This window comes from Sapajus apella, unplaced genomic scaffold (assembly GCF_009761245.1).
Source record: "Sapajus apella isolate SASKATOON/1434 unplaced genomic scaffold, GSC_monkey_1.0 scaffold103, whole genome shotgun sequence".
Lineage (NCBI taxonomy): Eukaryota > Metazoa > Chordata > Mammalia > Primates > Cebidae > Sapajus > Sapajus apella.
The window spans coordinates 1,510,814-1,582,902 of record NW_022437043.1 but is presented as its reverse complement, the minus strand read 5'-3'; the positions used below and the strand labels follow the sequence as shown (position 1 = coordinate 1,582,902).

The 72,089-nt window shown below is 39.8% G+C and overlaps 1 protein-coding gene across 1 annotated transcript; it reads left to right on the top strand.

Moving 5' to 3' along the window:
• The first annotated feature begins 39,477 nt into the window (after nucleotides 1-39,477).
• On the top strand, nucleotides 39,478-65,445 carry NDP (norrin cystine knot growth factor NDP). Its single transcript, XM_032258548.1, has 3 exons — nucleotides 39,478-39,901; nucleotides 54,306-54,686; nucleotides 64,191-65,445. The coding sequence occupies exons 2-3, from the start codon at nucleotides 54,513-54,515 to the stop codon at nucleotides 64,416-64,418; spliced, it is 402 nt and encodes a 133-aa protein (XP_032114439.1). The 5' UTR covers nucleotides 39,478-39,901; nucleotides 54,306-54,512; the 3' UTR covers nucleotides 64,419-65,445.
• Nucleotides 65,446-72,089: the final 6,644 nt, after the last annotated feature.

Sequence of the window (72,089 nt, the reverse complement as noted above, 5' to 3'; positions counted from 1 at the left end):
GGAAATCCAGCCCTTCTACTGCCCTTCCCATGATCTTTCTACCAAATCTCGCTGCTTCGGGCCATGATGATGCATTTGCAGCTTGGTTAATTATAGTAAAATGACCTGCATATAAAAGCATTTCAAGGATATTCTCATTCTCCTCTTACTGATTCTCTTCACTCGTTCGTCTGTTCAGAAACAGCTTTGAGGCCTCAGACTTAACTACCAAAATTAATGATATTAATACTTCTATTTCCCAGGTTTGACAAATCATTCTGAGTGAAGTTGAGTTTCATTTCTTAAGAGCTGTTACTAATTTTGCACAGAGTGCTGTAAACCCAAAGTCAAGTGGTTAGAACTTGTCATCAACTATTAGGCAGCTTAAAAAGGTTGCTTAAGATTGCCTCCTTATTCTGCTATCTTTTAAGCACATTGAACAGTGACTCATTCATTTATAGAATAACTTAAAATTGAATAGGTGATTATGTACAAATTAAGGTGACAATTGGTAGAAAGCTTGGTTCTCAAGTACCAATTCTTGAGCTGAATAATGACCTGACTTGGGAGTAGGAGTGGAGGAAAGCCAAGAGAAGAAGAAAAGATTTTTATTTCTGCTTTTGGCCACAAGGAAAGTAGAATAAAAATGGGGATTGTGGCAGGCAAGATAGTGCCCCCTCCAAGATGTCCACGTCCTATTCCTTGGAAACAATGAATACGTTATGTTACATGGCAAAGAGGAATGAAGGTTGCAGATGAATGAAAGTTGTTAATCAGCCGATCTTAAGCTTTGGATACTGTCCTGGATTATGTGGCCAGCCCTATGTGATTACAACCGTCCTTAAAAGTGGAAGAAGCAGGCAGAAGGTGAGATTCAGAGACAGATGTGACTCTGGAAGAGGTCAGAGTGAAGTGATGTGAGAAGAACTGGACCTGCTGTTGCTGGCTTTGAAGGTGAAGAAAGGTTTCACGACCAACGAATGCAGGTGGCCTCTACAAGGTGGAAAAGGAAAGGGAAAGTATTCTCTTCTACAATATCCAGAAGAAATGCAGGCCTGCATATGCCTTGATTTTAGCCCATGAGACCTGTGTCAGACTTCTAACTTACAAATCTGTAAGATAATACATTGGTGTTCTTTTAAGCCACTAAGTTTGTGATCATCTATAACAGCAGTAAAAAGAAAAGGAATGCCTGGAGTGATGAAAGTAAGGACTAAGGAGATGGTCCTGTTTTAGGTCTGTTTGAGTTGGGCTATTGCCAGTAAGGTAGCTGAGGAAGATAGATATATTAAGAGTTGAAGACACACAGGAAAAGGTGAATGCGAAGCAAAGAAGCTGGAAGCTGAGACTCAGGAGGAGCTTTGGGGAGAGGACAAAACCTGAGGATTCAAGGAGCCTAATCACAAGTGACCTCACATTACCAGAGGACAGCTAAACTGAGCTGTGGAAATCAGCAGATGTGATGACTTTCTGTGTTGCTAATTTCTTTCTTTCTCTTTCACAAAGAACCAACACATAAAATAGAAATACCTCTGAACTTAATATTTTCTTAGCAAAGAATCACACATCACAAAAGCAATATACTTTTACAAGCATAAAAAAACATGAATCAACATAAATGGGGAATATCAGTTACACAGTGTGGAAGATATGGCTAGTTGTGCCCCCATGTTTGTTTTTCTCTTCTTCCATCCTAAAGGAATTTTTTGGCTGGTAAGGGCTACCCAGCCTCATTTGCTTAGAGGTGTGACCATGTGACTAAGTCCAAGTCAATGGCGCGTGAATTGGACTAACACGTAGAAACTTTTAAAGGGAAGAAGCTTACCTATCCCATTTCCTCCTTTCTACTGGCTGGAATGAGGATGGAGTATGAGCTATCTTTGCCCCTGCAATGAGGACACTACTCTGGGAATATACAAAATTAACTCGAGATGAATTAAAGACAAAAATTAACTCAAGATAGATTAAATATTTAAATGTAAAACCTGAAACTAAAAACCCTGGAAGACAAGCTAGGCAATATCATCCTGGACATAGGAACAGGCAAAGATTTCATGACAAAGATGCCAAAAGCAAAAACTGACACATGGGATCTAATTAAACTAAAGAGCTTCTGCATAGCAAAAGAAACTGTCAACAGAGTAAACACACAAGCTACAGAATGGGTGAAACATTTTGCAAACCATCCATGTAACGAAGGTCTACTACCCAGTATCTATAAGTAACTTAAATTTACAAGAAAAGAACAACCCCATTGAAGAGTGGACAAAGTACATGAACAGACACTTTTCAAAAAAAGACATACATGCAGCCAACAATCATGTGAAAAAAAGCTCAACATCACTGATCATAAGAGAAATGTAAATCAAAACCACTATAAGATGCCATCTCACACCAGTCAGAATGGCTGCTATTAAAAAGTCAAAAAATAACATGCTGGTGAGGTTGCAGAGAAAAAGGAACACTTACATGCTCTTGGTGGTAGTGTAAACTAATTCAACCATTGTGGAATACAGTGTAGCAATTCATCAAAGACCTAAAAGCAGAAACACCATTGACTCAGCTATCCCATTACTAGTTATATACTCAAAGGAACATAAATCATTCTATTATAAAGATACATGTGCATGTATTGTTCACAATAGGAAAAACATGGAATCAACCTAAATGCCCATCAATGATAGACTGGATAAAGAAAATGTGGTACATATACCCCATGGAATACTATGCAGCCATAACAAAGAACAAAGATCATGTCCTTTGCAGGAACATGGATGGAGCTTGAGGCCATTATCCTTAGCAAACTAACACAGGAACAGAAAACCAAACACCACATGTTCTCACTTATAAGTGGGAGCTAAATGATGAGAACACATTGAGGGGAACAATATGCACTGGGACCTATTAAAGGGTGGAGGTAAGGAGGGAGAGGATAAGAAAAAATAACTGATGGACACTAGGCCTAATACCTGAGTGATGAAATAATCTGTACAACAAATCCGCATGACACAACTTTACCTATGTACTCTTGAACTTAAAAGTTAAATAAAAAAAGGAAAATCACTTCTTTCTAATTTTATTAATTGATAAATAATAATTATATACATTTTTGGGGTACAGTATGTTTTGATATATGTATGCAATGTGCAATGATTAAATAAAGCTAATTAACATGTATATCACTTCACTTACTTGACTTTTTAATGCTTTTATTACTTTATTTGTAATACACTTTTGTAACATATATAAACTTAAGTTCATTAAAAATATTGCTGTATTCAGTCATTGATCTAAATTTAACCTAAGAAAACTGATTCACGTAATGATAATTTGAATGTCTTTCTTTCATTTGTTTTTTATTTTATTTATTATTATTATTTCAGTAGTTTTAGGGGAAACAAGTGGTATTTGGTGACATGGATAAGTTCTCTAGGTGGAATTTCTGATGTTTATTGTGGTAATGTGAAATGTACTCCCTTAGTTATTTTGAAATACGCCATACATTATTATTGACTATAGTTATCCTGCTGTGCGATAGATCGCAAAACTTAATCCTCCTTTCTAAATGAAACTTTGTACCCTTTGGCCAACAACTACCCCTTTCCCTCCCTTCCCCTTCTCCTCCCTCCCCTTGGCTTCTGATAACCACCATTCTACTCATTACTTCACTGAGTTAGACTTTTTTTGATTTCACATATGAGTAAGATCATGTGGTATTTGTCTTTCTGTGCCTGGCTTATCTCACTTAGCATAATGTCCTCCAGTTTCGTTCACATTGTTGTAAATGAAAGAATCTTCTTTCTTTATGGCTGAATAATATTCCATTGTGCATATATGCCACATTGTTTTAATCACTTCATCCACTGATGGACACTTAAGTTGTTTCTGTATCTTGGCTATTGTGAATAATGCTGCAATGAACATGGAGGTGCAGATTTCCCTTTGACATATCCTTTTCAATTCCTTTATATATAGCCAGCAGTGGGATTGCTGGATCATATGGTAGTTCTATTTTTTACTTTATCTATTTTCCATAATGGTATTAATTTACATTCTCACCAACAATGTTTAAGGATTCCTTTTCCTCTGTATCCTCACTAACACTTATCTTTCATACTTTTTATAATAGTCATTTTTAACAGGTATGAGGTGATATCTCAATGTGGTTTTAATTTGCATTCCCTAATTATTAGTGATGTTGAGCATTTTATCATAAACTTTTTGGCCACATGTAAGCCTTCTCTTGAAAAATATTTGTTCTGGTCGGGTCTGTCTCAGTCCATTTTTTGCTGCTGTAACAGAATATCTGAGACTAGATAATTTATAAAGAACATACATTTATTGGCTCAAGGTTCTGGAGGCTGGAAATTTCAAGATCAAGGGGCTGCATCTGGTGAAGGCCTTCTTGCTGCAACATAACTTGGCAGAAGGCATCACATGGTAAGAGAGAGAGCAAGAGAGGACTGAACTTGATTTTATAACAAACCTGTCTCATTTTACAGCATTAATCCCTTTATTGGGGCAGAGTCATCATGACCTAATCACCGCTTAAAGGTCCTACCTCTCAACACTGTTGCATTGGTGATAGGGTTCCAACATAAGAACTTTGGGGGACAAATTCAAACCATAGCAAGTCCTTTGCCCATTTTCTTTCTTTCTTGTATATATGTAATATATACTATATTTTTATTATTATACATATATATTTTTATTATACTTTAAGTTCTGGGGTACATGTGCAGATCTTGCAGGATTGTTACATAGGTATACATGTATATACATGCCATGGTGGTTTGCTGCCTCCATCACCGTCACCTACATTAGGTGTTTCTCCTAATGTTATCCCTCCCCAATCTCGCCACCCGCCGCTATACCTCCCCTAGTCCTCCCACCCCCCAACAAAGCCCAGCATGTGATGTTCCCCTCCCTGTGTCCATGTGTTCTCGTTGTTCAACACCCACCTATGAGTGAGAATATGCGGTGTTTGGTTTTCTGTTCTTGTGTTAGTTTGCTGAGAATGACAGTCTCCAGATTCATCCATGTCACTGCAAAGGACATGAACTCATCCTTTTTTATGGCTGCATAGTATTCCATGGTGTATATGTGCCAGATTTTCTTTTTCCAGTCTATCACTGATGACCTTTGCCCATTTTCTAAAAATCAGGTTATTTGTCTCTTACTATTGAGTTGTTTGAATGCTTTAGATATTTTGTGTATTAAGCCTTTATCAGATGTATGGTTTGCAGATATTTTCTCCTACTCATGGGTTGTCTCATCACTTTGTTAATTGTGTCTTTTGCTGTGCGGAAGCTGTTTTGTTTGATGCAATCTCATTTGCCTATTTTCACTTTTGTTCCCTGTGCTTTTGGGGCCCTATACAAAAAAAATCACTGCCTGGATCAATGTATTAGAGCTTTTCACCTATGTTTTCTTCTAGGAGCTTTACAGTTTCAGGTCTTATATTTAAGTCTTTAATCCACTTTGAGTTGATTATTGTATATGATATGAGATGAGCATCCACTTTCATTCTTTTGCATGTGAATAGCCAGTTTATCCAACACCATTTTTTGAAGACTGTCCTTCCTTTATTGTGAGTTTTGGCATCTTTGTCAAAAATCATTTTACTATAAAGGTGTCAGTTTGTTTCTGGGATTTCTGTCCTCTTCCATTGGTTGATGTGTCTGTTTTTATGCCTGTACCGTGCTGTTTTGATTACAATAACTTTATAAAATATTTTGAAACCAGAGAGTGTGATACCTCCAGCTTTGTTCCTTTTGCTCAAGACTGTTTTAGCTCCTCAGTCTTTTGTGGTTCCTACAAACTTAAGGACTGTTTTCTCTATTTCTGTGAAAATGACATTGGACTTTTGATAGGAATTGTATTGAATCTAGATATTTTGAACACTATGGACATTTTAATAATATTAATTCTTCCAATCCATGAACCCAGGATGTCTTTTATTTGTATTTTCTTCAGTTTTTTTTGTTTTTGTTTTTTGTTTTTAAATGGAGTTTTTGCTGTTGTTGCCCAGGCTATAGTGCAATGGCACAGTCTTGGCTCACTGCAACCTCCGTCTCCCTGGTTCAAGCGATTTTCCTGCCTCAGCCTCTGGAGTAGCTGGGATTACAGGCATAAGCCACCACACCCAGCTAAGTTTGTATTTTTAGTACAGACGGCATTTTTCCACATTGATCAGGCTGGTCTCGAACTCCTGACCTCAGATGATCTGCCTGCCTTGGCCTCCCGAAGTGCTGGGATTACAGGCATGAGCCACCATGCCCAGCCTCTTCAGGTGATATCTCATTGTGTTTTATAGTTTTCAGTCTTTCACCTCTTTGGTTAAATGTATACCTAAGACTTTATTTTTCTTGCAATTATAAATGATGTTTCTTAATTTTTTTGGATAGTTCATTATAAATGTATAGAAATGTTAATAATTTTTGCATATTTATTTTGAATCCTGCTAATTCACTGAATTCATTTATTAGTTCTAACACTTTAGAGTTTTCTATATATAGGATCATGTTATCAGTAAATGGAGACAATTTGAATCAGTAAATATTTTGTAACATTTACAATGCTCCCCTCTTTTGTAATTTTGGACATTTGAAGATGATGTGAAAAGCTTATTGAAAACAGCATTCTAATTGTGATTGTGATAACTGTCCCAATAGTGGCCTTGAATAATCAATGAGTCCTCCTGGTATTCTTGCTTTATGAAGTCCCTTTCCACAATGACCCTGGGCTTCATCATATGACTTGCATTGGCCAATGGAACATTCCCAAGATCAACACAGGCAGAGGCTTGATAAACCTTTGCACATTGAGGCTTTCCTACTTGGAAAATTCACACTAAGAAGCCCATAAACCACCATGTAAAAGACCTGACTGTTCTGAGATCACTATGCCATCAGAAAGCTGATAGGAGAATAAGCCCAAGCCACGTGGAGAAGAACCAAGGTATTCTGGCTGAATTAAAAAGAATAAGGGCCCACTGAAGATGTTCACATCCTAATTCCTAGAACCTGTGAATATTTATATTACATGTTAATTTTGAGCAGCATTTCCACTGTTCTGGTAAGAAGAAAATACATATACATTTAACAAGCTATGAAATATGAATTAATACGGTGATTACACATATGAGTTAGATGCCATTATATGTGCATTTAAAACTGGCATTGCACAATATGAAAAGTACAATTTATGTAATAATTTAAAAGCTTTGAGAATTTAGAATAATATTGAATTGCAAATAAAAAAACACTATGGTAACTCAAGAGGGACGTCACATAAGAAAGTAACTTCAAGGCCGGGCGCGGTGGCTCAAGCCTGTAATCCCAGCACTTTGGGAGGCCGAGGCGGGTGGATCACAAGGTCAACAGACCGAGACCATCCTCGTCAACATGGTGAAACCCCGTCTCTACTAAAACTACAAAAAATGAGCTGGGCATGGTGGTGCGTGCCTGTAATCCCAGCTACTCAGGAGGCTGAGGCAGGAGAATTGCCTGAACCCGAGAGGCGGAGGTTGCGGTGAGCCGAGATCGCGCCATTGCACTCCAGCCTGGGTAACAAGAGCGAAACTCTGTCTCAAAAAAAAAAAAAAGTAACTTCAGTGACATCCTCAAAAAAGTGAGATTCCCCCACCTTTTGGAACAAAGGGCCTCACATTTTCCTTTTGCACTGGGCCTTGCAAATTACGTAGCAGGTCCTGATGTGACAGAATTCAGATTGCAGGTGGGATTGAGGTTGCTAATTAGCTGACTTTGAGATGGAGAGGTGATCCTGGATTATTTTGGTGAATCCATTATAAGGGAAAAAGAGAGGCAGGAGACTGTCAGAACCATCCAGATGACTTCATGAGAAAGACTTGACCAGCCATTACTGGCTTTGAAAATGGAAGGAGGTCATGAGCCAAGGAATTTGAGCAGCCTCCAGAAATGGAAAAAGGCAAGAAAACAGATTCTCTCCTGCAGAGGGAAAGGCCACCTTGCTGACACCTTGATTGTAGACCAGAATCAGCTGTGTCAGATTTTTGACCTCCAGAACTGTTAGGTGATAAATTTGTGTTTTTTAAGCCACAAAACTTGTAGTAACTTCTTACATCAGGATTTGAAAATTAATATAACAGTCAAGAACTCCAGCTCACTCATGAGCGAAATGTAGTTGATACCCTATAGATCAGAAGAACACCCAGTCGATCCACAGAATCTTGAGGATTTCAAAATTGTTGTTGTCATGTGGGAAATTCTCTGATTAAGAAAAAAAGGCAGGCCTTTTGACTGCAAGTAACAGAAAAGCCCATGAGCTATTTTAGATGAAAACCAAGAATGCTTGGGGAGGATTTATTATAACAATACAGAGATGTCTCAGAAACCAAGAAATGAAGGCAGGATACAAGAGAGTCATGAACTAGGACCTGAAAAGCCATCAGAAGCACAGCAGATCTTCCCTGGCCCTCTAGGGCCACATAATCTCTTGAACCTACTGTATTCTATGTATTTGCTTGATTTCTGTCTCTCCTCTCCCCTTCCCTCTCTCTCCTCTGCTTCTTTAGGCATTCATGGTCAAATAAGATATTTCCAGCCTAACCTTTCCTTAGTTTGCAATCTAAGCTCCCAGCACACTGACCTCTGAGCTTCAATTCTAAATTCCTTGGAGAAAGAAAATAGTCCTGGTGGGCCAGTTATGCAGGCCTGGTCCAGTCATCAGTGGCCAAAAGGCTAGAGTCAACTAGTACAAACATGGCCAACAAGGTCTGTGTGCGTGTGTGTGTGTGTGTGCGTGTGCGTGTGTGTGTGCGTGCGTGCTCAAATACATGCATGCACCCTTGTTGACATTTTGAGGCAGGAAGACACACTACCAGTGTTTTTATAACCCAGTTCTTTGAGGCAATAAGAATTTCTATGGTCTGGGTGATACAACTTTGAGGAAAGTCAGAAGAGCAGGACAGGTGGTTCCAGATGCCAAAGTCAGGAATTCTGGGAGTACAGAGTCAGATACTCCTCCAGGGAAAGCCTGAGTCAGAGCATGGGCTCCTGGGATGCTGCTTCCTGGAACTCTCACACCCCACCCACTCACACTCAGATCGGGGAAGTCCAGACTGTTGGGACATTTGGGACATGGGCATTCAGGAAACTGTATGTGTTGTGTGGGTGGTGAAGAAATAGACATGCTGTCTGGGTTTAATCTGTCTGTAGACAGCATGCCCCTTTAAGCTTCTCCACCTTTCCTGATACATGTTTCCATTGAAGAAATCTAAAATCCCACACCCTCTTCATTGTGATTACATTGTCAAAGTAAATTAATAAGGAGTGTGGCTAAAATAAAATCTGTAATTATAATATTGACAATTCATTTTTAAATAAAGATGCTTCCAGAAGATTCTGATACATACCTCTGGGGGAAGGAAATGCATTTTCCTCTGTTCCACACCGGTTTTATCCCACCTCTGGTCAAGAATAACTGATTTCAATCCTGAAACAGTCAATTCCATTCCACAGATATTCTTGTCAGTGTTAATTATTATTAAATCAACACTTTTAGAAACTAAGAAATGGCTTGAGTGAAGATTCATGAGGATGCATTTACTTGAAATGAAGAAATAGCCTTGGGCCATTTCATTTTATTAAATCGCCACTGTATTGAACATCTTTATATGTGCTGTTAAAAAGTCAGCTATTTTATATGTGCCCACATACTGTGTCATACTTTCTGAAGTATATAGCAAATGTAATTTGTGCAAATGAATAAAATCTCAAACTCTATGGCTAGCTGATCTACACATAGCTGGGATAATAAGTTTTCCTAGTGTAGCACTCCTGACTTCAAACTGAGCAGTATTGAAGAGTCGTATTATGTCTTTATTACTCAAACATCTCATCATTTATTTACAATTGGCTTTACTAAGGCCGCCTGTGTCTTGAGACTTATCAAAGGACCTCATCAGAAATCGCGTTTCTACTTGAAGGGTATGTTGTTTTCAACAAATATCAAGAGAAAGTTAATGTGCAAAAACCTTTTTTTTTTCTTTGAACAGTTAAAGTAAGAATGGATTGGAGTTTTATTTGCATGGAAAGTCTAGAGTCCTATTTTCCAGAATGTGCTCTGTGTGATGCTGTAAGCTATGATGCAGAGTGGGTAGTGGGGATCCTTGTACGAACAAAAGCTTTACTGCAAGAACACTGCCTTAGGGTTCTCCAGAGAAGTAGAACTGATAGGACACACACACACACACACATAAAAGGAGATTTATTATAAGGAATTAACTCCTGTAATTATGGAGGCTGAGATGTCCCGTAATCTGCTGTCTACAAGATGGAGACCCAGGAAAGCCGGTGGAGTAATTCCAGTCTATGTCCAAAGGTCTGAGAACTAGGGGAGCCAATGATGTAAATCCCTGTCTGAGAGCAAGAGTAGATGAGATGACATGTCCCAGCTCTTGCAGTGTGACAGGAAAGGGGTGTGTTCCTCCTTCAGCCCTGTGTTCTTTTCAGTTCCTCAGGGGATTGGGTAATGCCCAGGCACATAGCAGAGGGCCATCTACGTTAATGAGTTCACCAATTCAAATACTAATCTCATCCTGAAACCTCTTCATAGACACACCCAGAAACAATGTTTAATCTGGGCACTACCATGGCCCCAGTCAAGCCCCATTAAATTAACCATCACAGCCCCTCAGAACTTTTAATATACTAATGCAGAGAAGGCATCTCCAAGAAGATACATGAGCACTGCTTCAAAACAGATTGGATCACAAAAGTCCTTTTTTCAGGACCACATTGAGAGACTATAATTCTTTACAATGTATTTTTGAAGAAGCTCATCTATTATTGTGTGGCAGCTTTTTAAAAATTGAAGTGAAATTCACATCACATATAATTAAAGATTTTAATGTGAACAATCCAGTGGCAAACCCCAAAATAAAACCCCGTACCCATGAAGCAACCACTCTTCATTTCTATCTCCCCTAAGCCCCTGGGGACAACCACCAATCTGCTTTCTGTTGCTACAAGTTTATAGTTTAGTATGGTAGTTTTTTTTTTATGGATTTTATTTTTTAGAGCAGTATTAGGTTCACAGAAAAATTGAGTGGAAAGTACAGAGAGTTCCCATATACCTCCTCCTCCCACACATGTACAACCTCCCCCACTATCAACATCCAGTACCAGAGTGGTACATTTGTTACAATCCTGTGCTGGCTTTTTAATGGGACATTTTAAAAGGTTCTTCAAAGCTTTGTTTTCATAACTGAGATAGTTTATGTAGGCAGAGTATCCATGGCAAATTTCTAAAGAATTGTCCTATAGTTCCACTTTTAGCATTATTATTTTATATCCCCCATATGATATCTACGTGAGCTTTTTCCCCCTACCCCTCTAGATCATAGCATTTCTGCTTTATGACTGTGATGATGGACTGAATGAATGTTTCTTTACGGGTGCTAAGGTAACCCTTTGGAGTTAGTTTCCTCTCTTCTCTCCAAGGTTGACATTATGACTTCCAGGAAAGTAAAAGACATTATTAAGCATATATTACATCTCTTCACCTCCCTGAAACAGAAAACCTATTTCTTGGGCTGAATAATAAACTTGTTGTAGGAAGAAGGGTGAGCGTTTAGTTTTTAAATGTAGCTTTCAATCTTTGAGTGAAATGCTAAACTTCAGACCATTGTTTCTTTAAATCTTAAATTAGCCACTAACTTAAAATTTGAAATTAATTGACTGACTGTTCAGTTATTCAGTGATTATTTGTTGGCCATCTCCAGGTCTTCTAGCTTTAGAAGAAAACCTTAAATGTAAAAAAGAAAAAGATAGCTAGCTGTCTTAGTCGTCGGGGAGATGACACATAAGACTTAATTTCCTTAGGCTTAAAACGTGCAACTTGATTTGATTTTCTATTACAGTTTTCCAAAACTCTTTTCTATAACTGGTTATCTCTAGTTACCATCTTGCCTTGTAAAAGAAACTTAACTGTAGTTAATTCCACATAAATTTAGTCAATCCAAGGTTTTCTTTCTTACTTCAAAGCTTTCCCTGTCTGCTTTTGTCTCTTAGGGAGGTAGCCAAGTTCCATCAGGCTTGGCATAAAAGCAGCTTTTGGGGAAAGAGCTTCAGCAGAGGAGCAAGTATGGACCTGCTCCCAGTGCTCTCTGCATGTCATTGGCATTTGGGCTTGCTGACACCTGCCCAGATATTTCCATCTGTTTTTTGACCAATGGCCTCCGCTGATCTCTTATCTCATCCTTATGTGAACTCAGAATACTCAAATTCCATCATTGTTCTCTTGGCTCTCTTGGCTGTACCTATGCTTAGGGAGACCTGAGTTGCTTTTTTCACTATGCTGGAGCACGTGGAGGCTCTTGGAGTCTCCTTTAGGTTTTTCTGCCTGGATATCCCCAAACTTCATGAGCCATTGTCACCTGTCTGTCTTCACTATACAGCAGAAGGTATGGGGAGCTTGCTTGCTATAGTTTGCTCTACCTGGAAAGGGAGTACAACTTCCAGTCCTTATCCCTCATCCACTAGGGAAGTCCCTTCCCTTGCTGACTCTTCTTCCCTCTGCCCAGCCCAGGTCATTGTTATCTCCTCCGCAAGCCAATCATACGCTCCATGCCTTTAGTTTGGCATAAACTTTGTGTTCTGAGTCTCCTTGGCATTTAAAACTTAAAAAAAGACATACTCTTGGAATTTAAATCTTTTTTCTCTCAACCTATTGTCTCTGTCACCAATTTAAAAGCCTATTTTGAAGTCCGTGAACCAAAACTACATTTGTTTTCTTTTTTTTTTTTTACATTTGTTTTCTTTACTCTGCTGTAACAATACTTTCTTCCCTTAATAGATGATAACTATGACTGGAAAGAAAGAAGAGCAGTATGTACAAGGAAGAGCAAAGAAAAGATCCTCAGGTCACATCTCAAATTGTTTACCTCTCTCTCTCACTCTGTCTTTCAGAAACTGTAAGAATTTCTCCCTATAAGAAGGCTGTAAGAATTAACTAAAATATAAGGCTACATTACCATAAATGTCACAGAGCAATATTTGATTATTGACTAATACAAAACGATTTAAAAACTCTTCAGTCAGTGGCAGATCAGCTCAATATGGGATGGCCTGAGGAGCTGTCAAAGAGGAGGGAGCATGGATTGATTTGTAATATGTAAATCAGTGGAAAGAAACATGTAATGGATTCCATATTGAACTACAGAAATGGTAATACACAAGGTGTGTTCATGGAGGGAATATTTATAATTTTAGAAGAGTGGCTGTAGTAATGTGGTGTTACAGAAGCTGGGGGAGGAAGGGGTTTCAAGGAGGAAATGGCCAACTGTTAAAAGCTATAGAGAAGTAAAAGCAAATACCAACTGAGAAAAGACTATTGTGTTAGTTTGAAAGTTCCCACATGTTGGTGTTGGGAGGGCATCCACTAACATCGTTGCATATTTCAGAGGTTATGAACTTCTCAATAGAGCAGACATATAGTACAATGGAGATGGTAGGAGTGGGCAAAGAAAGGTAAAAAATGCTGGAGTCATGTTGGAAAATGGTCACTGACCCAGAAAACATTTCTACCTCTCATGGATACTGGTCGCCACAGCTCTGTATCTATAACCATATACCTGGAGGTGGGGGCTATAAGATTCTGAGTAAGCATACAAATGAGAAGTAGTAATAATATTAACATCCTATTACAAACTGGAAAGGTAGCATGTTCAAAATCAAACGTACTTTAATCCATGCTTATAACTGGCAGCTCTATCAGCTGTGCTCAGCCATTATTTACTGGTATTCTAGATGGGCTCTCAAGGCCACATATCTACAACAGACATGCACAAAAGGATTAGCAGAGCATCTAGCTGCAATATTACATTTTAAATTGTGTAGCATATTCATAATATTCTTAGATCAGTTATTTCTTTATAAAGAATTCCTTTCTGTTCAACTTATTTGAAAAGTGACTTGCACTAGATTATTTTTAAAAATGAGCTTTAGTTCAACTAGAATGAATGTCTTGAAGCCATTTTAGTCTCGTCTTTGTACTGTATATAAGTGAATACGGAAATCTGCTCAAAATCATGAGTTATAAAAATCTATAGCTTTAAAGTGCCCAGTCTATTTTAATTTACTTACTGAATTATCAGTTTGGTATGTGATAGAATCTCAAATAACATCAATTTTGAAGTAACTGCCTGGTGGATGTTTGCTGCTAACTAAATAAGCATTTTTGGAACTTGGTTATAGGAATAAAACCTTGCTTTGAGTCAGAGGACATCACTAAAGTTGAATTAAGTACCTGCCTGCCCAAGAGTTGGATGACCATTCCATACGGTTATTGGGAGATACACCTCAGAGCAAGACAAGGGAGTGAGTCCTCAGTGACAGAAAGCAGGGGCTATGTGTAATTGAATGTGTGAATCCTACCAATTAATAGATGACTGTGGGGGCACACAGAGAATAAATTTTATTTAGAGAAGCTCCCATCTGCAAACCTTCATCCATATACTTCCATGGAGTCAGTTTTCTGCCTGCTTTCTTTATGCCAAGAGCTGACTTGGTGACTGCCACACTGTCATGTATGTCATCAAGATTAGGCAGAGCCCTGGAAATTTTAGAGGCACCAAGGAAAACAAGAGTTTTTAGGAAGGGGAAAGGGCTGGAAAAATTGTACAGAGAATGGATATCAGGAAGCACACTCTTACCAAAATTAACAAATTCTGAAAGGAGGTTTTTCTATTCTCATCACCTGACTTTCTGGATTCATACATCGGTGATTGAAAAGACTTTCTATAATGGGGGACTTTATCAAGAAATCCAGTTAATAGTGAAGGACAGTGATATGGTTTGGCTCTTTGTCCCCACCCAAATCTCATCTCAAATTGTAATCCTTATAATCAATCCCCACGTTTCCAGGGAGGGACCTGTTGGGAGGTGATTGGATCATGGGGGCAGTTTCCCCCATGCTGTTATCGTGATAGTGAATTCTCACAAGATCTGATGGTTTCATAAGTGTTTGACAGCTCCTTCTTCAAATGTTCCCTCTCTCTCTCTCTCTCCTCCCACCTTGTGAAGAAGGTGCCTGCTTCCCCTTTGCCTTCCACCATGATTATACGTTTCCTGAGGTCTCCCAAGCCATGTAGAACTGTAAATCAATTAAGCCTCTTTCCTTAATAAATTACCTAATCTCGAGTATTTTTTATACCAGTGTGAAAATGAACTAATACAAACAGAGCACACATTCGGTACTGAGGACTCATTACTCTTCTCCACACCTGCTCAAAGACAATTGACAGAAGAGTCAGAGTGGGTTCTGATGTCTGTCATTGATGCCTCCTCATAGAACTGATTCAATCTCATTTAACTCTTGGTTTCTGGAACCAGCTCAGGTCTTCTCTGCCTTAGTCCTGCATGCCTGCTGCCTTTTTACTTGGGATGCTTCCCGCTCTTCATGGGTCTGTTCCTTCTACAGCTTAATCAGTGCTTCCCCAGCGCAGCCTTTCCTGAGTATTTGATTGGGACAGCTCATAATTTGTAATTTTGTATTTGTTTGTTTGCTTATTTGCCCCTTATTCCCTCAATGAAAGGAATATTAATTGCTTGGGATGCTGCAACAAACCACCACAGCCTGGGTGACTTAAACAACAGATTTACTGTCTCACCGTTCTGAAGGCTAGACGTTTGAGATCAAGGTGTCAGCAGAGTTGGGTCCTTGCGTGGCCTCTCTCCTTGGCTTGCAGGTCTTCTCCCTGTGGCTTCACATCATCATCCCTCTATGCATGTCAGTGCTCAAATTTCCCCATTTTATAAGTACACCAGTCGTATTGGATTAGAGCCCATCCTCGTGACCTCATTTTAACTTAACTACCTCCATAAAGACTCTGTCTCCAAACACAATCACATTCTCAGGTTCTGGGGGATTAGAACTTCAACATGTAAATGGAGGGGGCACAATTCAACCCATAATGGAGTTATGTAATTTTCTCACCATTCATTGTATGGCTGCTCAGCACCTAGAACAGTGTCTGACACATAATAGACAAATGTTAGTTGAGTGGATGAATTACCTACCCTTCCTAGTTGTTTAACGGGTGAATACTCCCATAGACCTAGCACAGACCCTTCACTGCAGTTTTTGCATGCTGGGAAATTCTCTTATTGCTTTAGGACCCTTAGTGGATGTACATATTACTTTATACAGATCTTGCATCTTTCCTGAAAAGACTTAAGCTGACTTATCAGAGTACACAAAGTACAAGATGACAAGGTTCTAAAATGGAACAGTCGCATGTCACATAGATTCATATCCTTCTTTACAGAAGTGAACTTAGGTTGTCTCCAGGCTTTCTAGTTTACATGCTTCATAGGGTCCATCAGATAAACGCAGGTCAACTTCTCAGGATGATAGTGACTATCATCCACTGTTGGTGTTGAGAATGGAGAAGAATCTCTCCTGGGTGTTCTTCTGAAGGAGACACTGCCTATCATGACAAACACGTGTTGATAACATATTTTCAGTAAGACACATTAAGAGATTTACAAGGTGGCTTATTTCTCTTTGTTGACTTTTTAAAAGTTAGTCATGACTTATTTATAATTTCTGGTTATAAAACAGCACATATTCATTCAAGAAAATCTGAAATATACAGGTAAGTAGAAAAGACATTAAAAATAATATAAAATCCCAGAACCCAGAGAAAACCATTGTGGACATTCTACTGTGTCTATTTCTTGCCTTTTATTATGCATGAATATACTTTTTAGCAAAGGATTCAAACTACATATTATTTTCCAATGTTTTAAAATTAAACTACGTTATGCATATTTCTCCATGTTAATTAAATATTATTTTATAAATATTTTAATAGCTTCTATGTATCTCATTAGATAAAGGCATTTATTTATTGAGCCAATTCGTTATTGTTGGATATTTAGTTTGTTTCCAAGATTGGCTACTTTAAGAAATGATGTAATGGACCTATTTATAGATGTATCTTTGGGAAAATTTCTAATTATTTCCTTAGGAAAAATTCCCAGAACATCAAAAGTCAGATTTGGAAGTTTTTGATATGAATGGTAACTTTTCCATATAGAGTGTCATGAAATGTTTACTCTGGACAGCTGTGTTTGAGGGTACTAGTTGTTTCCACACTTACCAACACTTGATATATCATAGTCTTATTTAATTCTTGTCAGTTTGATATGCAAAAGGTGATATATACCTCATCTTTATTTTAGTGTGCATTTTATTACTAAAGAAGTTAAAGTTTCTTAGAAATAAAATACTTGGCTCTGCAATTTTGTGACTTACTCCTTATGGCCTTTGCCAATTTTAATTTTATTATATATTTTTTGATTTGCAAAAGCTGTTTATTAAATGTATTTTTTTGCTTCATATGTTGTAATGATATTTTCCCAATTTGTTTGTGCTTTCCATTCAATAGAAGAGCACAGTATGCTTAAGATTTCTTATATATTGATTGCTTAATGTATATGAACTTAAAAATTTTTACATAGTGAAATAGACCAGCACTTTTCTTTATGATTGCTATGGTTTGAACGTGTCCCTTAAAGTTCACATGTTGGAAACTGAATGCCCACTATGTTGAGAGATGGGGCCTTTAAGAGGCGGTTAGGTCATACACATAAATATGTATGCATCTATATCTCTTGTGAAATGTTCTTCATTTTTCCTTAAAATTTATATTTTTTAACTCAGCTGAAATTTATTTTGGAGTATGAGGTTAATTTTCCCACAAATATTTGGTCACATTATATAATAAATATTATTTTAAATGCTACAACTATCATACACTAAATTCTTAAATATTCTTGTTAATTAAATGTCTATTCTGGACTTTATATTTTTGTTACTTTGATTTGTTTACCCATTCCTGCACCAGTACCACATTGTCCAAATTTTCATGGCTTTATGATATATTTCAACACTTGGTTTCATCCTTTCTCATTTTTAAAAAAAATTTTCTTGGTTCTTCTTGCACGTATCTTGCTTTTGATAAACTTTAAAAGCATTTTGTCAAGTTGTAAAAACAGTTGGTATTGGATTAGATTAGCAACATATTACATTTATAAAGTAAACTAGGAAGAATTCATACTTTAATAATAATGTGTTTCTTTTATTGAGAAACATTGTGTCTTTCTCTATTTTAAATTTTTGTTTTTAGTGTTTTTGGGTTTTCTTTGCACATAAGTGAACATTTCTTGTTAATATCATTTGTAAAATGTTTTTTTGCTCACTTTGTGTACGAAAAAATATTTAGTTGTAAGTAAATGAAAGCTATTGACACTTGTATATTTATGTTACCTGCTACTTTCAAGTAGTTGTACATTCCATGCATGATTTTCTTAACGTTTCAAAGTAGGTTTAAAAAATGGAAAATACGTTATTTTGTCCTCTTTTCACTGTTAATACTTCTTTCTTTTTCTTTTATTGTGTTGTTCAGAACTCACAAAAAATGAAAAATAATAGCTGTGATTTTAGGCACCCTTATCTTATTCCTTATCACTCCTCAGAATGCTGTGGGTTGTTGGTTTGCAAAATATACCACTTATCATGTTAAGAAAGTTTCCTTCATCCTGGTTTACCACATAAGCTCTATTTATGATTATTGAATATTTTATCATCAATTAATTAATTTTTAATCTATTGAAATTCTGCCTTTTTTTCCTTGATATGATAAATTATGTTAGTAGATTTAAAAATATTAAATAATCCTTGCACTCTTGATATAAGCTCTTTTCTTCTTGTGATATGTTATTCTTTTATTTTCATGCTGGACTCAGTTTGCCAATGCTATGTTTAGAATTTTTTTCTATATATTCACCATTTAATACGCTTTCTCTCTGAGTGTTTAATCTTTATCAGGTTTTGATACTGTGGTTTCGCTAACTTCATGAAATGAATTGGAAGCTTTCTGTCATTTTTTCTACTTTGGAATTATTTAAATAACATTGGAATATTATAACAATGAATATAACCCAGTAATTCTTCTTTCACAAGTCTTGAAATTTATTCCATGGTTTCTGGTGTATTCCAATATCTTACTTTTTCTTGAACCAGTTTATAAGGCTGTTTCTCGGAAAAGTGCTTCTGGAATGTTGATGTTCACACATATCTCCTAGGGATCTCATTAATGTATAGATTCTGATTCAGTAGGACTATACCATGGAATCCAGGTATCCCACGCTCTAGTGTTTTACTTTAATTAGAGAAAGACATTAGAATAGCCACAGAGATGGAGTATCTTAGCTCTTCTCTAGAAGCAGACTGGATTTGAGGATTCATGTTTATGTGATCTTATTTAAAAAGTGCTCGCATAAAAATCTGGCAGGATAGCCTAGGCAACATGGTGAGACCATGTCTCTATAAAAATTAAAATATATATACAGCCGAACATGATGGCTGTATTGGAGTGTAGGAGGCAGAAGGAATGCTTGAGCCTAGGAGGTTGAGGCTGCAGTGGGCCATATTTGAGCCACCACACTCCAGCCTGGGCAACAGAGTGAGACCTTAGTCTTTCTCTAATTGCATTCCTGATATAAGCTCTTTATTATAATTAATGAATTAATTAGAATATATGTGTGTATGTATATATATATATATATATATATATATATAGAGAGAGAGAGAGAGAGAGAGAGAGAGAGAGAGAAAGAGCTATGAGGGGATTTATTACAAAAACTGGCTCAAGTGATTATAAAGGCTGAGAAGTCCCATGACAGGCCGTCTGTAAACTAGAGACCCTGGGAATCTGGTGGAGTTGGCTCAATCCAAGTCCGAAGGTCTCACAACCAAGAAACAAGAAAGCTAATGATGTAACCCTCTGTTCAAGGCTGAAGGCCTGAGAGCCTGGGCATCCACTGGTGTAAGTCCTGGAGTCCAAAGGCCATGAAACCCAGAGTTCTGATGTCGAAGAACAGGAGAGAAAGAGTGTATCCTAGCTCCTGCAAATAAATAGACAAATTTGTCTTTTCTCTCTTTTGTTCTCTTTGGGCCCCCAGCTGATTGGATGGTACTGGCCCACACTGAGAGTGGATCTTCCGCACTTAGGCCACTCAGACTCACACATTAATCTTCTCTAGAAACACCCTCACAGACACACCCCAAAATAATACTTTAGGTATTTCTTAATTCAGTCAAGTTGACACCTAAAATTAACAATCACTGATAACTTCTGACAGTCAGTCCTTCTATGTTGGAATACTTTTGTAGAAGATTGATGGCCTGGGAGTAGGTTGACATCTGAACTTTTGTGAAAAGCATAACAAGAATGCATACCTGAATAGAAAGTCATATCACCTCTGCTTTAAGGCGAGACATGGAAAATCTATGGACCAGGCTAAGATTCTCCTAGAAATTTGCTCTTCATATACTACAGTGCATGCACACATGGGACATAAAAGCTTGAAGCTCTACTGCAGATGATATAACAAAAATATATTTAGCTTGGAATTTTTCAAGACTTTATACCGTTAAAAATAACTCAGTAATGGACTCAAAGTAAGTTATTTCCAACAGTGCAAGGTGACTAGATAAAATAATATATATGGAAATTTTATCTATATATTAGCTTGTAACTCTCTCTGTCTCTTGCTACAGTCACCCTTAAAAACCCAGCTATCACTTTGTGAGGAAGTCCATGCTATGGAGGGAGGACATATGTGGGTGTTTCAGCTGACAGTCCCAGCTAGGCCCCAAGCCAATGGCCAGTGTCAGCCTCGGATATGTGAGTGAATGAGTCTTCAGAGGATTCCAGCCTCCAGCCTTTGATCTACCCCAGCTGAAGCTCCAGGCAATGTGTTATGAGGACAAACTGTTTCTACTATGCCTTGAATTTCTGACCCACTAAATCCATGAGATAATAAATGATTATTGCCATTTTGAACCACTAAGTATAGGGCTGACTTACTAACTGAGACATGGACAGTAATATTTCCCCACTGATTAATACACCATTGTCATATACTAAACTTCAAAATATGCATAAGTTGATTTATAAACCCTTATATTTCATTGACCTGTTTAATAGTATATATTGAGGGAGTTTTCCCTTTGTATTAGTATATACGTAGGTAATGCTATGGTGAAATACAAAACTCCAAAACTCTGTAGCTTAATACAACGAAGACTTATTTCACAGTCACACACATTCCACCATGGGTCAGTCAACTCTCCAGGCCAGTTCTGTCTCATGTAGAGATTCAGTGACATAGGCCGTTTTTGTGTTGTGATGCCGCAATCTTCATATATGGCCTTCATGTCACTGAAGCATGAGAAGAGAGAGCTAGAGAGTTTATGCCCAAGATCTTAAACACTTTGATTTGGAAGTGATACCTTTCCTGCCCATTGGCCAGAATGGGTTGCATGGTTCCATCCACAACAAGGGGGTTGAGCAATGTGGAGGAACACATGGAAACTGAGTGAGCAGTAAGTGTTCTTGCCATGTCCTTCATGATTTATTGTTTATTTTTCTAGAAATGTCTTATTCTCATCCATATATTGGTTCTGACAAATTTTATAATCAAACAGACTAAATTTTAATTACTTTTATTAAAAAAAAAAAAAGAAAACAGAACTTTTGGCAGGGCACGGTGGCTCACGCCTGTAATCCCAGCACTTTGGGAGTCCGAGGCAAGTGGATCATGAGGTCAGGAGATGGAGACTATCCTGGCTAACACGGTGAAATCCCATCTTTACTAAAAATACAAAAATTAGCTGGGCGTGGTGGCACGTGCCTGTAGTTCCAGTTACTTGGGAGGCTGAGGCAGGAGAATTGCTTAAATCTGGAAGGTGGAGGTTGCAGTGTGATGAGCCTAGATCCTGCCACTGCACTCTGGCCTGGGCAACAGAGTGAAACTGTCTCAAACAAAACAAAACAAAACAAAAACAGATGGGGAAGAAGGGCAGGAAATAAGCAAGCTAAAACAAAGAGGAAACCAAATGATTCTCTGTTTCATATTGTTGGACATTTTTATTTGTTGCACCATTCCTATCAACCAAGACCCTTTTAATTCCTGATTAAGTATTATAAATCATGATTTAATGGCTTGTTCATTTTGCTTTGGCCATAACCAATTCCTGGCTCTAGACCCAAATGCTGAGGAAAGGACAATTACATTTTCAGATTTCCTTGATGATTTCTCCTTAGAGCAATAAAGAATATAAAAGTGATCTGTACAGGAGTAACCATATCTGAAGCATCATTGTTGCCTACTTGAAACATTGGTCTGAGAAATCTAAACTTGAAGCGGAAAATAGACATACCATGTGAGGGGAATGTCCAATAATTTAAGAGTTCTGTAGCTTGGAAGGAGGAATGAGTAAAATATAGCCATATTAAAGATAGAAGAAAATGTTGTGTTCAAAAGAAAACAAGCCTTGCTCAAAAAGCTTTGAAATAATTCTATAATTTTAATTGAAATCTCTGGAAGTGTAGGCAAAATGTGTGTTTTTGTCAATTTCTTGTTGAGTTGGCAGGGAATTCTCCTTAGAGGAGTGAGGAGAAAGCTGTGCTTTTAATATTGTGCCTTCATCATCTTTTTTCTCTGTGTTTGTAGAAATATTCCCCCATTGCCTTGGAACATGATGCTTCAGATAGACCTGAAGCATGTCTTATGCAGTAAATCACAGGTATCATTCTGAGATTACATCGGGCTTGAATGTTTCTTCTTTTCTTGGTGTGGGCAAGCAAGAGTCCACCTGGAATAGAAGTGAGCACTAGGCCTGCTCCAGACTTCTAAATATTGACACAATCTGGGCAGAAGACTGCGTGGCCCTTTTCTCTTTCATATTTGCTCCTAAGATGATCCAGTGTCATGGCTTTCAAAGGTATCTACATGCTGATGACTCCAAAATTTGTATCTGCAGCCCAGATCTCTCCTCTGAACTCCAGATGCTGTCCATTTCTCTACTTCTGTGTCTGTTAGGCATTTCTAAATCAGAACTCTTGGTTCTACCTCCATCCGACTATACAATTCCTCAATCTTCCTTATTTTTGTCAGTGACAACATGATTAAATCAGATGTTCGGGACAACAACCTATATATCCTCCTTGGTTCCTCCTTTCCCCCTCAAATTCTAAAGCCAACGCATCACCAAGTTCCTTAGGAAATCTATATTCAGAGTATTTCCAGAATCCAACCACATTTCACCACTCCACCACTGCCAACTGAATCCCAGTTTTTACTAAGAGGAACTGTTAATTTGTCCATGAATTATTTCCTGCAGAGAGAAAATTGGCCTCTTGCAAATCTCCATAGAAACTGGCCAAGGCCAGTACTTGAGGCAATCAATCTTGATCAACCATGAGGCTTGGACCTCAGCCCTCCAAGCGTGTCTGAATAGGGGCCGATGCTTCTCCAATCATGAACACAGATGTGGCAAATCTTGCTGTTATCTTTCTGTGTCATACAAGCGCTGCATGGAGCTTGGATTCTCCCCCAACTTCTGTAACACTAGAAGAGGAGCTGGCAAGATAGGGGTGGGACAAGGTTTTGCTCTATCATATTATTATTATACCCTGGTCCCCAGTCACACCAGAGGCAAGACTGGCAAGATAGAGATGGAACATGGTTCTACTAGGTAATATTGTTAGTATATCTTGGCCTTCCATCATATCAGGGTAGAGCCTGGTTCTTCCCTAATCACTCAGCATAAAAGCTCCATATCCCAACAGTCATGTCTTTTCCACATCTGACCTCTGGGGAGCTACCCTAGAGGGTGAGGTGCAATGGGAAACTCACATATCTGCAATAAATACTGTTCCAGCAGGTCTTGTTTGTTTGTCATCAGAACATTTGTCCTTCTTGCACAATAGATGTTCTAGTATGTCTAAATCAGAGCTCTTGGCTCTGCCTCCCACATCCACTGTACTCATTCTCTGATCTTCCCTATCTTAGTTAAATGGGAACTCTAATCACTAGTTGATAAATTAATCCAAATAAACTTCAAAATCTGAAACAAAACAAAACCCTTCAGATGGGAGGCTGAGGTGGGTGGATTGCTTGAGGCCAGGAGTTTGAGACCAGCTTGGGCAATAAATTGAATTCATCAACAAGTTCTGAAAATGCTCTACTTTCAAAATATAGTCAGAATTCCACCATGTTTCACTGCATTGACCTCCTCACTGCCTATTTCCACAAAAGACCCAGGGTAATCTTTTATGAACATGAACCAGGTCAGGTCATCCTCTAGTTCAAAACTCCCCAGTGGCTTCCCATCACATTAAAATGCACTGAAAATGCCTTACAATGGCCAGAGGCTTGACATGATCTGACCCTTGACTCGTTTTCTTCTACTCTTGCTCTTCTTGTTCACTCTGCTGCAACCACAGTGGCCTCCTTTTTTTGCTCCCCTCCTAAGGCTGTCGCCTATGTCTGGAGTAGTCATCTTCCAGCCCTTGCATGACCTCTCTTACTTCACCCATGTCCCTGCTCAAACACCACCTTCTCCTAGGGGCATTTTCTGATCACCCAGTGTGTAATAGCACTCCCCTTCACTCCTTATCCCCTTATCCTTTTGGATTTTCTTCATTGCACTTGTAATGACCTGACAGTATATTGTATATTTGTTTATGAGCTTGTTGTCTGTCTCTTTAATGGAAAGTCAGTTTCATGAGAGCTGGGACCTTGTCTATCTTGTTTGCTATCCTAACCTTAAGGCCTAAAACAGGGCTTGACACTGCTAAAAAAACATTTGTTGAATAAATGGGACTGAGAAAAGTTTGGAAAATCATTTTTCTGATACCTGGGAAAATCAAGGGGCTTTTCTGAAAATCTATTCATCAACTCAGTAAGGAAAGATAGGGTTTTCTGTGTTTAATTGGTGCTTAATAAATGAGGATTGAATAAAAGAATGAATAAAATGAAGCTGCTTTTATTTATTGCATAGAAAAACCGTGGACTACATGTAAGCCTTTTTTTCATTTTTAATGAAGACTATTTATATACTTTGTAAATAAAGAATAAATACAGATATGTTGAAGGAACCGAATAGTAAAAAAGTTATAGCAGTTACCGAATTTCAGAACTTTCTCAGTGGTTTTGATAATACTTTCTAATAAATTTCAAAAATGTGTAATAATACACTTTTTAATATTTTCTTTAAGTAAATGCTTATAGATACAATTGGAGTCAGCAGGAAACATTCTGTAGTATGTTGTCATGCTGTAGTAAAAAATATTCAGCAATTTTCCTAAACTATAAATAAATAATTATTAAAATAGTATTTCTGACCACCGTTTTACTGATGTGGACACAATGGAAATGCTGTTCATTGAAATAAAAGGCAAGCTCTTGGACTTACATTCTAAATTTACTAGTTCTTTTTTTGTTGAATTAAAATAGTGGAGAGGGAAACCAGGGGCAAATGGAAGCATATCTCAGAGGAAACTCTGAGAGTATGAGTTGTACCAGACTCTTGGCTGTCTCTCAGTTGCTGGGCCATGAGTCCAGCAATATGGCTTTCTTAAGGGCACATGAATTGGGTGCATCTTAATATTTAAGTTCTGGCCTTTCTCTTTCCTTTATAATATTTCTTGGGTTTTTTTGTGTGTTTTTTTCTTACAAGTCTTTATAAGTTATTGTTATGAGAGAAGGAATTGATGCCTGCCAGAGAAAGGACTCTGATGGGTACTTTGTTTGTTTGCTTGTTTTTAGAGACAGGGTCTGTATCACCCAGGCTGAAGTGCAGTGGCATGATCGTAGCTCACTGTAACCTCGAACTCCTGGGCTCAAGTGATCCTCCAGCCTTAGCCTCCTGAGTAGCTAGGACTACAGTCATGTGGCACCACACCCAGCTAATTTTTTCTTTTCTTTTCTTTTTTTTTTTTTTTTTTGTAGAAATGGGGTCTCACTATGTTGCCCAAGCTGGTCTCAAACTCCTGGCCTCAGGCAGTCCACCCAGCTCAGCCTCCCATCTGAAGGGGTTTTTGTTTTGTTTTGTTTCAGATTTTGACGCTTATTTTAGATATAGGAGGTACATGTGCAGATTTGTTACATGGGTATATTGCAGACAGGTATTGAGCATAGTACCCAATAGGGTGTTTTTCAACTCATAGCCTCTTCCCTCCTTCCCCCATATAGCAGTGTGCAGTGTCTGTTGTTCCCATGTTTATGTCCATGTGTGCTCAATGTTTAGCTCCCACTTATAAGTGAGAACATGTATTTGGTTTTCTGTTCCTGTATTTGCTTAGGATTATAACCTCCAGTCTTATCCATGCTGCTGCAAAGGACATGATTTCATTCTTTTTTTATAGCTGTGTAGTATTCTACAATATATACGTACTACATTTTCTTTATCCAATCAACCATTGATAGGCACCTAGGTCAATGCCATGTCTTTGCTATTGTGAATAGCATAGTGATGACCATATGAGTGCATGTGTCTTTTTAGTAGAATGATCTATTTTCCTTTGGGTATATACCTAGTCATGAGATTTGCTGGGCCAAATGGTAGTTCCCTTTTAAGTTCTTCAAGAAATATCCAGACTACTTTTCCCAGTGGCTGAATGAATTTACATTCCCACCTACAGTGTATCAGTATTCTTTTTCTCTGCAGTCTTGCCAGCATCTGTTATTTTTTGACTTTTTAGTAATAGCCATTTTGACTGGTATAAGATGGCAGTGGTTTTGATTTGTATTTCTCTAATGAGTAGTGATGTTGAGCATTTTTTTCATATGCTCGTTAGCTGTGTGTATTTTTTTTTAATTGCATTTTAGGTTTTGGGGTACATGTGAAGAACATGCAAGATTGTTGCATAGGTATACACGTCGCAGTGTGATTTGCTGCCTTCCTTCACCTCACCTATATCTGGCATTTCTCCCCATGCCATCCCCCCACAACTCCCCACCCCCCGCTGTCTGTCCCTCCCCTATTTCCCTCCAACAGACCCCAGTGTGTAGTGCTCCCCTCCCTGTGTCCATGTGTTCTCATTGTTCAACACCCGCCTATGAGTGAGAACATGCAGTGTTTGATTTTCTGCTCCTGTGTCAGTTTGCTGAGAATGATGGCTTCCAGGTTCATCCATGTCCCTACAAAGGGCATGAACTCATCATTTTTGATGGCTGCATAATATTCCATGGTGTATATGTGCCACATTTTCCCTGTCCAGTCTATCATCGATGGGCATTTGGGTTGGTTCCAGGTCTTTGCTATTGTAAACTGTGCTGCAATGAACATCCGTGTGCATGTGTCCTTATAGTAGAACGATTTATAATCCTTTGGATATATACCCAATAATGGGATTGCTGGGTCAAATGGAATTTCTATTTCTAGGTCCTTGAGGAATCGCCACACTGTCTTCCACAATGGTTGAACTAATTTACACTCCCACCAACAGTGTAAAAGTGTTCCTATTTCTCCACATCCTCTCCAGCATCTGTCGTCTCCAGATTTTTTAATGATTGCCATTCTAACTGGCGTGAGATGGTATCTCAATGTTGTTTTGATTTGCATTTCTCTAATGACCAGTGATGATGAGCATTTTTTCATATGTTTGTTGGCCTCTTGTATGTCTTCTTTTGTAAAGTATCTGTTCATATCCTTTGCCCACTTTTGAATGGACTTGTTAGTTTTTTTCTGGTAAATCTGTTTTAGTTCTTTGTAAATTCTGGATATCAGCCCTTTGTTAGATGGGTAAACTGCAAAAATTTTTTCCCATTCTGTTGGTTGCCAATTCACTCTAATGACTGTTTCTTTTGCTGTGCAGAAGCTGTGGAGTTTGATTAGGTCCCATTTGTCTATTTTGGCTTTTGTTGTCAATGCTTTTGGTGTTTTGGTCATGAAGTCCTTGCCTATGCCTATGTCCGGAATGGTTTTGCCTAGATTTTCTTCTAGGGTTTTTATGGTGTTACGTCTTATGTTTAAGTCTTTAATCCATCTGGAGTTAATTTTAGTGTAAGGTGTCAGGAAGGGGTCCAGCTTCTGCTTTCTGCACATGGCTAGCCAGTTTTCCCAACACCATTTATTAAACAGGGAATCCTTTCCCCACTGCTTGTTTTTGTCAGGTTTGTCAAAGATCGGATGGTTGTAGATATGTTGTATTGCCTCCGAGGCCTCTGTTCTGTTCCATTGGTCTATATCTCTGTTTTGGTACCAGTACCATGCTGTTTTGATTACTGTAGCCTTGTAGTATAGTTTGAAGTCTGGTAGTGTGATGCCTCCCGCTTTGTTCTTTTTGCTTAGAATTGACTTGGCTATGCGGGCTCTTTTTTGGTTCCATATGAAGTTTAAGGTGTTTTTTTCCAGTTCTGTGAAGAAGGCCATTGGTAGCTTGATGGGGATAGCATTGAATCTGTAAATTACTTTGGGCAGCATGGCTATTTTCATGATATTGATTCTTCCTAACCATGAACATGGAATGTTTCTCCATCTGTTTGTGTCCTCTCTTATTTCATTGTCAGTAGTTTGTAGTTCTCCTTGAAGAGGTCCTTTGTGTTCCTTGTTAGCTGTATTCCTAGGTATTTTATTCTCTTTGTAGCAATTGCGAATGGCAGTTCATTCTTGATTTGGCTCTTTTTAAATCTGTTATTGGTGTATAGGAATGCTTGTGATTTTTGCACATTGATTTTGTATCCTGAGACTTTGCTGAAGCTGCTTATCAGTTTCAGGAGACTTTGGGCTGAGACTATGGGGTCTTCTAGATATATAATCATGTCATCTGCAAATAGAGACAATTTGACTTCCTCCTTTCCTATTTGAATGCCCTTTATTTCTTTTTCTTGCCTGATTGCTCTGGCTGGAACTTCCAGTACTATATTGAATAGCAGTGGTGAGAGAGGGCATCCTTGTCTAGTGCCAGATTTCAAAGGGAATGCTTCCAGTTTTTGCCCATTCAGTATTGGCTGTTGGTTTGTCATAAATAGCTTTTATTATTTTGAGATACGTTCCATGAATACCTAGCTTATTGAGGGTTTTTAGCATAAAGGGCTGTTGAATTTTGTCAAAGGCCTTCTCTGCATCAATTGAGATAATCATGTGGTTTTTGTCTTTGGGCCTGTCTATGTGGTGAATTACATTTATGGACTTGCGTATGTTGAACCAGCCTTGCATCCCCGGGATGAATCCTACTTGATCATGGTGGATAAGCTTTTTGATGTGCTGTTGCAATCGGCTTGCCAGTATTTTATTGAAGATTTTCGCATCTATGTTCATCATGGATATTGGCCTGAAGTTTTCTTTTCTTGTTGAGTCTCTACCGGGTTTTGGTATCAGGATGCTGTTGGTCTCATAAAATGACTTGGGAAGGATTCCCTCTTTTTGGATTATTTGGAATAGTTTCAGAAGGAATGGTACCAGCTCCTCTTTGTATGTCTGGTAGAATTCGGCTGTGAACCTGTCTGGACCTGGGCTTTTTTTGGGTGGTAGGCTCTTAATAGCTGCCTCAACTTCAGACCTTGTTATGGGTCTATTCAGGGTTTTGACTTCTTCCTGGTTTAGGCTTGGCAGGAGGCAAGTGTCCAGGAATTTATCCATTTCTTCCAGGTTTACTAGTTTATGTGCATAGAGTTGTTTGTAATAATCTCTGATGATGGTTTGAATTTCTGTGGAATCTGTGGCGATATCCCCTTTATCATTTTTTATTGCATCAATTTGGTTACTCTGTGTTTTCTTTTTTATTAATGTGGCTAGTGGTCTATTTTGTTGATCTTTTCGAAAAACCAGCTCCTGGATTTATTGATTTTTTTATGAGTTTTTTTGTGTCTCTATCTCCTTCAGTTCTGCTCTGATCTTAGTTATTTCCTATCTTCTGCTAGGTTTTGAGTTTTTTTGATCTTGCTCCTCTAGCTCTTTCAATTTTGACGATAGGGTGTCAATTTTAGATCTCTCCTCGCTTCTCATGTGAGCACTCTTTGCTATATATTTTCCTCAAGAGACTGGTTTAAATGTGTCCCAGAGATTCTGGTATGTTATGTCTTCATTCTCGTTGGTTTCGAAGAATATCTTCATTTCTGCCTTCATTTCATTGTTTATCCAGTCAACATTCAAGAGCAAGTTGTTCAGTTTCCATGAAGCTGTGCGGTTCTGGGTTAGTTTTTGAATTCTGAGTTCTAACTTGATTGCACTGTGGTCTGAGAGACTGTTTGTTATGATTTCCATTCTTTTGCATTCGCTGAGGAGTGATTTATTCCCAATTATGTGGTCAATTTTAGAGTAGGTGTGATGTGGTGCTGAGAAGAATGTATATTCTGTGGATTTCGGGTGGAGAGTTCTGTAAATGTCCATTAGGTTTGCTTAGTCCAGGTCTGAGTTCAAGTCCTGGATATCCTTGTTAATTTTCTGTCTGGTTGATCTGTCTAATATTGACCATGGGGTGTTAAAGTCTCCCACTATTATTGTGTGGGAGTCTAAGTCTCTTTGTAAGTCATTAAGAACTTGTCTTATGTATCTGGGTGCTCCTGTATTGGGTGCATACATATTTAGGATCGTTAGCTCTTCTTGTTGCATCGATCCTTTTACCGTTATGTAATGTCCTTCTTTGTCTCTTTTGATCTTTGTTGCTTTAAAGTCTAATTTATCAGAGATGAGAATTGCAACTGCTGCTTTCTTTTGCTCTCCATTTGCTTGGTAAATCTTCCTCCATCCCTTTACTTTGAGCTTTTGTGTATCCTTGCATGTGAGATGGGTTTCCTGGATACAGCACATTGATGTGTATATTTTCTTTTTGAAAGTGTCTGTTCATATCCTTTGCCCATTTTAATGGGATTATTTGTTTTAGGCTTGTTGATTTGTTTATGTTCCTTATAGATTCTAGATATTAGACATTTGTTGAATACACAGTTTGCAAAAGCTTCCTCTCATTCTGTAGGTTGTCTGTTTACTCTGTTGATAGTTTCTTTTGTTGTGCAGAAGCTCTTTAGTTTAATTAGGTCCCATTTGTCAATTATTGTTTCTGTTGCAATTGAAGGCTTTTAGTTTTTCTTGCCTCAAACCACCAAATATGTTTTTTTAAGATTAAGTTTAAATTGAAAAAGTTATCCATAAACTTGGGGCAAAGAAACTGTTCAATATGTGAAAAAATTCTTTTGGGAATAAAGAAGTGTCAAGTATGATGACTGGTATGATTTTCTTTTTTGCTGGTAGAAGATCAAGAAATATAATTTTTCTTTGAATATCCAGTAAATGACTATTTATTGTTTCAAAAGTGTACATTAATATAAGCTATCTGTACAAACTCTAATGATAGTTGCTTTTATGTGAGATTGACCTTAAGTAAGATTAAAATGGACCTTACAGGAATTTGTTGAGCTACTAATAAACATAGTGATCCTGAAACCTGCAAAGTTAATTAACAATATATTTCTAAGTGAATTTCACATTTTATATGAAAGGGAAATTTCTTAATACTATAAAATTTAAAGAATTTGAGCAAATATGATTTGACAGTAGAGTCTATTATTTTATAGCAAGAACATAAAAAATTGAAGTTCGAATATGACAGAAATAGTTCTGTCCCATTCTGTGGAGGAAGTTATTACTTCCTAGCCTGCCAGTAGTTTTATAGGTATTATAATATGGGAGTCAAAGACCTTGGGTCTGTTTATAGCTAGACCCAAGTTCACCATTTCCTTAGGTGTTCTACAACAAGGCCTTGTCTAACAACAACACAAAGCAATAATGTCTAAAATAACCTTCACACTGAGCCTCTTAAATCAGTTTTGTTTACCCGTAAAACAGATGAAGTAACTGAGGCTGTAAGAAGTTAGTAACTTTCCCAAAATTGCAGAGCTAAATAAGTTTCCAGGCTGGGGCAACTGTGATACAATTGAGTTAAGGATACAAAAAAATGTAGCAGCAATACGGTAGCAGATGATCAGCCTGACTAGCTACCCCAATGAGAGATGCCAATGGGCTACTCAAATGGAGATTTTTCAAGAGAAAGTGAAATTCTCATTCTGGAGTTCAGGAAGTGGGTAAAGAGAAATTGACATCCAACTAACATTTGAATGGTGAACCTAATAAATCATCAGGTGTGTGTGAGTGGAGAGGAGAATTGAGGCCTTGGAGGAAAGGAATGTCAGGTAGGAATGGGCCCTATAACATATTGAAGACTAAGGGAAGAAAGAAATTTAAGGAAGAGTTGCTCATTTTTGTCAGATATAATTGAGGAGTCCTTTGGGGGTAAAAATAAGACCTTTGAAATAAAATGGACATCAGGGATCTTCTCCTAGCATGGAGGACCCCAGAAGTTTGGCAGAGCAGTAAGTGACGATTTTAATAAACCTATTTCTCACCTAAATGAGGAAGGGCTAATTTTAGAACCATAGTGAAACAAGATGACACATTTTATTACAGGATTTGTTTCCTCCTTAAAGACATGTCTTCTTTTTTCTCAAATGTTCTTTGGACTTCCTTGAATCCTTACATTTTTAATTTCGTTTATAAAATACTTTTTCATTATCTTTATGGAATAAATCACAGATAATTTATTGAAAAAGCAAAGAGATAATCATCTTAATTTTTCTATTACATAACAATGTTGCTCTTAAAATGATTTTTACAAAGTTTAAAAGGTGCTTAAATTTAGAGCCAAGTCTTTTTTCTTTTGTCATCTTTTTATAAACCAAAGAGCGTGCGTTATTTATGTCTTTGATGAGATGTACAGTATGTTGTAAGAGAAGATGTCCTCTGAGTGCTTTGAAGAAGCTCATAAAATGGTGGAAAAGATGCCAAAAGAGATCATTCATTAAAATTAGTGCATATCTAGTGGTTCGTTGGCTTGAATGTACACTATGAAATTGTTTATTAATCGATTGACTATGTCCATATATAACAGCTCAGCACTGGGTACACTTATGATGGGTAAAAACTGCTCTTTGATATCATCTGACGTTCTTTGTTTTTGTTTTTTTCCCCTGAGATTGTCTCTTTAATCAGGTAACATTTGAGGGTAGGAGAGAGAACATGCCATGCTGTGTGTGTGTGTGCCCGTGTGTGTGTGTGTGTTTTAAATAGACTTCATCTTTTAGAGCAGTTTTAGGTTCACAGTGAAATTGGGTGGAAAGTAAAAAGAGTTACCATATATCCTCTGTCTCCATACTCACACAATCTCCCCCACTATTGATATCCTACAGCAGAGTGGTACATTTGTTACAACCAATGAACATACACTGACATATTATCACCCAGAGTCCATTGTTTTCATTAGGGTTGACTCTTCATGTTGTAAATTCTATGGATTTGGACAAGTGTATAATAACATGCATCCACCATTACAGTACCACACAAAGTAGTTATACTGCTCTAAAAAAATTCTCTGTGCTCCATCTATTTATCTCGCTCTCTCCCCAACCCCTGGCAACCACTAATCTTTTAACTGTCTCCATAGTTTTGCCTTTTCCAGAGTGTCATATAGTTGGAATCATACAGTGTATGGCCTTTTCAGATTGGCTTCTTTCACTTAGTAATATGCACTTAAGTTTCCTCCATGTCTTTTCATGGCTTGATGGCTCTTTTTTTTTTAGTGCTAAATTATATTTCATTGTCTAAATGTACTACAGTTTATTTATTCATTCACCTACTGAAGGACATCTTAGTTGCTTCCAAGTGTTGACAGTTATGAATAAAGCTGCTATAAACATCTATGTGTATACATACATGTGTGTGGACATAAGTTTTTAACTCATTTGTGTAAATACCAAGGAATGTGAGTGCTGGATTCTATAAGAGTTTGTTTAGTGTTGTAAGAAACTACCAGACTGCCTTCCAAAGTGGCTGTGCCATTTTGCATTTCTACCAGCAATGAATGGGAGTTACTGTTTCTCCACATTCTCACCAGCATTGGGTGGTGTGGTGTTATTGATGTTTTGAATTTTGGCCATTTTAATAGGTATGTAGGGGTATCTCATTGCTGTTTTAATTTGCAATTCCCTAATGACAAATGATGTGGAACATATTTATATAAGCTTATTTACCATCTGTATATCTTCTTTGGTGAGATGTCTATTCAAGTGTTTTGCTCATTGTTAAGGTTTTTTTTCTTATTGTTGAGTTTAAAAGTTCTTTGTGTATTTTCAATATCAGTCCTTTATCAAATGTGTCTTTTGCAAATATTTTCTCCCAGTCTGTGCCTTTTCTTCTCATTCTTTTGACATTGTCTTTAACAGAGGCAAAGTTTTTAATTTCGGTAAGGTCAAGCTTATCAGTTATGTCTTTCATGGACAGTGTCGTTTGTGTTGTAAAGGGAGCTGTTAAAAATACCAAATGCCTAGTCTCCACTTTTAGATATTTTATTTTAATTAGCCTGGGTGAAGCCTAAACCTCAGCATTTTTCAACTCTCCATTCAATTCTAAAGTTGAGAAGTACAGGTCTAAAGCCATGGAGACCTTTCTCTAGTTTCAGGCAGTAGCTTTCTATGATTAAAGCAAAAGCAAAGTTACTTTTTGTTTTACTGGTGATAGTCTACTTTCCTGGCTTTCCTCCTACCTCTTGACTTCTTTTCAATGTTACTCAATGTAGGGGAGATCCAGGGCTCCTCCTAGTCCACCATTTCTTCTTTAGCTAGAGTCTGTGTCTGGGTGATCTCAGTCAAATAGCTTTAAATACGCTCCATAGGCTGACAACCTCCAAATGTATAGTTCCAGCTCTGAAACTGGCCCTAAAATCCAGACTTGTATATCAACCCATCTTCTTCACATTTCAACTTGGATGTCTTATAAGAATGTCAAACTGAACCTGTTTCAAATGGAGTTAATGAATCCAGCTCCATTCCTCACCAAACCTGTGCTTCACTCACTCCATCATGGGGCAGGAATCACCGTTGATTTTTCTCCTTTCTTTAATTCCTACATCCAATGCAGAGGAAATCTTGTATATTCTAGTACCAATTATATCTGAAATCTGTTCATTTCACTCTATCTCCACTACTTCAACTTTGGTGGAAGCTACCACCTTCTCTTGTCTAGGAGACTTCAGCGACTTCTCTCCTGCCACACTTTGTTCCTTTCCACCTCCTTATCTGGGCATGATCCATCTCCACATATGAGTCACAGTGAGCTTCTTGATTGAAGAGTCGAAGAGCAAACTCTTCTTTCTTTCCCTCTAGACTCCTGAATCTCAATGTGATTTCTAGAGTTCCACCAGCCATTTGGCGTCCGTGAATTGACCTGCCGGAGGAAAACAGAACCCAACAGTGCTGACTATGATGGAAGTGGAAGGAGCTTGAGTTTTTGATGATATCATGGAGCCACTATGCCAGCCCTAGAACTGCCCACTTCCAGATTGAGCATCATAAATATCTTTACGTTTTAAGCTATTGATACTCAAGGTTTCATCATTTGTCTTTAATGTGAACTTACAGACATACTCCTACACCACAACCTTAGAATCTTTGTCTGTCTTATCCAATGCCAGAGCCCCTGGGATGAGAACAGCTTGGATAGTCAGGAGGCAGTCAAAGAAATTTTTTTCTGGGGATGGGCATGGTGACTCACGCCTGCAATCCCAGCACTTTGGGAGACCGAGGCAGGTGCATCACAAGATCAGGAGATCGAGACCATCCTGGCCAACATGGTGAAACCCTGTCTCTACTAAAAACACACAAAAAATTAGCCAGGTGTGGTGGCACGTGCCTGTAATCCCAGCTACTTGGGAGGCTGAGGCAGGAGAATTGCTTGAACCTGGGAGGCGGAGGTTGCAGTGATTGCACTCTGGAGATTGCGCCACTGAACTCCAGCCTGGGCAATAGAGAGAGACGCCATCTCAAAAAAGACAAAAAGCCAAAAAAATTTATGTTCTGTATTTCAAAGTTTATTTCAAATTATTTACTATGTATTTGTGATAATGACTTTTAAATAGTCATGCTTTTTGAAAAACAGTTTTTATAAAAGAATATTTGTTGAATGAATGCATGGATGAAAGAAAGTACCTTTTTGTATCCCTGCCAGGCTACTTATTTTTGCTCTTCTGCCTTAATCTCCTTTCACATGTATAACCTCTCCTTTATCTGGCTTGCCACTGTATCCTCTCCTTTTTAACCCCACCTGGCCCTAGATCCCTGGCCTGGCTTCACTCTGCTCATTACACCCTCCTGGCTCATGGTAGCCTGAATTTAAACCCAGACAAAATGTATGGTTGCGAGTCACTTCAAAAGCTCACCTTCGTCTTCTAGTTCCCACTCTGTGCCTTCAAAGCCCAGACACAGTGGTGTTCTCCTGGATGCACCACGTCCTCTTATTTTCCTCTTGCTTTTCTTGTGGCACTTATCATGCTCTAGCTTGCAGTGTCTTCAAAAGCGAACATTTCTCTCTTCCCTATGATATTATAAACATTTTTAAGAACTAGGTCCATGTCCTACTTTTATTTGTCTCCCCAGCAAATAGCAGAGCGTTGCTATGTAGGTGCTGTTCAGGGAGTTTCTGTTGAATGGGGGCAGCATAGCATACTAGTTAAGCCATGGTCTTTGGAGACAAGAAAGCCAGAGCTCATACCTACCATTTGCTTGCTGTGTCAACCACAGGAAAGCCACCTAATTTCTCAGAGCCTCAGTTTTTCCATTTGTGAAATAGAGACAATAATAGTATCTGCTTCAGAGAGTTGTTGCATATCTCTTTGAAAGAGATAATACATATAGGATATTTGGCACAGAGGCTGACAGAGAGTAAACACCCATTAAGTAGTTACTATTACTATTAAGGTATTTTTTAATGAATGAATACTATCATGTTCATGGGACAACACAAATTAGCATTCTCACAGATAATTATAGAGTGTGCCTAGTAGATTATGCTGGTATATTGGGATTACACAAATGCACATACACCAAGGATGTTGTTATATACCCACAAAGGAATTTTCTACTTTTAAAATATAGCAGAGACCTGAGCAGACTGACAATGAAGCTGAAGCCACTTATTTGTTTGGGAAAGTAACTAGGAGGAAGCGGAGGTTGTGTTTCCATCTGTATGTTAATGGTGTTAATTTGCCTAAATTTGGAAAATGTAGTGTTCAGGTTAGGACTCCTGGTCGCCAACCTCAAAAACTGTCTCTAGCTAATTAAAGGAGAAAGGAATTTATTGGCAGGATCTTGCTGGGGGTGGGGATGGGGTGCAGTTCACAGAATCACTGGGAAAGCTGGAGCCCCAGGCTCATAAAATGGTGGCAAACACAAACACAGATGCAACCAAAGAGACCGAACTACTAAGGATGCTGTCGTGGACCCTGTGTCCCCAGATTACTAACTGTCACATTGCTGGACTCTGTAGCTCTCGACGCCAGTTGCTGCAACCTTTGGGATCTCGATTCCTGTGGAACCACAACATCTGCATGCCTTGGTCATTCCTCCCAGATGGCTCATCTGGTGAACCAGGCTTGGCTACACCTGGCTCCTCCAGCTGTCCTGAGGAGGGGAGGGAAACATCTGCTTTTTCAGGTTCTGCAACAAAAAGTCAGGTCCTGCCTCCCACCTGCTTTGGGAGTACCCATCCCTCAGAGGCGCTTGAATGCTAGGTGCCTCCTGTAAATATCCGCTAGTGCTACCAAGAAAGAGAAACCTGACCTGAAACAGGACCGGAAATAAAAGGCTGAGAAGTGATCCCTTGCAGGATTTCTCATGCAGCTGATAGACATCTCCTTCTGCAAACTCTTCTCACCCTTAATGTACGTGAAATAACAGCAGGGGTCCTTTCATCCCTTTGGCAAAGTTAAAAGGAGCCCTTTTTTCTCAGCAACATTAATGATGGCCAGTAAAGAAATCACACGGGGCACAGTGACCTTTCTAAAAAGCATGGTGATGCAATGAAACGAGTTGCTGTTGCCAAATCTATTGACAAGCTTAGAAATGGGTTCTTTGGAGCCCAATGGAAGGGGGCAAAGCCTTCCTCTTGAATGGGGCAGCAGATGGCATTCTCCGCCACCCCTGACAAAATAACGGCTGGAAGAAGCAGTGCGGCTCCATCTGGGAGAGATCTTGTCTTCTGTGGCCAAGCAGTCAATGTGTTTGCAATCTTTACACTTTCTGTGGTGCTCTTTCAGAAGGGCAGATTGTAGAAAGCTGGAAAATTCTGCCCAGGAACTGGGCGGAATTCATGCGACCCTGACAACCTGAAGGCAAAAGATGGCAGGGTGGAATGGCAAGCATATGTTGAGAAAGCCACGGATTATTTCTTGGGAGAAATGAAAAGGTGGATGGATGTCAAGCTCTGATATTTGAAAATGTTGGTGGCCAAAGAGCTTATTCACCCTCCCAATCTGACCCACAAAATTAAGCCAGAAAATGTATTCCTGACTGTTTCCATGGCTCTTACTCAGCTACAAGTCATTTCCCTTTTCAGATTATTTCCAGTTTTAAGGCCCAATTTCCATTTGCTTTTTGATCTTCTGCTTTTAAGACATCTAGCCAATATCATCATAAGCCAAGTGCCAGGTTTTCTTTCAAGTCTTTGAATTTGTCATTTGTCCATGATCTTCGCAGGTGGATTCTGTTTGTGACTGGCTGGTCCGAGGTAGACAGGGTATTTTTTTTTTCAGGTGAAGCATAAGAAAAGAGATTTCTGGCAGTAAAACTAAATGTTTTATGACACTTCTTGTAAATATCAGTGACTGGAGTAAAGGTCCCGTGGAAAAGTAATAAGGTGAATGTAAATTTATTAGTGACTAACACATAGTTTGATGCGGTTGAACAAGACAGTTTCAGTATCAACAATTACATGAAGCTCCCAAGATACATTTCTTTTTAAGTTTTATAATGTATTCATTTTTTCCACGAAATATATATATATATATATATATATATTTAAATTTCTGTTTAATTCTTCATCGGTAGTATTAATAAAATAAATTATTCTGGGTCCGAGTTTATGTGACAGAAAAGAAATTATTAAATGTTATTTGTGTTTTCCTCCAAAATTGCTGACGGTTTTCTGTCTGAATTATAAGCTTTTAAAGGGCAAGAATTATGAAATATTTCCCTTTGTAATCCCGCAGCTCATAACACAGCATGATTCAGCTGCAGGTACTTAACCTACACAGTTACCTTTGTCACTTTTCTACTAGTTGTTGTGTAAAGGGTTAGCCTTATCTACTAGTCTCTCCTTCATATAGCTCAAGGAGTCATGGAACGTTCTCATTGTTTCTAAATCAGACCTAAAGTTTCATTCTAAATGATGCAGATGAAGGCGCTTATTAAAGTGCCATTGTGAATTTAATCATGTATATGCTGCTAAAAATCATTTAATGGATGAGCAACCCGGAAAAAAAGAACTCTCACCACCCACACACATCGTGATAAAATAGGGCAGCGTTTTGCACTTGCTTCAACAGCATCTCCAGAGAAAAATTTCTGGTTCCCATCTCTCCCCTCTCTTAGAATTTCAACTTCATCATCGTCAGCTGCCTAATCGTTCAACAGAATGCCACTCTGCCTTTGTATTTCTGAAACTATGCGTCTCTAGTGCGGAAGGCACATCTTTACGGCAGCCACATGGTTGCAAAAGAATCAAATTCAGAATATTCATTTGGCCTTTTATTATTTCCGTAATATCATTTAAAAAAGAAAGGAAGAAAGAAACTTCCTCGCCCTTGTTCTGCTACGCTGTTCCATCGTGAGATGCTCCGTGGAAGGGAGCCGAGCGGTGGGCAGCGGCTGAGTCCCCGATAACGAGCGCCTCACATTTCCGTGGCATTCCCATTTGCTAGTGCGCTGCTGCGGCCGCACGCCTGATTGATATATGACTGCAATGGCACTTTTCCATTTGACATTCTCTCTCTCTCTCTCCCTCTCTCTCCCTCTCTCTCTCCCTCTCTCTCTCTCCCTGTGTCGCTTAAACAACAGTCCTAACTTTTGTGTGTTGCAAATATAAAAGGCAAGCCATGTGACAGAGGGACAGAAGAACAAAAGCATTTGGAAGTAACAGGACCTCTTTCTAGCTCTCAGAAAAGTCTGAGAAGAAAGGAGCCCTGCGTTCCCCTAAGGTAAGCAGGAAAACAAGCGCTGCCGGCTTGCCTAGGAAATCGCTTCTTTCCAAACGGAGCATTTCATCCTCCTCTCAGACAAAGAGACAACCTTTAAATACCACTGAAATTTGCATTACTTTAATTTGCATTAATCTGTAGCATGCTAGCATTGTGTTTCTTAAACGAACGGGTCTTTGAAGTCTGTGACAGAGCAGGGAACCTCCTAGAAAAGCTCGGAAATATCTTTTGGTTTGACTTAAAGAGATTTTCTTTTCAAACTCTCTGCGTAGTTAGATGTAACTTTGCCATGGTTCTTATAGTTGACCCGGTGACGAGGGGGCTGAGAAGCAGCAACTCGCCAACATGGATTCATGGAGCCCAGTATCTTCCCCAGCACCCTCATCCCACTTACAATGGGGGCACTATTAACGCAGGCAAGACTGCGAGTTTAAAAGTGCACTGTTTACTTTTATTACTACTTATGTATGCTGCTGATCTCCTGCCAGGGCTCTGCCGGAGTGCTCAGAATGACTTCAAACAATAGGCAACATTTATTTCTAGCTTTCTGTGTCACGCTTTGCAGGAATCCTGCTCCTTGCACTCTTCTTTCAACGTGCAGGTCTTTGCTTCCCTAGATGCATTCGGGAGCAGCGGGAGGAGATAAGGATGGATTTACTGTATGATCTTGATTGGGCAAAAAGTCCGAGGAAATGCATGCTGTTTGCCTTGGACTTACTGCAAGGGGTTATTTTTAGTCATCAGCTCGTCCCAGCAGCATGATGTTCAAGGAGTGACTGGGAAAGGATGCTCCCACCAGCACAGGGACCAGGACCTGTAGGAATGACTGCTACAGATACCTGAGGAATATTCTGAGGGTTCTTTCAAACTTCGGAATACAAGTTCTCTCTTTAAATGAACAATTGAACTGTAGGAGGCCTGGGCATAATTCTTTCTTGGGGGACGGGAAGTTTGATTGTGTACAGAATGTTAATGACTCAGAACGCCCAGTAACGGAGGCTCATTGTAACAGACTAGCCCAGATAAGCCTCCACGAGAAGCAGATTCCCATCTTTACTGAGATTCAGGTGTGGAAAAGGAAGCTATTTGGCAAGACAAGAGTCCCTTGTACAGTTCTTTGCCACTCATTAATAACAGATATGGCTGCTGTGAAACATGTCTCTTTTCATTTCTAATATTAGTCTATTTTAATTACAAGGAGCTGGCATTGGCAAATTACCCCAACACATAGCATTAAATACCAGGTGCATTTGAAAGCATAGAGATGCCTGAAATGCGGGGTTGCTGTGGGAGTCAAGCAAATACAGCGGGGACTGTACAATGCTTCTCAACTGAGCGTTTAAACCAAATGCAAATATCTGCTTATTTTCTTCTCATCAGTCTTGCTAATTCAAGCAAACTTTAAGGTCCCGTTTGCCAGTTTTCATTGCAAATCGGGACATAGTTTATGCAAAACTTTTCTGATTTTCTCTGATAACTAATCTAATAAGCATCGTTGAATGAAAATCTGATATTGGGATGGGTTAATTTGCAACTTTGGGGTATTCATTATTCAAGAAAGCCATAAAAGACACTATGGATTCCTTTGCTATAAAATTTTATTGTAATTTTTTTAAGAAAAACTACTGCTGTTAGCAAAGCATTTAGCTGAATCAAAATAATTTTCTTAGACTATTATTCAGATCATTACATGAGAGTATTTGAACATAAAATGCAATGCTTTGCATCATTTATTTTACAATACATTTGGTTCAGGTAACGGGAGAGCTGGCTGAGGCCTTCTTACGACTGTGTACCAAGCAGCTGACACCCACAGATGGAAATGTGCCTGTGGAGTTTTCAATCTTAATTCGAGTTCCAATGACACCGCCAAGGGAAAAATAAATCATTTTTCAATACATTTAACAATTTCCAACTCATTTATTTTCCTGGGCCCTTGAAAAATGTGGTGAGTTTCCTGGAATTATAGCCACCAATGGTGGCCAGCAATCTTTATTTTAAGAACTCAGAATTCAAGTACTATTTATTCTCTGTTTAATTATTTACTCCATTAATTTTTAAATAAATATTTATTAAGCATTTTCTCTATGCTAGTCCTGATGGATGCAAAGGTGAAGGAGACATCGTCTCCTACTCTAATTCTGAGTCCATATGCTATCTCTAGTTAGATTTTGGAACTGAAATAGGCATTAAAGTGGGCAATGACTTTCTTGTTATAAAGAATTATTTAAAATAGCTACCGGTTTCCAGATTTATTTGAAATGATTCTCACTCATCAGTGGGTTTTCTTTCCATTTATGATTAAGGGATTCCCCTTTGGCCTTTTTTTTTTTTTACCAGATCCTGGGTACACGTCATTTGCACAGCTAACACAGCCTAGATCTTTCCAGCCTAGGTAGAAGAATCCTGGAAAAAGAGAGTAGTTTATCCTTTCTCTGCTCTCCCGAGCACCCTTTGGAAAGGACCACATGCTGTCTGTATTGGGATGGGTGTGAGTTGCCTACTCAGTAGCTAACATCAGGGCCACTTGATGAATCATTGACTTAGAAACATGCATGGAGAAAGATGCAGTCACTATCTGTCACCACTTACTTGTCTCACTCCCAATATCAAACCCAATGACCTCTGGGCCTGGCCTAAATTCAAGAGGCCCCTGGGAGGAAGCTGCTGGAAACTGTTCCCCAAACTCAGGTCTCCATCATAGCCCCACAGTGTTGCTTTCAAATAACCCAGTATGGTGTTTTATCACGCGGTTAGGTTACTGGGAAAAAACCCTGAAAACAGTATCACCAGGGTCCTTGACTTGGTCCTTAGCAGCTAATCCCCCATCGTTGGATTCAAATGCCTGTAACTCCCTGGGGTGCCTGACTCACCCTAGCCAGCCCTCAGCTTCTTGGCCAGCGGCCTTTGAGCCCATCCTCACCTCTTCCCATGACAGTCAGTGACTGCTGCTTTGCCCAGGCCTTCTTCACTAGGCCAGCGGCCAGTGGGAGCACAGGGGATGGGGAGGCAGGTGGACAGACTGAGAAATGCTAAGGCAGAGTGGGGAAGCAGGGCCATGAGAGGGTGGGTGAGCTCCAGGGCCTGGGTTTCTGTGGCCTGCCCTGGCTGTGATCAGCTGTCATTTCCTCTTCGTGTATGACACTGTGGAACATATTAAAATTTCTCCGGGATGGTATGTTTGGAATTCCTCTGATGCCCCACCTCACCAACTTACCCGGACAATAAAAGCAAGGTTGTAAGCCTTTGAACAGCTGGCTGGCTATATATTTCCCCTCTTTCTTTCACATAATCTAATTCAGAAAAGAATCCAGCTAGACTGGCAGTGCCATGTCTGGGTACTTGTTTCCTGCAAGTCCTTCCTCCGCCACCTCCTCCCGCCTGTCCTGGAATCTTCCTGGGTGGCATGTGGCTTTTCTTTTCTTTTGCTCACCACCGCTCCCAGCCCGCCCCCTTTTCCCTTCGCCTGAGCTCCTTCCATTGTCAGCTGGCTCTTTGCTCTGTCTGTTTTCCAGACAGCTTGGGTCCTGTTCCATCCGGGGAGAGCAGCCCATGAGGTCTCCCCATCTCCATAGTATTCCCAGGATGTCATTCTTGGCACCAGCTCTGCCTGGGCTGATAGGATTGGGGGGCTTTTTGTAGTCCCAAGCCTAAATCCACTCACAGAGCGGGGAAGCCACATGGCTCAGCTGCCCTTTGGGCTGCCGAGAGCAGAACTGGAGTGACCGGGTTGGCAGGGACAAACATACCATCATAGTGACCCGAACATCTCCGGCAAAGGCCTTGGGGGTGGGAGCGCTATGGGAATGCCTAGATGCACTTCGGCCTACATTAAGAGAAATGTGGTTATTCTCTGTTTCAGGGGAGAGACAGTGCCCTGTCCTGCCTCCTTTCCCCGTCTGTACTTCCCACATCCCTCCCTCCCAAAACAGAAAGAAAGAGAGACAGGACTTCTAATTTGGCTAGCACAGACCTGAATGTCTTTATGAAACCCGTTTGGTGAAAGAAAGAGGGGAGAAATATGTGCTGGGTTGATCCGAGCTAGAAAATGCATGGAGCTTTGGAGATAGGGAGGGCTTTTTCTTTCTTTTCTCTGTGTCTCTTAACAGGAGAACAACCGTTTCCTTGATGAGTTGCAAATGGAAGGAAGTGGACCTCCCAATTAGAGATTCCCATTTAAGAGCCTCAATGTAAACCTCCCTGCGACATCCTAAAAAGATGCTGCTAATGTCCCTGGGACCAAAAGGTATTAAAGAGCAAGCTACAAGGTGGTTTCCTATCCCTTTTCTTTTTCTGGGAGCTTTGCTCGTCTTTTCCAAATTAGCTAAAGTTCATTAAAGGACCCAGAAGGAAGAATTTAACGCAGCTGAATTAAAATGAGTCTTTCCCTGTTAGCCTGACAAGAAGAAAAAAAGGAAGAAAGAAAGAGAAGAAAGAACCAACTCCCTTCCGCTACCACTTCTTGGGTTTTAATATGAATTATTCCATACAAGTCCCTAGGCTAGAGGATCTATTTAAAGACGCCTGGCAGCATGAAGGGAGAGGGTAAAAATACAACCACTCTTTTGTCCATCAAAGGTTTTCTTTGGGAGGACATTAAGAGCATTCCTGTTTTCTTGTCTGCCCCTGCCAGTGGCAATGTTCCAGCTGGTAGTACCCACTCCTCGCCCATCAGGTCAGCAATCATGAACTTCTTCTGTGTTAGATTTCAGAAGAAAACAAAGGGTGGGAAATCCTTCCGAAACCCTTATGTGTGTGCAGCAGGGCAGGGGAGGCTGAAACTGGAATCAGTACTCACTTGGCTGTGCAGGTTGCATGCTGCAAATTCACACACCCACGCAGTTGAGTTTTTGAGGAAGATTGTGCCGATGGCATTATTTCTGATGCCAGCTTCCCTCGCATCTGCAAAGCTTTTTTCTTGTGTCTCCGGCAGTCATTTGCTTGTCACCATTCATGTTTACTGTCCCCTTCATCGGAGGTTCTCAGAGCCTGATGGTCAAGGATATGTCACTAGAGTCATACCCTCAGACCCATTTGCAACAGTCAGAACATAAAATCCTGCATGGGGTTTGCAATCTGAAACAATTACTTTCTTGTTAGGAAGAATGCTGACTCAGAAAATTCAAAGAATGGGTAACTTCAGTTGGTGACATATCCCCAGTGCTCATAATCAGGAATTCATCCAGTTGGGGTCCATTTCACCCTCATGGCACAATCTGGACATAGACATTGACCAGTAGCTTTAAACTGGGTATAAGATTTGCAATAGATAATGTTTTTGTCTTTTTTTTTTTTCCACAAAAGCTAAGAATTTTTCAGAAAATTTGCTCCCTTCCAAGACCTGGCTCAATCCCAACTTTTTCTTTTAAGCCGTGATCCAACCAATTGCAGTATCCTTTAAAAATGAAAGGGCAACAGGTTAAGACATTCAAGAAAGTTGATGAGCTGTCAGAAAATGCTCAAGGGTGGCCTTTCTACAGTGCCACGAACCAACAACAGCCTTAAATATGGAGTCCTCTTCTATCCTTTCATCAGTAGGGAATAAAAACAGGGAGCGGGCAGGTCATGGGAGAAGTAACAAAAGAGAAGTGTGGAGGATTATTTTTGATGTTCAAAATCTGCTGCTGCCTTTTCAATGTTTTCAAATATCACAATTTCAGAAAGGGAAGGATCCCTTCATTTCTCCCACTCCCTCCCAGGAAGGCGTTTGAAGTTGCTGTCTTTACCTGAAAAGGAGGTCAACTCCTCAAGTGAAAAAACTTCCCCCATCTTCAACTAGAAGTAAAATGTAGGTATACACATTCGTACCTAATGATGTGGGTACAAATATAATTTGCATCCACAAACTACGATGGATGTAAAGAATCAACGCAATCCAATTCCTAATCAAAGTCCAATTTCTCTTTAAAACTTGAGAGGATATTTTAGGACTCATTACATTTCTGTGATTTTACTCCCCCCCCAAATTATGGAAAATTACTTCTTTTCAGAATTTAAATTTTTCTTTTGAGGTTTGGAATCCAAAGGCAGCAGAATAGTATTGTTACAGACAAGATGGCAATCAAAAGACATAGCTGTAGCATGCATGGTTTAAGCAAAGCAAGGCAAGCCGAAAACCACTAGCCCAATGAGTTCAAGGTTATCAGCAATATAGGGACACATACTTTTATGTGATTTTTATGATAACATTGCCCCTTTGACGCACGTCTGAGTCTAGGACGTTCCGGATTACAACAGGATTGAATTCAGCATTCAAATCCCACCATTGGGCAGAAAAGGCAAATTGAATGGGGAATGGAAAGACTGAGTTGTTCCTGTTGTTTATACCCCATTCCTAACTAAGGGCTCTACAGCTGTTAGGTGAGATCACTACCCACCATTCCAAAATGTTGTTGCGGGTGAGGAGGTTCAAACGCAGCTTTGGAAACACTTTGCTGCACTCTTTGAAGAAAAGCCAACATACTCATTTGGCTCTAGGGTAAAAAGGAGCCTGTACCCTGAGCTAACACTGGTCACTTCTCTTCTCCTGAGGCCATACCACGGCCAGCAGTTCAGCAGCAGAACAAGTGTTTAGTTAGTTCAGCACAAGTGTCCCCAGAACACCTGGTCACCTTTTCTTTTCCACAGGGAGAATGTACATTCATGCATTTTGGCAGGACTGAATCCTCTGAGCTGGGTGTCTCAGAACTCTCCTATTTTCTTTCCAAAGGGTCTTATGCAGTAGAGTGTGTCTCATTCCTCATACAAAATCCCCTTCCTGGGAGGGAGTGGGTGAAATGAAGGGATCCTTCCCTGACTGAAATTGTGCTATTTGAAAAAATTGAAAGGCTAATGGCAGATTTCAAACATCAAAATGAATCCTTCCTCCTCTTCTTTTGTTACTTCTCCCATGACCTGCTGTCTCCCTACTTTAACTCCCCATTGATGAAAGGATAGAAGGGAACTCCGTGTTTAGGGCTACTGTTGATTTGTGGCACTATAGAAATGCCACCCCTAAGCATTTTCTGACAGCTCATCCCCATCTCAGTAGCAGCTTTTAGTTGGGTAGCTAGATTTACAGAAATAGTCAAATCCTTGGAGGAAAAGACTTCAACAGAAAAGTACTTCTTGACACTTGGGTAACCTGACCTGGTCATTTCCAATTTATACAAGATTTGTATTCTAAAAGTCAGTTAGTTATGTCAACTGTTAAAAACTCAGAATGAGTCTTTCCATTATTCAGAATGAGTCTTTGCTGAGTATCTGTTGCCATAGAAGCCCACAGATACGCAGCACAGGATCGAAGTGCCATACCCAGTGGTCAACTCTTTTAGACTTAGGTCGTAGCCCAGGGCTTCTGGAATGTACCTCCCCTAGCAGAGAAGTTCTGTAGTAAATACTTTACCAAGTACAGTGCCTTCCTCTCGACTACCAAGACTTTACTGATTCTACAGCTGCAGAGAAGAAAAGTTTTCGAATCAATCTTTCTCTTCTATCCTAAACCAGAGTATCACAGATTGTCCCATTAGGGCACGAGGATCTGTGACTCAAGCTCAGTTAAGGAATAAGCGTCTTTCAAAAGAAAGGTTCAAGAAGGTGGAACTCAGCCTATATTGTCATTATCAAATGCAACAAGTCTAATTCTAGCATGGTTGACTATTATTAGCCTTTCTTCTCTCCCCATTTATGCTTTCGTGGATACTGGACAGAAATCCCACAAATTTTAAGACAGCTGTAAGAGAAATAGTAACTGGTTAAATATCCTCACTAACCCACTTCAAATAATAATAATAATTATTATTATTGTTAACTTTTTTTTTGAGACAGGTCTTACTCTGATGCCCAGGCTGGAGTGCAATGATGCGGTCACAGCTCACTGCAGGCTTGACCTCCCATGCTCAGGCAAACCTCTCACCTCTACCTCCCAAGTAGCTGGGACCACAGGCGTGTACCACCATGCCTGGCTAATATTTTTTATTATTTTTGTAGAGATGAAGTCTCTCTATGTTATCCAGGATGGCCTTGAACTCCTGGGCTTAAGTGACCCTCCCAACACTGCCTTCTAAAGTGGTGGGATTACAGGCATAAGCCACTGCACCTGGCCCACTTCCTATTATTAAGAGGATATTATTAATTTATAAACTAGTACATTGCAAACACTCAATCAAATCGTTATTAATGGCTATTTTTATTTCAGGCCACCAATATAGCCTCATTAAGGGGCAAATACTTATAGCTTGGGCTTCAGTATGGGTTCAGGCACCACCTTAAAACTTTTCTGCAATCATTAACTCCTTGAATAAGAAGGGAACTCTTTTTGTAGGATTGCTTTGGGAATATGTAGCCCCAAGACAGGGGTTGTACTCGAAGAAGCTTGGGTAGAGTTAGAGACTGTCAGAAATGGATAGAAACATAAATCATCTAGACCAGTCTGTTCATTTTGCGAATGAGGAAACCGAGTCCTAGAGAAGGCAAGTGACTTGCTGGAGATCACACAGCCAATGAAGGGAGAGTGGAACTCAGGGCTTGAGGATCTTCATATCAGCCATCCTTACACCAGATCAGGCGACCGTGGAATGCTCTGTAGGTTTCAGAATACAGTGAAATTGTTATCCCATTTCTGACAAATCAGTACTGGGACACGGGACACTAACAACATAGGCAAGCAATGGGTCTAGGGAGGAAAAGATGAAAGCTGTAGGTTAAGTGAGAGTTTGGATACAATGAGATGTTTTTCTGGTGTTCCTGACAATGCCTGAAAAAAATAATCAGAATTTTAAACTTCAGTCAGGCTCAAGGTCGCGTCCTCCCACTACAGTGCCTCCTCAGACAGTAAAACTGTCCAAGCCAAGGACATACACATGGTGGGGGCACTTGACAGTTGGCTCCTCTCCCCACCCTCCAAATTATTTATATTTCTGGTCCTTCAGTTTAGCACTCCTCTTTACCCCAGGATTGTAATTCATGGCCTCTTTCCCTGGCCATATTCCTCCATTCCTTTTGTTTCTCCCATCTCTTTTCTTCCTCCATCACCCCCACTGCTGACCTTGGCCACACTTGGCTAGTAGTGCAGGTTGGGAGAACACAGAGTCCTATCACAGACTGGAGGACTATTGTTTAATCACAAGGATGTTGTCTTCTTTCTCCTAAGGTAGCACTCTGGAGGTAGTTACTGCTTCCTTTATTTCCTCACCCCCCACCACCTCTGCACTGTAGAATAGACACATGAAATGCGTCTATCTCTGAGATGAAAGGGGCAAGGACTGCTTCCTCCCCACTGACCTTGTGCCTGCCCATCCTTGGAGATGCCTGGAGTTCGCAGGCTGGGGGCCTAGCAGTGTTTGCAGTCAGTGCCGCTGCTTCTGGGTCAGCCCAGGCTTGGCTCCTTGGCTGCTACTGATGTGCTGCCAGATAGGAATATTAAAAACCATTCATTGAGTGCACAGGATGCTTTATAAAATCCAACATACTGTTTACAGTTTATAAATTAAGTGCCTTGGGAAGAGGTATTTGACTTATTCTCCAAGGCATCTAGTTGACTAGATCCAATTGGAATCCTTTGAGTTCCTGGGAAGGGGCTATTTAGCACTTCACACTTTCTGAGTTAGACCTTGGGTTTCTTGCTTTTCTGATCCTAGTACTGCATGAAGTTTTATCTAGGGTTATCTGGCACGCGTTGTTCCACTTATAAATCTTTTATTTTTTTTTGCAGTTTCTTTGATAGAGGCTCTATGTTCTACCATCTTTACTTTGTTTATGCTTCATATCATTTTTTAAATTACAATAAATATCAAATAATTCTGGCTGGCATACTGACTCCATTCCAAGGTCATTACATTTTATCTGCGTAACTCCATATTCTTAGAAATGAAGGAATGAATACAGGATACAAATTAGATGTTCAGGGAGCTTAGCAATGTGTCTAAAAAATCCAGGAAAACAACAGGCGAAGACTCTTTGCCTGCAGATGCAGTAAGCTAGAAGAGGGATCTAGGTTAGGACCTGTATTTTTCCCCTGACCCTGTCTCTTATCTGATAGAGCAAAAGGAGACACATAGTAGGTGCTCAATAAATACACATTAAAAAATATTCGTTGAAAGAAGCCACAGAAGGGAATATCAGTATATATTAGTATTGAAAACAGCCCAGCGGGGAAAATATGGATACTGAAGCACCACCCTCCTGTGCCTGGCTAGCAAGGCAAGAATAAGGCCATTCTTGGCAGATGCCACTTGTCTTAGCCTGTTGCTGAGCCAACTTGTGCGAAACCAGCACTTTACCCCCTGCCAACCAGAAGGTCAGCCCAAGAGTGAGCTGATCTGTGGGCACAACACCATCTCTCACCCAGGAGGCTGGGCCCGCAGTAAGCTCTGCTATATTATTTCGCTGAGGATGACAGGTGGGGAAATCTGGGCACCAGTTGTTCTTTTCCACTGGTATCATTTGGAAGGTAGCTCCAAAGTCGGGCACGCCAGCCTACGTGCCTCTCCTGCCGGCAGAGGCTCCACATTGGAGCTATTAGAATGTGGGCTCTGTACATCGGCCAAGTTCATGTCTCAGAGACGTATCCAGAGCATAGACTGGCCACAGGGCTACTGAGTTCAGCAAGAGAGTCATTCTCTTGTTCAATCCGTTATTGCCTGGGCCAAGGTTCTAAGTCTTCATAGGCAGCTTTGGATTTTATGACACATGGCTTAAAAAATTAAGGCAAACTGGAATTAATTTAGTTTTGAGAAAACAACAGAAGCTGCTACAAAGCAGACATAACCCAGGCTGCCAGAAAGTGGTGATCTCAGTGGTGTACATGTTCTTAATTCCTGATTTTCCTTTGTGAGGTCTTCCTCCCACTCCCATACTTTGCACATTCTCACTTATGCACATCCTGAGCAACACCATGTTGACAACTTGACTTAGCCTTGCTCTTTTCCTGAGCTGTATTTTTATTTCTTCTTTAATGCAACAGTGTTGGTTCATTCAATTCAATTGCTTAGGGCAAAAGAAGAAAAAGAAATCGCAGTTATGTTTCAAGAATCTTACCTTTTGGTTTCGAGGGTTCTGTGAGTTTTGTGGCATATTTACATTGTTGCTTACATTCTTATTTCAGAGTTTAAGATAAAAACTGAACAACAACTATCAGGTTTTCTGAAAGTGCTGAAATGAAAAATCTATTTCTTAGAATGAATGGTAAAACAACATTTCCTGTCACTCTTTTATTCTTTAATATTACTTCTGGGCTCAGCTTATCATCTCTAAAAAGAAAGCCAGATGATCAAGTTACATTATATGTGACATTATCTATTTATCTGTGTACATTTCATAATATCTGCTTGCAAAGCATTTTACTCACTTTCAGGAAAAATTTTTAAACTGTGCTTGCAATTCAGGATGGTGCTACTAGGTGGCAGTAGTGTACTATGTGTTCGTCCTGGAAGAGTATTTGACTAAGAGACTAGCATGTCTCTTAGTCTCCCATAATTATAAGAAATAAAAATATAATATTTTTTAAATACTCAAACTAGCACAAACAGTAAACATCCATTAACTTGGTTATCAGATTTAGGCTGAGCTTTTAAAAGAGAAAGCTTTAGTTTTTTTAATGAAATTTTAAATACAGTATACATCCCCAAGCTCCAAAGTCTAAAAATACAAAAAGATATATGGTGGGAAGTCTTTTTCTCATGTCTGCCCCTCAACTACCATAGGTAACTAATTTTATTAGTTTCTTCGGTATCCTTTCAGAGCGTCTCTATACAAATACATGTTTTTATTTCTCCCCATTTTAACACAAATCAGTACATAGAATTTCTGCATCTTTCCAAATACAGTTGGTTAGTATATTGTTGTGTGAATATTTTAGAATACAATTAACCAGTTCCCTATTAATGGATATTCATTGCTGTTTCCAATTTTCAGCCATGTGCTCATGTGATTTCACATGTAGGTTAATTCACAGAAGTGGAATTGCTGGGTCCAAATTATATACATTTGCATTTTTCAAAGGTATTGCCAAATTGGCCTCTCCAGAGCTTGGACCAATTTATACTGAACTTTCTCCAAAATCGGCTTGGTTTCCCATAGCCTTGCCAATAGGGTGCATGATCGGACTTTGGAATCTTTGTAAACCTGATTGGTTGAACAATATATTTCAAAGTACTTTAAATTTTCATTCTCTTAAATAAGAATTTTATTCTCTTAAATTTTCTTCTATGTTTAAGGGTCCTTTATATTTCCCTTTTCTGTGGAGAAAGTGGAAATGCCAACAAATACAACCATGCATACATATACATAGGGTTTTGTTATTGATGTAGCTTGTTTTTGCCATCATGCTATACATGTTTTTCTTTAATTTGCTTTGCTTATTTAACCATACCTCCTGGCCATGACTCTGAAGAGAAGTTGCTGGCAGTGCAGAAGGAAGGCCAGGACTGGAATGCCTGCTTCTCTCTTCATCCTTTTGCCATTGACTCCTGGGGGAAATATCTGTAGACCGAAGCAGTGAAAGGAGAAATCTAATCAATTCTCTTTCGGACACTAATTAACGCTTCAAAGAGACACATAACCAGTTGGGATAATTTAGTCATACTGAAACTTGGGAAATGGTCAGTAATATTTCATCCTCTGAACGTGGTCCACAAGAAAGTTCTGGCTCTTTGAGCTGATGTCTTGGCAATTTTCAGGGTAACGTGTATAGGAAAACTTAGATTATGCAGATGAAAAGAAAATAAACATGCTCTTCTGCATCCTTTGCCGATTTGAAACTTTGGGCACAGGTTTGATTTATTTCAATGAGATGTTGTTATTAGCATGAACATAAGTGGTGCAATGTTGTATTGCAATATGGTCTCCTCAACTTTGGGCTCACTGTCCGCATATGGAGATGATAGTAACTGAATCCATAGTTATTAAGTGGTGGCATTTTAGAACACGAAGGGACAGCAGATGCCATCTCTGTCAACTCCTTCACTCTACAGGTGAGGAAACTTGGGCTAGAGGAGGTTGAATGACTTGTATAAGGTTTCCGCAGCTAATTAATGGCAGTACCAGGACTCAAGTTCAAGTGGGTCTCCTCATTACTGGTCTTTGCCCTTCCTGCAATTTATATGACTTCCCTCAGACACATGTGCTGAAGCTTTGCTATTGCCAGGGATTCTCTGCTCTGAAACAGCCCTTTCTCACACATCCCTTTCCTCTTAGGATCCCCTGCCTCACACTTCCAAGACAGCTAGTTGAGGCTATATGGGTCTGATGCCATTCTATTAGTGCAAAATGAATTGGCTTATGCCAACTTGAACTCCTTATCTTGATTTTATCAACACTTTGCCCTGTTTATTCAGACTGTTCATGAGTAGGAAGTTAAGGAAAATGTTGCCTATGAGCAAAATGATCGAACTTTTATTTGAAATACCTTTGAAAAATTTCCTGAAACTTTAATTATCATGTTCCTTTTCTTTTGGATGTCATATGAGGCCCTCCCAATTTTCCTAAATGTTTGAAAATATTTTTGACACTCTCTGTCTTCTGTTGTGATTAAAAAAAAAAAAAAAGAAAGCACCAGTGTTGGCCATGCCTGGGGAGTTAGTGAGGTAATCTGGAGAGATCTCTGGACTCTAGTCTTTTGTCCAAGAGGTATGGTCAAAAGAACAAAGCAAATTTCAGAAAAACCAGTATGATACGATCCTATTTTAATGGTAAGTCTGTTCCAACAACTGTTTCCTCTTTCAAATTACACCATGTGCCCAGGCTACAGAGGCTGTGCAGAAATGTGACTCTGTTGGCAGATAAACATGCGATACTTTAAACGTGCCGTAGGCCAGTTAGCATGACGTGTATTTCAGATGCAGCTTGTCATCAGTGCTGGGTGGCATGGGGCTTAAAACAAAAACAGGATGAGCCTAAAGCACAGAAGTGGAAAATTAGGTGTGTGGGTGGGTATGGACTTGGAAATGGAAAATGTGCTTCCCTGTGGGACATGGCTTGTGTTCATTAGCGCTGACCTGCCTCCTCTCTATCCCTGTAAGCTGACATTGACACCAAAGCTCACTGAGAACCTGAATAGACCCTCCTACCCCCACCAACCAAAGGCAAAGATGAGACCACCCAATTCAGTTATGTTGCTGCCAGAACAACATGTTTAATCTTTAACAAGGGTTCAAATTATTCTTGCCCCTAGGAACATGGGCTTCAGTAATTAAAGTCAACATGTGCTTCCATTAAACCATTGTGTCCACCTCCAAATGGTTATAAATATGTAGCATAAGCTATGGGAGTTGGTGTGGAATGGATGACAGCCTTTGCTAATGACACTCTAGAAACCAATATTCTCCTCTCAAAATAACATGGAAAAATTCTACTCAATACCTCCTGGGTTCCATTAGTGGTTATGGGTAAATAATTCTGGGGGAAATAATTTCTGTTTTCATTCCAGCTGTGCAGCAGATACTGTGATGATGGATTGCAAGTGCAAAGAGTAAGACAAAACTCCAGCACATAAAGGACAATGACAACCAGAAAGCTTCAGCCCGATCCTGCCCTTTCCTTGAAAGGGACTGGATCCTAGGAGGTGAAGGCATTTCCAATTTTTTGTCCTCTGCCTCCCTCTGCTGTTCTTCTGGAGAAGTTTTTCCTTACAACAATGAGAAAACATGTACTAGCGGCATCCTTTTCTATGCTCTCCCTGCTGGTGATAATGGGAGATACAGACAGTAAAATGGACAGTTCGTTCATCATGGACTCGGACCCTCGACGCTGCATGAGGCACCACTATGTGGATTCTATCAGTCACCCATTGTACAAGTGTAGCTCAAAGGTAAGACCAAGGTCTCTGCGAGGGGAGCATTTCCCTCAGAAACAGGTGAGAAGCCATATATTTTTTTTTTTTTTTTGGTCAGGGGATGGAGAACTATGATCATAGCCCAAACGTAAGTGATGTGGCTGGCCTGCAGGGCTTGTGCGAGAATTAGGCTTTTAGGATTTCCCCCCATGCTTTGCACTATTGTCAGTAAAGCTGCCTAATCAATCACGTGCACACCCGTTCAGTGGGAGAGGCATCTTTTGCTCCTGGCTATGATGTTTATGAGTGGTAGCGTGCTTTTCCAAAAAAGAAAAATGGAGTTTACAAGTTTTAACTCTCTACCTCCGTCATCGATACAGAGGAAGAGAATGCAAAGAATGTGACTGACCAGCGGAACATACTTCTTGGAGGTCTCTTTAAAGAGTTTCTTGGGGAAATAACTGGCTTTGTGTTCTGAGCCTCTCTTTAGGTGCTACATTTCTGTTAAAATGATTTCAAAAGATAAGGGGCAATATGATCATTTATCATTTTTACATCATTCATCCAAATCGTTCTTGTTTGGAAAAGGATGCTTGTTTCTTGCAGAGGCAATCTGTGCCTCAGTGGTGTGCAAAGGAATATCATGCTTAAAAGGCCACCAAGAATGGCCAGTCACATAGACCACCCAGAAGGGAGAGGCAGGGTGGAACATATGAGATCTCACAACTGTCACTGTCCCTAAAAAGGCACATGAATGAAATTCGTCCACACTTGGTAAATATGAATTTGGTTAGTCCAACCTCAGAGATTTTTACTTTTAGTTTTGAGACGAAAATCACTTAAACATTCTCGTGTGGCAAGTAGTTTTTGAAATTATCAGCATATTTAAGAATTTTTATAGTATCAATCACTAGAATTAAGACCATCTAAGTCAATCCCTCCACTCTCCATTCAAAACATTATGACTTTTGTGTGTATGCCTTGAAAATTTCCATTAATTTCTTAATGATAGCTCAGTGATGATGATTCATTTTAGTTTGGGGGGATCAGAATTCGGGTTAAATCATTTTAACCATTATATTAATAAGATCTATGACTGTGGGAAAAAATTGAGATTTTTCCACTTAATAAAAACTTTCTGGCTCTTATTTACGTTTGTAGAACCAAAATAAAAAAAGGAATAAATAGAGGAACCTGAATTTTTGCAGGGCCACAATTCCTTCTTAGGAAAGAAAACTAAAACAAATTGAGAAAAACCATGAAAAGTGCTTTTACAAGTGTGATTGCTCAGAAATTGTGGGCCCACGTAAGGTAGAATGCAGCAATTGTTAGCTTCTCTTTCCCTCCTCCTTCAGAAACAGACAGCACTAATATTTAGTGATTTTATTCCATGGATAATTTCTTTCACTATTGAATTGCCCTCCATAATCATGATTCTTTTTTTAAAAAAAAGGAATGAAAATTATTTCAAAGAAAGTGTCACTATGATGATAGAAAGAAACAAAGAAATGGGGACATCTATAAAAACTGGAAAACAATCTGGAAAGATTGGACTAAATGATGGAGGAGGACCTTGGCAACAATCACGTTGATCTAGCGAAGGTCAAAGACGAGACGTCACGAACTCAAACAGAAGAAATTCACAGTGCTTGAGCATGAGTCTTAGAAACAGACTTTAGTGTACTGTCATTCACCTTTGTTTCTTCTAGAATGCCATGGCAAATAACGGAGCAAAATTGTGATAGTAGGAGAAATGTTTGTAATTTCATGGGAACAATCTGTTTTCAAACATCCCAAATATAGCAATAGTTTTATGTAAATGGTGCTTGCAATTATAAACCTTTCTTCCCTGGCCATAAAATATGCCTGGCAAAATCTCAACTACCCAGACCTTTTCTAGATTAGATTTTTCTCCATGTATCTAGGAGCAAAACTATTTTCATTTGGAAATGTTCTGTAATTCTTAACTCTTACATTCTCAGGCTGATCTTCTCTCTCAAGGGTCTCACTTAATGAAATTGTTTGCATTTAGAGACTTGGGATAAAACATTTAGCCTGTGTCTAGAAAAGAGCCAACAATAATCTACCCCAGCTTCTTTTTACAAAGAAAGACTAGGGTAGATTTTTTTGTCTCTGTAAAAATTTTCTGCCAGGGCCGGTGGCTCACACCTGTAATCCCAGGACTTTGGGAGGCCAAGATGGGCGGATCACAAGGTCAGGAATTTGAGACCAGCCTGACCAACATGGTGAAACCCCGTCTCTACTAAAAAATTACAAAAAATAGCCGGGCATGGTAGTGCATGCCTGTAATCCTAGCTACTCAGAAGGCTGAGGCAGGAGAATTGCTGGAACCCAGGAGGCGGAGGTTTCAGTGAGCTGGGATTGCACCACTGCACTCCAGCCTGGGAAACAGAGCAAGACTCCATCTCAAAAAAAAAAAAAAAAAAAAAAAAAAATTCCCCTGACATCATGCTCAAAGGCCATTATTTACTAAAAATGTGCCTACTGTGTTGCCTGCCAATTGTTAATGCTTTCTGACTCACATTTATCCAATATTGGCCTTGTAAAGACAGAAAAAGGGGAGACTGTGACCTGGGCTCAGGGGAGGGAGGGTACCTGCTTGAACACCTAATATGTGTCAGGCACCTCATACTATATACGCTAATCATTGCCAAAAAATCTGTGATGGCAGGCGTTATTATTCCCATTCTACTGGTAAGGAAAACTGAAGCCTAAAATAATTAGATTGCTTGATATCATATAGCCAGGGAGTGGCAATGTCTGCCTCACAACATTCATCTTCCCATTACTTGGATCTTCACATTGGAGGAACACAAGTAGAATGTAGGAGCCATCCATGGGGCACGGTGGCTCGTGCCTGTAATCCCAGCACTTTGGGAGGCCGAGACGGGCAAATCATGAGGTCAGGAGATTGAGACCATCCTGGGCTAACACAGTGAAGCCCCGTCTCTACTAAACATATAAAAATTAGTCGGGCATGGTGGCTTGCGCCTGTAGTCCCAGCTACTCAGGAGGCTGAAGCAGGAGAATCACCTGAACCCAGTAGGCAGAGGTTGCAGTGAGCCGAAATGGTGCCACTTCAGCCTGAGCAACAGAGCAAGACTCTGTCTCAAAAAAAAAAAAAAAAAAAAAGTAGAAACCATCCCATAGAAGTTCAGGCTCTACGTCCGATCTGCTGGCAGTAATAATTTATACTCAGCAATTTTTCTAGAAAAAATAAATAGTAGTGAAACCTTTCTAGGAGCTTTCAATGAGACTGTTCATCCCAGCCCTGAACTTGCAGCTGGCCAGTCCTAGGTCCCTGCCACCCATCTAGCAATTCAGGAAAGGACTGAGAGGGAGTCAGGTAGAAAAGACTGGCCACAGTGGCCCCCCAAGGAAGACAGCATGACCACAGATTAGGATGTGCCTGGTGGTTTTAAGTGGTGGCACCTCCTGGGATTAGGGACAAAAGATCCTGGGAGTAGCAGGTTCATTTATAATCTTCATGGGATACCAGGTTTCTCTAAAATGTGGAGTCGAGGCTGCACAGCAAACAGGCAAAAGACCAGTTGTTAGTGGAAACAGTCTGCCTGGGGGAATCTCTCTGAGAACTGAGGCATGCCAGGCTTTGAAGTGAGAGAGACCTGGTTTTCAATTCCAGCTCCATGGCGTGCCAAATGAGTGACTTTGAGGAAGTTTAGTAACTTTCATCTTTGGTGCCTCAGTTTCTTCCGATGCAAAATAGAGCGGTCCATCTGAGGGTATGGGCGTGGGTATTGGTGATCTGTAAAGCATCCAGCAGTGCCCAGCACATAGTAGCCATATAATAGATGATATTATGACCCTGATGATGAAGTTATAAACTAAGCAGGTGTTTAGGCTCAATTTTCTATTTCAGTCACTACTGAGACCTCAATAACTGCTGTGATCTCCTATGGCCTTAAAGGATTAGGAAAATGAACCTTATTGTAGTTCTTGTTAAGCACGGGGTGCGGCAGAAAAGCAAAGTCAATGTAAGCCACTGTGCTGGGTGCTAACAGGAGGATAGAAGTAAAAGAGAAACAGCCCCGATGTTGTCTAACCTCCCTTCCCGGGTGAGTGGAGGAAGCAGGCCTGGAGGGGGATGAGTTTTGGACTTAGGCCAGGGAGGGGATTTCAGGAATGGAGGATGGGAAAGCAAATTGGCAAGGGAGACCTGGAAAGTCTCAGTTGGGTGAGGAGTGGGGGATGGTGACCCCAGGCCAGGGCGTGGAACCAGGGCATGATTGTCTGAACTGGTAAGGGCCACAGGAGCAGGTTGGGAGTCAGAAGGGCAACAACAAAGGATAAAGAGAAAAGGTTTTGGGAGACAAAACCTAGGAAAAAGGACCTGGTATGCTAAGCGCTGAGTCCTAACAGCTTCCTAATGGGACCTCCAAGTCGTCTTCTGCTGCTACCCACCAAGCTCATGGTGTGATAGGAGAAATGCAGGGAGTCAGGAATAGTGTGTTTATAATACAATTGACAGCTTGAGAGACGTAATTTGATTTTTTAAAAAGAAACATTTATACTAAGTGCCTGCTATGTGCAGGTGCTGTGGACGGTGCTGGAGACTCTAAAGTGGAAAGAAAAAAGAGACAAAGTTTTGCCTTCATAATGCTTACAAGCAAATGGGGAGAAGGTAGGAGAGGTGTTCTGTGCACAAACGCCAGTTTGTGTCAGTTTGATTCATGACCTGAATGAAGGGACCAGACTCTAGTTGAAGTGAGCTGAGTTCCCATCCACCCTTTCAAAGCCCCCACCATCTCTCTGCTGCTTTGTTCCCTGGTTGGAATTTTTTTGGTGCCCTTAGCCTGGCACAGATCTTTTGGAGGTTGACCTGGGTCCCTGAAATGAGCTGAGTTATTGAGGCTGCCCAGGGGAAAGGATGGGAGAAGAAGCATGCATGAATCTTGTCCCTGAGGAGAGAGGGGATGCTTCAAGCGCTATCATGGAAATAAGGGTGGAGTGCTCACTGCTGCAAAAAAGGCGAAATACGTTTCCACTCTGCTGGAGTAAAATCGCAAAAATGCTACTCTAGGATGGGACAGGGGGGTCTTTATTCTGATGCTAATGATGACATCTGGTCAGTCAAGGCTCTCAGAAGATTCAGCTCTGCATAAGCTTGGGGGTGGTGAAGTTAATGTCCCAAGAAGCCCACAAGAAAAAGTTTGACTTGTATGTCTATGGATATGGTCAGCGGTTTCTGAGGCAAATCAATGTAGATAAGGAAGGGTGTGAGTTGGCTCATGCCTCAGGAAAACAAATTATCAGGAGGCAGGTATTCTAGTGGCTTAGGTCAGGGGTTTGGTTTCAGATAGACCTTGGTTTGATTCCCGCTCTGCATTTTTACCACCATGTGAGTTTGGGCAAGTTACTGGCTCTCTAAAGCTTGAGTTTCCTTATCTGTCATAATAGCATAGATCGTAACAGTACTTTCCTATAGGATTGTTATCAGGATAAAATAACTCACATTGTAAGTGCCCAATAAATATTCTTATTAGGGAAATGATGGTTATCTAGTGATCCATCTAGAGCAGAGCCCTCAAACTTGAGTGGGTCCAGAGAACTGCTACTCAAAAGTGTGGGTATCAGCCCAGTAAGACTGACATCAGCTAGAATCTGATGAGAAATGAAGAGTCTCAGGCTGCAGCCCAGAACTGCTCAATCAGAACTTGCCTTTTAACAAGATCCTAAATGATTCACATGCACATTCCAGTCTGAGAAGCTCTGATATGGAAGAGATCAGGAGGCGTTCATCAAGTGCTGAAACACAGGTAAGGCATGGCAGAGGCTAAAATGTGAACTATTGAGAGTAAACCAGGAAAGAGATGGTTCTTTCCATCCCTTAAGGATCTTATCTTTCAAACTTCCGCTTTACCACTTCAACACACAAAACAGAGATAGATTTCCATCTAGGAGTGTGTGTGTGTGTGCGCGCGCATGTGTGTGTTCGTGTGCGTGTGTCTGTGTGTGTGAATGTTGAGAACACCAAGGGTCCAATAATTGCTTCGTAGTCTTTTCTTCCAGGAAGGGACACTTGAATTTGCCTACAGAGGATAGATAGGTGGGATTTTATTAGGCAGAGCAAAGTGGAAAGGACATTCTTGGGAGACAGAAGCAAAGGCAAGAGGCAGTAGAACTCAGGGCACTTTCTTGGACTCCTAAGTAGTTAGGTTTGATTGGAGTAGGGAGCGGGTAGTAGAGTGATGAGAACAGTTGTAAGTAAGACTGGAAATACATGTGAAACCTTGGTCACCAAGGGCCTTGACTCCTCTTCAAGATTCTGGATTTTATTCTGAAGGCATTTCTTATACATATCTGTGCATTCTTCTTGCATAAAAGTCCAGCTCCTGAGGAAGAGGGGTCCAGCCCATTGGAGGTGGCCCCACGTCCTTCAGTGCCTGGGGTTCTTGTCCTTTGGAGTGGGTTAGGGGTGGAGCTGGACATCCTGAAAACTTTTAGTGAAATTGCAGTCAGATTCGCTCATTTACAAATGGCCCTATGCTGTTGACTTGGTCATTTTATGTACAGTGCTAATGGCCCAGTCAGTTAGGTTTACGTTTGGTTCACCTGTATGTATATCATTTGGATATCATGCCCCACATCGTTGTTGGCTGTTTTGAATTAAATTTGTTGGCATGGATTTACTTTGTCCACCCAGACTGAAACTGCATCTCTAAAGATTCCATTATGGAGGGTGACTCTTTGAATAACTGCTTAATGGATCTAATAGATCATCTAGATCAGAGATTAGCAAGTTTAACACTACTCCAAGGTGAGGTGTCAAGCAGCTCTTCCCACACACGGGCAGATGGCAGGAGAACAGACTAGGGAAGATCTTGGACTCTCTGTCATTAGAGAAATGGGAGTGGGAACTAGGGACTGGCCTGTGTGCTACTGACCTATGGCATAATCTCTCAAAACTCGTTTCAGAGCTGGGCACAGTGGTGCATGCCTGTAGTCCCAGCTACTCGGGAGGCTGAGGCAGGAGGATCCCTTGAGCCCAGGAGTTTAAGGCTGCAGTGTGCTATGATCATGCCTATGAGTAATCACTGCACTGCAGCCAGGGCAACATAGCAAGACTCTGTCTCTAAAAACAAAACAAACCAACAGAACAATTTATGATAGTTTATTTTGCCTGTCAATAGGAAGAGCAGGCGGGATAGAATCAAAAGCTTAATAAAATCATAACAGTTTACAGCTGCGATGTTCTCTCTGTCTCTGTGATCTTTCAGAGGAGATAAATTCACTGGACTAGTCCAACTGATTCTTCCCTAAGCCCTGCTGTTTTTTTTCTAGTATCTCATATTGCCTTGGTGGTTGCTAAGTGATTGTTGGATTTAGCCCCAGCATATTCTCAGATAACTATGCCAATAATCTATAATTACCAGAATTCATCTTTCCTCCCTTTTGGAAAGATGGACTGGCCATTTTCTTCCTTTAAACCTTGGGTGTTTAATTCTGCCCTACAGGATGGTGTCAGAGATCATAGCTGGTGAGTCTTTAATAATAACTGATCATTCCTACAATATTGTAAGGTAAATGTCAAAAGATTTTATGCATACATATGTATCTTTTAATCTTTCATTTGAACAGTTTCACTTTTTATGATCTTGCTCTTGGTTCTGGAATTGTAGAACAAAGTTTTCCTTTCTTTTCTTTTGAGACAGGGCCTTGCTGTCACCCACGCTGGAGTGTAGTGGCTTGCAGCCTGTAATTCCTTGGCTCAAGAGATCCTCCTGCCTCAGCCTCTAAAGTAGTTGGGACTATAGGTGCACATCACCATGCCTGGCTAACTTTTAATTTTTTTGTAGCGACACATTCTTGCTATGTTGCCCAGGTTGGTCTCAGACTCCTGGGCTCAAGTGATCTTCCTGCCTTGGGCTCCAAAGTGTTGGGATTACAGTCATGAGACAATACCCTTGGCCCAAGGGAATTTTTTCTCCATCACTTAACATGAAATTCACCAAGCAAAACCTCTTACATAACCATGGACCAATAATCTCAGGTTCTCCACTCCCCTTCCTACTTTGATATTAGGATTATGTAACTTAATGAGTCAAGCTGCCCCACCCTACCCACCCATGACTTCCACTCCCAGGATACCAGAATTTATGTATGGGATACATAAATGATCCTTTTGTCCATCCGCTTAAGCTGAATGTGAATTGTGTGTGTGCTTATGTACATTTTTCTGGGGATAAATTTGGTAGTTTTCATCGGATTCTTAAGGTATCTGTTTGCTAAAGCCAGATTAAGAGCTACTATAAAGAATACATAGCCCCTGTTATTCCAGCTCAATCTTTGGAATAGAGATGATCAGAATGGGTACATCCTAATATTTGCCCCAAATGACGCTGAAGATGCAGAAGAAATTACACAAATCCCAGGCTCCTTCATTGTATACAAAGTTTATAAACCCAGAAGTAGGATTCCAGGGCCCCAGACGTGCCCTGTCTCTACTTCATTCTCTTGTCCCCAGAATATTTCTTCTCAAGCATCACCCAGGCTATTCTATTTTCTTCTTCAGAAACTATATTCCTGTTCTTTAGCTATTTCCTGCATAAATCAATTCCTTTTTTTTTTTTTTGGTAGTCATGTTAATTTACTTGTTGGTTTCAATTTGAATTGACTTTCTGCATTTTGCTACTGTTAGAATTGCAATGCATTTGGCCAGTGGTAGACCACTACCTGTCAGGAGGAGTTTCTTTTGTTTTTTGATTTTTATTTGCACATCACAATGGTGGGCCTCATTCAGTGGTTCTAAACCCTCAGAACACTTAGAAATCACCTAAGAAGCTTTGAAAACCATGACACCCTGGGCCTTATCACCCAAAATTTTAATTCAGTCGGTCTGAATGGGGCCTGGGTGTTGACTTTTAAAAAAACATGCACACGTGTGTTCATTGCAGGACTGTTTACAATAGCAAAGACCTGGAACCAACCCAAATGCCCATCAATGATAGACTGGACAAAGAAAATGTGGCACATATATACCATGGAATACTATGCAGCCATATAAAACAACGAGTTTGTGTCTTTTGTAGGGACATAGATAAAGCTGGAAACTATCATTCTCAGCAAACTGACACAAGAACAGAAAACCAAATGCTGCATATTCTCACTCATAGGCGGGTGTTGAACAATGAGAACACACTGACACAGGGTGGGGAACATCACACTGGGGTATGTTGGGGGGCGGGGTTAGGGGAAGGACAGCGGGGTCAGGGAGGTTGGGGAGGGATAACACTGGGAGAAATGGCTGACGTAGGTGACGGGGGGATGGAAACAGCAAACCACCATGGCATGTGTGTACCTATGCAACAATCCTGCAAGATCTGCACATGTGCCGCAGAACTTAAAGTACAAAAAAAAAAAAATGCAACATACATTGAGCCACTGGTCTAATCTAGCAGGAATTGGCAAGGATTGTGAGGGTCTTTCAAAGGATGCTGTTTTACCAGACCAAGGTTTCGGCATTGCCTACACAGTAACCACCTCCTCCTCTTTCTCCAGATGGTGCTCCTGGCCAGGTGCGAGGGGCACTGCAGCCAGGCATCGCGCTCTGAGCCTTTGGTGTCCTTCAGCACTGTCCTCAAGCAACCCTTCCGTTCCTCCTGTCACTGCTGCCGGCCCCAGACTTCCAAGCTGAAGGCGTTAAGGCTGCGATGCTCAGGGGGCATGCGACTCACTGCCACCTACCGGTATATCCTCTCCTGTCACTGCGAGGAATGCAGTTCCTGAGGCCTGCTGCTGTGTGTGGCTTCTGGATGGGACAACTGTACAGGGAGTTCAGCCAGGGAATGACTGGCAAGAAAAGAGTTAAGGCAAAAAAGGATGCAACAATTCTCCTGGGACTCTGCATAGTGTAGTAATAAAGACTCTACATGCTTGTTGACAGAGAGAGATACTCTGGGAACTTCTTTGCAGTTCCCATCTCTTTTCTCTGGTACAATTTCTTTTGGTTCCTTTTCAGATTCAGGCATTTTCCCCCTTGGCTCTCAATGCTGTTTGGATTTCCAACAATTCAGCATTAGTGGGAAAAAGTGGGCCCTCATACACAAGTGTGTCAGGCTGTCAGTGTTTGGTGCATATTGGGGAAGAATTTACTTTAGAAAGTAGGAAAGCCCAGCTCTTTCTTGGACATCTTCTGTTATTGCTGATAGTTTTTGTTTTAACCTTGTCATTTTGATCTGAGGTTGCCATTGCTGCTAAAGGTTACCGATTTCAAATTGCAGACACCAAGCATGTGGATATGTTTAGCTAGGTTTACTCACAGCCAGAGAACTGACATTAAATAACTAACAAACAGATTCTTTTATGTAATCCTGGAACTCTTGACAGCTATAATTATTATTCAGAAATGACTTTTCAGAAGTAAAAGCAGCATAAAGGATTTGTCACAGGAAGGCTGTCTCAGATATATAAATTATGGTAAAATTTTGTAAGGGAGCAGACTTTCAAAGACTTGCACAAATACGGATCCTGCACTGACTCTGGAAAAGGCATATATGTACTAGTGGCATGGAGAATGCACCATACTCATGCATGCAAATTAGACAACCAAGTATGATTCTATTTGTGGGTGTGTTATAGCTTTAGCCGTGTTGCAGGCATCATTCTCTAATATCCACTTGTCCATGTGAAACGTGTTGCCAAAATGGTGGCCTGGCTTGTCTTCTGAACATTTGGTTCAAACGTGTTTTTGTCCCGGAGGCTCAAATTTTGAGTTGTTCCCATGTTTTGAAATAAAAAGAGGGTATCTTCAAAATTTTGACTGTATAAGTGTTTTTTTCCTACCTGATACTTGAGCATCTCCTATGATGTGGGAAAAGGGTCCAAAAAATAGAGAGAAATGGGGTTCCAGAATGCATGATGGGAGAATGTCTTGAAATCAATGTACCAAGGTGTTGGCAGCTTATTAAATTTGACTGTGAGTTTTAGATTTTAGCCCATTGAATAAATACAAACTCTAATGGATTTTGGCTTCCTTAGAAGCTAAGGAATGAAACAGAGGAGACCCCGCCTTTTTATTCTCTTCACTTTTCTCAGAAGAAAATAAATATCGATAAGTGAAGTTGGAAGAGCCAGCAGAAGGACAAATAGTTCATAACCTTTCCATGTTTTGACTGTCCAGTGCTCAGGATCCAATGATATTATTGAGGATTACGAGAATACTCAGTTCTATGTGCATCTTAGGCATCTCAATACAAACCCAGACTTGGCAATTCAATTTCCAGGGCAACCTTGTCCTGGTTAACCAGAGATGATATTAACTTCCCCACTGCTAGTACAGCCAACCTGTGAATTACTTTTCCAGTAGAGATAATGGTTTTGAACACTCTTCAGCATAGCTTTCACACATTCTTAAGAAAGCCAGCAGGGTTAAATTTGTATTCATGGCTTTGAAACAGAATGAAACTAATGCTATTAAATCTTGACCTTGATCTTAACCTTTGTGGTGACACAGCCAGCCAGTCCACTAAACTGGAGGTTCTCCTCATTCTGAAGGCAAATATGAAATGGTAATTTGGACCATTACATGAAGAATTTTGTCATAAAAGGAATGAAATTTAATACTGAAAGTTAAATGGTTATAATTTTTAACTGATAATGAAAGTATTAACTGTTGGTCACATTTATGACTGTTCTTTCCTGTTGCTAATCAAAAAGTGAAAAATAATACTTCCAGACTTAAAAAGCATTTTCTGGGCTTTAAAAACTCAATTTTCTTTGAGAAGCCATAATATATACTCTAGTCTTTATTTCCCTTCTACCAATTTGGGACTACAGGGGGCAGTTATATGACTCATATCTTCCAAATTCTCTGGAAGCCATAGAAAATAGTCCCTTCAAATCCCATTACATGGTCTATTGTCAAAGTTTCCCCCATGGAAATTAGCAGAATATCCTTGGAGCATTGGAGAATCATAGGCCAGTGGCATTGGAAGGACTATTAAAAAGCATACATCCTATTCTCTCTTTAAATGTATGAGCAAATGGAGGCCTGTAGAGATGCAGGAACTGGCTGAAAGTCACAGACAATCTTGGATTTGGAACTCGAACCCGTGCTTCCTGCTCCTCACAATCCTGACTGCTCCAGCGAAAGGACTCTGGCTCTTTTCAGGATCTTAGGGTGTGGCGAGACAGGGTAAAGTTTAATTGGGGAATAACAAGGCTGAGAAAGGGGAAAAATAGTTATATTTTCCCTAACGACCTAAAAATAGTCCTGGGAACTGAGATAGTTCAGACATTATTGGATATTAAGTTACTACAGAGTTTGTTTTCTATCTTTTAAAAATTAAACATATTTAGTTTTATTTTGGTGTCTACCGTTAAGGATTGAGAGAGAACCAAATGAAAACATTGATCAGTTAAAAGCATTACTCCTGGAAAGCCTAAGAAATGTTCATTTGCTTCCCCATTTACTATGCATGAAAAAATTAAAATATGTTACAATTTTAGTAGCTGACATTTTAGAAATCTGTCTAATAATCTATAATGGTGGAGGCCAAGCCTCCTGTAGTAAACTGATCTTGCCCTCATCATTTTTAAGAATTTAATAATAATGAGTTAATACTCCAGTGAAATATAGAGAGGTTTATGAACTTAATTGATTTTCTTGAGATCCCAGCTTTACAGACCAATCCATTAAATCTTAATACATATAAGCTCCTGAACTGTCCCCAGAAACTCAAAATGAAGGACAAAAATGAGTAAGTTAATTTCTTCATTGTGACCTTGAATAAATTAAGGTATGGATTTGCTTTTGTTCACTTCTTTGGGCACCATTGAAACACACACATTTGAGCAAGAGAGTTGCCCAATATGAAACACCAAATGTGTTGGGGCTGAGGGGTAGGGGTGAGAAGGCTTAGTTCAGAAAGGGAAGCCATATCCTGCTGATGCTGCACTCATCATGACTCTAGGGTACAGACGACTCCTGGTGGACAGATCACACCTGTTCTCTTCAGGAACTAGAACAGTGGAGAGACTTGAATCTGGGAAGAGTGCTTTCCATTGCTGTATCATTATACCCTGGGAGGAGCTCTTTGCTTAGTGATGCCTGTTTCAAAGCACAGAAAGGTACTCAGCAACACTTGCTGAAGGACAGCATTTCATGAGAAATTGACATCACATGCCAACAAATCAATGTTAGAGCCTTTTGTTTTTCTGTAAGTCTTCACTACATTAATTTTTGGTATATTCTACCATAAATCTATGAGAGCATAGGCCTTCTCTTTTATTCAATTATAAATGTAATTTGAAATGTCTCATTGATTAAAGTCATCCTGTGCCCTAAATATCAGTGCCATCTTCTCATGCGGGGCACATTTTAAATTTGATGACTGTGGGAAACATAGAGATATACCAGCCAGATCTCCATTCAAAAGAGCGTTTGTTGCTTCAGCTGTCAACCCCTTCAGGAACAGCCTCAGCTGCAGAGAGTCACCTTGCCCAAGGACATGCTTTTCCAGAATGACTCATATCCAGTGACTGACGAAGGCCAGGCTATAAAGGCCTGGCTATCTTGGTCCAGTGAAGGACAACTCTTATGAGCACTCCTCTTTCTACCTAAGCTTGCTTCCCCACTTGTCTTCTACGGATGCTGATCCCTAATAAACATCCTGCACCACAAACTTTAGCTCAGTATCTGACTCTTGAGAACCAAGCATGCAACAGTAACTTCTACATATTTATTGGTCTGTAAAAGGAAACAAATTCATTAGTTTTGGATCTAAGCCATCTAGTCTCATTGTGTGGCTCATAATATTTAAGGGTTTAAATCAATGTTTCTGCTTCCTTTAAATGCTTGGCTTAAGAATACATGACAGTGCCTCCTATGTGTCAGCTAGAATACTAAATGCTGGAGATATTGAAATCAAAAAGTCATATTCTTGCTTTTAATATGTGCACAGACCGAGAGAGTGAGAGATGACTGTAATAAGTGCACTAATGACATATAGAGATAATCTACACAGAAATAATTTGGTGTTCTTGGTTTTAAAGCAACCATTTCAACATAAAGCGATATGACTTTTAATAATAACATTAGCTTTTGTATAGGACTTCCACAGATAGTATCTCACTTGGTTCTGAAAAGACTCTATATCTTTATGGAATAAGTTAAGTATGACAAAAGTTTCACAGAAAAGAAACCTGAGGTCATTTTCTGACCTCAAAGTCTATATTTTCTTTGTTATTCCAAAAACCGTCTTTTTCTTTTTTCTAAAGCATGTGGACAAAGAAAAGGACAACCAAACCATATTGTGTAGCTATCTGTTAATTCTTATTAGCAAACTGTGATCCCAGAATGTAGGAGTTTGTTGACACAAAGTAATACAGGGTCTGACCCAACAGAACTTTATAAACTAATATGGATTTCTGAAGAAAATGCATATGTTCAAAATTGTATGTGAAACAAAGCCACACATATGAGTTAAAAAACTCTGTCAGAGGTTGGGTGTGGGGCTGTAGTCTCAGCTACCCTAAGAGGCTGAGGTGGGAGGATAGCTTGAGTCCGTGAGTTCAAGGCCAGCCTGGGCAACATAGCGAGTCTCTAAAAACAAAACAAAACAAAGCCCAAAAACCTCTATCATCACTGCTCCCCTTGATTAATAGCATACACTGGAGCAGACATTGTGTCTACCTTTTTCCCTGCTTTCTCTCATTTAATCTTCCCCAAAGCCCTTGAGGTTAATATTACCCCCACTTTGCAGATGATATGAATAAGTGCTTATGGTTCTTAATCACTCTGGCTTTTAAAAAAATCCCAGAGTTCTTCATTATCTTCAAAATGATCACCAGAACTAATACTGCCATCATCCTCACAAAGTGTATATAAAATATCTGTGCATGCATACATGCTCTAGAGATAAATTTAAGGAGGCGAGTTCTATCCTTGTAAGATCTGACATTATAAACCCTGCTGTGGTTTTAAATAACTAAATTCTTGACAATGTGTTCTCTTCAATCACTAAATTCTTAACAATGTGTTCTCTTCAATGTTTGGTCTGCTCTAGCATTGTGGGTTTTTTTTTCCTATAATCCGAATATAACAAATTATTTCCCCTTTCGCACTGGGACAGCCTCCTCCTCTTTCCCTTATTAGGTTTCACGGCTCTGTTTGCAATTCATCTCTTTAGGTAACCATTGTTGGAAGAAGCCACAAGAAACCACAACACTAACAAAATCGCTGGTTTGAGAAGGAACGTGCAAGGCATGTAGTCCAACTCTCTCACTTTATAGAGGTTTATGATCCTTTGTCTCCTGACTTCCCAACCAATGTTCACCCCACTGGCCAATATTGTTTGTAATTTTTTTGTGTGTGCCAGTTTTCCATGGACCATCCAAAACTATTCTTTACTGTTGTTGAAACCAACACATTGTGAATTTCTCTTTGTCCACTATTACCTGCCAATTTGTAGTCGTCTTCATTGAAAAGAGCGTGAACTCTGGAGCTAGACTGCCAGAGTTTACAGGGTCCGGCTCTGCTGTTTATTAACCATGTGAATTTGAGCAAGTTCTTTGGCCTCTGTGTGCCTCAGATTCTACAACTGTAAGGCAAGAAAATGAACAATACGTATATACTGTACTTCATGGTACCATTTTGAGGATTAAATGAGTTAACACATGATGCATAGAGAAATAGAGCCATGCCTAGAACCTGTTAAGCACTTATGAGTATTAGTTGCCACTGTCATTATGGAGTCATAGTTTGAACAAGTTGTAACTTGTCAAATACAGCTTTGGCTAAGGCAAATGTTATTCTGACCACACACCCCCATTTTTTTCCCAGCAAAAATTATGCATTCTTGACATTCCTTGTTATTTTACTCTATAGTAAAACATTTTCATTTTTTAAGGTTATAGCACTAAATTCATACAAAAAAATTAGAGCTAGTTGTTATTTTACGGCTTAATTTTTAGCTTCTGTATTCTTCCTTCAAATTATGGGCCGGGCGCGGTGGCTCACACCTGTTAATCCCAACACTTTGGGAGACTGGGGTGGGCGGATCACTTGAGGTCAAGAGTGCAAGACCAAGCTGGCCAACACAATGAAACCCCGTCCCTACTAAAAATACAAAAATCAGCCAGGCATGCTGGTGCGCACCTGTAATATCAGCTACTCAAGAGGATGAGGCAGGAGAGCACCACTTGAACCCAGGAGGCGGGGGATACAGTGAGCCAAGATTGCATCACTGCACCCCAGTATGGGTGATAGAGCAAGACTCTGTCTCAAAAAACAAACAAACAAAAAAACCAAACCAAAACAAATTACATTTATAGTAGTGGCAGAAAACACCTATGAGATTATTTTATGTGCCCGCCTACACGCCTGAATCAGGCTTAGATGAGAACAACTAAAGCAACAAAATGTGCGAGTCTCTGAACATTTTTCTCAGAAAATTGCCTTGCTCTTAAGTCAATGTATGGCCTTCTCTTCCTCTCATCATCCAATTATTCTCGAAAAGATTATGAACCGCTACCCCTCCAACCTTAGCCTTAACAATTCCTCTTTAACGTGTGAGTTAGCCCATTCTGAAGTATGTTCTGGCAGTGGTCTGATGGAAGAATCACACGAAGGTAAATCTTTTTGTCAATTTTACATTCAAGAACACCAGAGAGTCAGGGTCTGTATGTTCTACCCCAAGAAGGGGAGGATTTAAATATGTAGTACAAATTAATACATCTAAATCATTGAATGCTTACATTAGTTTCTGTTTTTCCAAAATAGTACAACTATTGAGTAGTATATACCTTTTCTAAATGCAGCACAATTACTAATTTGCACAGTTTAATATATCTTAATCATTTATCTCTTACACTAAGTCCCATTTTTCCTGAGCCAGGAACTTTTGTAGCAAGTCTTAGATTTGAACAAAAGGTAGAATATCAAATTAAAATTACAATTTTATATTACCTAAGTCAGGGCTGCCTAATAGAAATATAATACGAACTATATATATCATTTAAAATTTCCTTTTAGCCACATTTATAAAAAATAAAAAGAAACAGATGAAATTAGTGTTAGCATATTTTACTTGACACAATATATCCCAAATGTGATCATTTCAACATGTAATCAATATGAAAAATTATTAATGAGATATTTTACATTCTTGTTTATAGCAAGTCTTTCAAGACTGGTGTGTATTTAATGCTTATGGGGCATATCAATACAAGCTATATCTTCTTTTTGAAATTTCATGGGTATACTGAAATCATTGGGAAAAGAAGGCCAATGGGGTGAACAACTCTAAGAACAAGAGCAAAGAGGATGGGCCTGCAAACTGAATGGACCAGCTTAGCACTTAGCAAGCAATAGTTACTTGGACATTTCAGAGACTTTATTGCCAATGACTCTGCCCAGCAATACCCTCAGAATCAGGAAATCTGAATGCACCTCTGGCT

Coding starts and splice junctions, on each gene's coding strand:
- NDP (XM_032258548.1), top strand. CDS start 54,513: ATGAGAAAACATGTACTAGCGGCATCCTTTTCTATGCTCTCCCTGCTG. Junction 54,687..64,190: donor TGTACAAGTGTAGCTCAAAG/GTAAGACCAAGG, acceptor CTCTTTCTCCAG/ATGGTGCTCCTGGCCAGGTG.